Consider the following 72089-nt stretch of genomic DNA (forward strand, 5'->3'; position numbering starts at 1 on the left):
GAATTTGGGACGTTATCTGAAAACCAGAGCGGTCCAGAATTTGGGACGTTATCTGAAAACCAGAGCGGACCAGAACCCTGAGAATGAACAGTCTCTGTAAAACTGTGATTACATTACAGATAAACTAATGAATCCTGTAACAAAACTGTAATAGCGGGCACAATATATATTTGCAATTAAAATAAATCACGCCGACGATTATAGATATATGCTGTTTGAAAGAAAAAAGTAGATCATCACAAAAAGCCAATTCTCACATTTATGCATAACATGACAATTTATATAAAGTAATAGTCACCCATAATTTGTTATATTCATACAGTAAAATACCACAATATATTTGAATTGAAAGGTTCTGGAAAGTAGACCTCTCTCTCTCTCTCCGATCACAATATTCAAAATGCCTCCGCTGTTCCACTCGTGTTGACGTCGTTGTGGAGGAAAATTATGGAATTCTGACAAAATATATTTAACTGAATATGAAGTACCGTACAACAGACAGTGGTTACATCAGCTGAAGCCTAACAGTTGAACCCCCAAGCTTCTGGACAATATTACCCCCCACCCAAGGCCCTCTGATAAGATTGGCTCTGTTTTGATCTTATCTTGTGCTACTGGCCATCCCATTGTTCTACTGAACTTTCTGGTAACACAGACACCAGTCACACCCTACTTTCCAGCTTGTACAAACTGTATAAATATCAACTGTAAACCCACTTGTGTTAACAGTCTCTTGTAGACCCCTCCCTTGTATGCATTTATTAAAATATCTGGATAATCAACCTGAATCCTGAGTCTCTTTGGGTAGAGGAGAGTAAATCCACTACATCGTAGTCCTGGGACAGACAAGGACCAATCAAAATGCAAGATGCTAGGCGGTTCCATCCCAAAAAACGGGCCTGTGTCATACCGCTCCTCTAGCGAATGCTATGGGCGTAATTACAGTACACATGCCTATTCTGCTGCTTCTTCACAGTGCCCCCTACTGTGATAATACCTCCTGTCAGACTGGATAATTGTTCAAACAGTTTACAATGCTTATTTCCATTATTAGACAGTTCCTATGTGGTTTTGTATTAATTATTACAATTAAATAAATAATAAAAGACAACATCACAGCATCAGACTGGAAACATCATATCCCAAATCTCCATTTACTGCACCAGACCGTCTCCATTTCTGTGTAACTGGACTCTTTTATTTAACTTCATGTAATCAAATAAACTACAAAATGATATCACAAACGTCTACCGGAAGCCATAATAGTAGTACAGTATTTCATGTTAGATTTCGAAATGTCACATTTATTCAATTTGTGTCAGTTTTTCGTTAAGTATATGGACAACTACAAAGCGGTGTGTAATCAATTAACGTGACATTATTCAGCAGGTTTCATTCGACTTCATGAAGCAACATTATTTTATTCTATAGGGTGATGCAAATATTTTGTCACAAGCTGTATGAATAATGTCCTTCCTGCTAAACTCATTGCAGGTCTTCAGTGCTGTGCTGCAGAGGTCAGCATTGAAGAGCTCATCAGGGTAGTAAGCACAGTCTTACTCACATTAAATACAGCCAAACGTAGACCAATTATTTCTGTATCTGATGCCGAGAGACTAATGCATGCCTTTGTTTCATCTAGAACACTGCCGCTAGAATTCTGACTAAAACCAGGAAAAGTGAACATATTACCCCTGTTTTGACCTCTTTATACTGGCTCCCAGTGCAGTATAGAATTGATTTTAAGATTTTGCTGTTAACTTACAAAGCCCTGAATGGATCAGCACCTAGTTATTTGCACGAGTTACTAACCCTGTATCTTTCAAACCGCGATCTGAGATCACAGGATGCGGGGCTGCTGGTTATTCCTAGGGTCAACAAAAGCAACACGGGAGGCAGGGCTTTTTCTTGTAGAGCTCCTAAATTATGGAATGCTCTGCCTTCCGTTGTCAGGGAAGCTGGGAGCGTTGCAGTTTTCAAGTCAAGACTAAAAACACACTTTTATAAAATGGCTTTCTTATATTAGTGGGTTTTAATGTAACTTCAGAATTTCTGGTTTTGTATTATTATGTGTATACTGTTATTTAAATTAGTTATTTAAATGGTCTGATTGTGGCAGTTGTATGTGTGACATGCTATACAAATGTAATGTGGTTTGTTCTTTTTTTCTGCTATGTACTGAACAGTGCTTTGCGATTCTTTTGTCAAAAGTTGCCCTGGATAAGAGGGTCTGCTAATAAATAAATAATAATAATAATAAAAAATCAAAAAACTATAAAATTGAATTGCTGCACTGCAAGGTTTTAGCCAGCAGGTGGCAGTATTTTCAAAGGAAAGCCGATCAACAAAACCTTGTGTTGAAGCGGACTGAACTGCAGTTATTTATTTTTCCCAGTAGAGGGTTGGGTTGGAGATATTTTAGCCCCTTCAGTTCAGTTCTGGATTTCTTCATTGCAGACGACTTTCAACGTGCTCCAGTAAAAACACAACTGTATAAATGGGTAATTGTATGCAAAAAATAATGTGTAAAAAATAATGTAATTGTATGTAAAAATAATGTGATATCTTGTAAATTAAAGTATTCATAACATGTTAGACAGTAACAATGCGATGCTGAGGAATATAACATGATACTTTGATTCACCTCGGCACAGGCAGTTCAATAGCTGGGAACTCACACAGAAATCTCCAAGATCAAACTCATCTGAAAACGTTCCAGACACCAAACCCTGTGATCAATCGAACGCTTTATCTCTTCCGTAGAACTGCTGAGTCTGGAAAAGTAATTCTCAACCGCCTATGATCAGATGAGAATGCTTTTCCGAGAACAAAGTTCTTCATAGGAAAATTAACATAGGCGTGTTGAACAAATACAATGCATCTCTTAAAGGTATGTATACCCAACAGCTTTAAAACCATTTAGACCTCTTTAACAACTTTCTTGAGGTATTTATGATTTCGACACTTTTTATTTTGTTGAATTTAGGTTTGCCCCCTCCCTCCCCCCAAAAAATAGAGCATCATTGTTTGCTGAAGTCGCTGCCCCCTTATAGATATGCATAGTAATTTTGTAGTTTCCCTGTGCTTTTTCAATGGTTATATTTAACATACCTAACATAACATGGACTGTGCTTTTACCGTGGGAACATTATATAAGGATTAGTTTAACATGTTTTTTTTTTTCTTTTTTTTTTTTTTAATATGCTTTACCATACCGCTCTGTGCTTTACAATGCTTCCCTATGCTTTACCAGACCTCTCTGTGCTTTACAATGCTTCCCTATGCTTTACCATACCCCTCTGCACTTCACAATGCTTCCCTATGCTTTACCAGACCTCTCTGTGCTTTACACTGCTTCCCTATGCTTTGCCAGACCTCTCTGTGCTTTACAATGCTTCCTTGTGCATTACCAGACCTGTCTGTGCTTTGCAATGCTTCCCTATGATTTATCATACCTCTCTGTGCTTTACAATGCTTCCCTATGCTTTACCATACCGCTCTGTGCTTTACAATGCTTCCCTATGCTTTACCATACCTCTCTGTGCTTTACAATGCTTCCCTATGATTTATCATACCTCTCTGTGCTTTACAATGCTTCCCTATGCTTTACGATCTCTCTCTGCTTTACAATGCTTCCCTGTGCTTTACCAGACCTCTCTGTGCTTTATTACATTGTGCTGTGCTTTTACTGTGGGGCACTTTTAGAAGCGTTAGTTTACCATGTTTTTTTTTTTTTTGTATGTGCTTTACCGTACCTGTCTGTGCTTGACAATGCTTACCTGTGCTTGACCATATGTTCTCTGTGCTTTATTACACTGTGCTGTGCTTTTAGTATGGGGCATTTTTATAAGGGTTAGTTAACCATTGTTTGTTTTGTAATATGTTTTATCATACCTCCTTGTGCTTTACCATGCCTTCAGTGTGTTTTATTACACTATGCTGTGTTTTTACTGTGATAAAGCTTTTACAAGGGACAGACCACACTGACACCACACTTTAGTTGATTTGTACGCTGAAAGGTGGCACAGCAAGTGGAGGCTATAGAAATGTTGATCTGATAATGTGAATATATGTGATGTCATAGCTGTGCGCTATCTAAGGACACTTAGAATATTGACACTTCTCTGGTTGGTTAAATCACTCAGCTTCGCCTCGTACACGATGACCCTTGGGGATATCCCACAACGACACACACACCCTATATTGCTTAATTAACACATATATGAACTTCGAAATAAAATGATATGAACCGAAACACTGCCGAGAGGAGGTGTCTGGATTTCTAAGTCCTTTTGAAATGTATGGCGCTGTTTTAATCGAGCATGAAGAGTCTAAAGTCGCTTTAAGAGGGCGTCTACCTGGGCTCCCGAGTGGTGCATCCAGTAAAGGCGCTCCACGTGGAGTGCAGGATGCGCCCTATAGCCTGGAGATCGCTGGTGCGAGTCCAGGTTATGCCATTGCGATCGTGGCCGGGAGTTCCCAGGGGGCGGCACACAATTGGCCGCGCACCGCCTGGGTGGGGAGGGTTCAGGTCGGCAGAGTAATCCTCGGTTCACCGCGCACCAGCGACTCCTGTGGCCGATAGGGCGCCTGCGGGTCTGCTGTAGAAGCCACTCAGATGTGTTGTCCTCCGGCACTATGGGTCTAATGGCTTCGCAGTAAACCTGCAGCACGAAAAAAGACGGCTTTGCACGCCACCTTTTGGATGACACATGTGTCTGCCATCGTTTCCCGAGTCGGCGTGGAAGTTGCAGCGGTGAACCTGGTTAAAATGGAGAGAAAACCGGGGAACCATTGGCGACGACTAAATTAAAAAAAAAAAGAGGGCGTCTATCTGTGAGATAATAATATCATGCTTTCAAAAACATACTGGCTGAGACAGGCTGTGAGATTTATAATTGGGATTGAATACAGACATAAGGAGGAGGTGGTTTTAGGATTGTACGGTATAATCAGTATACTAAACACATCACAAACCAGAGCCAGGTCTGCTCCCAGCTGGCTCGGATTAGCAGCAGTCAGTCCAGCACATGTTCGTATCTAACGGAAAGCTGAGTTAATTTCCCCTTTTGTACATGTGTAACACAATGCAGGGTTCTGGAATCAGAGGAAAGAACTAGCCCATCTATTGTGAAGAGCTCCATTGGCACCCGACTCGCTGACACACAGCTGCTCACACAAAGGGATGGTGTGTGTGTGTGTCTTTATAAACAATTCCTATAGAAATCTCTATAAATATCTGCTGGTGACTATTGAAGTTATATAGCTTCATTAGATCCTACATATTGTTATAGACAACTATTTATGGGTTTCCTTGACTCGCTCTATGCTTTTACAAGGGGAGCCACTAGGGACACCAACATACATGTTAAATACATCTGTTATTACTGTTCATTTTCTAAGGATGTGTAAAGCTTTTCAAATGCACCTTGAACCATGAGATGCACAAACTTAGAGCCAGTTCAATTTGCTTGGGTTCGACTGGGCTCCTCTTAATACGGTTTAATAATAGTTTTATGCAATGAAACGTCAGAGCTGAAGGTGTATCCTTTCATACAGATTCATTTTCAGTTGGAGACCCTAATAACAGTTGTAAAAACATGGCACAGTTTAAGGCAGCACAGTGAAAGCATGGGAAAGCACGGGGGGGCAGTTTAAAGCACAGCGAGTTCTGGTAATGAATATTAAAAAGCAAACCATGGTAAACTAACCCTTATAAACGTTTCCAACAGTAAAAACACAGCAAAGTGTAATAAACGAGAAGCCGTAGTTTTGTTTTAGAAGGTGGCCATCTCCCAAATGAATTAAAATCATAATACAAAATCCAAATACAAAATAATAAACTGCACAGGGGGGAACGATACCCCATTCTAAAATAAATAAAACATCATGTACCGGGCTCCTCGCCCTGTCACAGTGTCCCACAGTAAAAGCATAGCAATGTGTAATGAAGCACAGTGAAAACACGGTAAAGCAAAGGTAAGCATTGATTAGCTAGAGTATAACCATGAGAAAACAATGAACGTGCACATTTTACCATGGTGAACTTTTATAAGGGGGCTGCCAGGAGGTATACAGTTTCTCGATTACAGTTGCTGCCTTTATTGCAGGCAGCTCCCATTCCGATGGTCCATTGAGGCATGATTGTGTCTTTCAGTTTCTTGTACAGGGTGTTTCAGTTAAACAGTGACCCAATAATAAATTAGAACAATGACATTAGAAACATAGACACGTAAGTAGAATTAAGAAATTAAGAAAAATGCACACGGCTTTGATTGTGGCTCCCCATATATTCCTCAACAGGATAACTGTCTTTAAATAATTCCTGCTATTCCTAATCTACATTAATGACTTAGATTCTGGTAAAACAGTGACAAACAGTGTTGCAGCAGCAAAGGTCATTCAAAATGATCTAGACAACATTCAGAACTGGGCAGACACATGGCAAATGACATTTAATAAAGAAAGGTGTAAGGTACTGCACACAGGCAATAAAAATGTGCATTATAAATATCATATGGGAGATACTGAAATTGAAGAAGGAGTCTATGAAAAAGACTTTATGTTGACTCAGAAATGTCTTCATCTAGACAATGTGGGGAAGCTATAATAACCAAATGAGCAAGATGGGCCGAATGACCTCCTCTTGTTTGTAAACTTTCTTCTGTTCTATTCTGAAGCTGCAGTGCAGTGCAGCGGTGTAGATGACAGACACGCCACACAGACTGTTCTTTGTGAGGCTCAGGACTCTGATTTATGGGTCACTGACTTTCCGAATATCATCTGCGCTGTAACATCTGGGGGCCTCTGTGACAGCTGCTGTAACGACGATAAAAACACATTTCTGACTATTTCTACATAAATAACAATTACTCCCCATGGCAACCAGTGTCCTGACCTTATTGTTCAAGCATGGAAAGTGTGGTAATTTCACTGAGGAAATTGTACCGTACCGCCCCTTCTCACACTACTCTCTGAAAGGCTGCTTTGTACATTTATTTTCTTATCTGTTTCGATATCCTATTCACGTGCTTTGTCTTGTTCTCTGATTTCTGATTGTTATGTACTAGGTGTGTGTTGACACTTGTACTCGCAACGGCAGTTCAATTAGATCCTCCGCTGATGCACTATCCCTGCACCGCTGCACTCCTACTATTGTAGATATACCTTGCTGTAATCCTAACTTGTTGCATTTTATTTCATATTGTACTTTAGTAGTATAATTTGCATTTACTGTAAACTGTACAGTATTTAAATATTGATCTTGCACTGTAACCCTGTACTGCCCTGTAAAACCTGTAATCACCTTGGATAAATGTGTCTGCCTAATAATAATAATAATAATAATAATAATAATAATAATAATAATAATAATAATAATAATAATAATAAATGAGAGGAAAATTTGCTTCTAATCGACTTTTAAAACACCATTGATTGATGCTCAATTGTGAAGTTGAAGCTTTTCTTGTTTTGAAATCCTAACTTGTTGCACTTTATTTCATATTGTACTTTAGTAGTATAATTTGCATTTACTGTAAACTGTACAGTATTTAAATATTGATCTTGCACTGTAACCCTGTACTGCCCTGTAAAACCTGTAATCACCTTGGATAAATGTGTCTGCCTAATAATAATAATAATAATAATAATAATAATAATAATAATAATAATAATAAAAATAAACACCATTGATTGATGCTCAATTGTGAAGTTGAAGCTTTTCTTGTTTTGAAATCAACACATTAATTAATGAATGGATTTATTTAACACCTGCCAATAAATACTTCTTAAAGCTAATTACTAGTATGGTTAGCAACACACCCTTGTTATGTACCAGGCTAACTAACTCAGTTATTTTTATTAGCTCCAAAAGATTCCTAAAATGACCGCTAGGGTGAGCACAACTTCCATTTGTTCTGCCTTTGTTGCAATCATAGTGACAGAGGAGACAGCACTCACATGACCTTTGTTATCATTTTTCAAACCACCGCACTCCAGAAGTCCAGCTTTTAGAGCAGACCCAGCATTAAATAACTACCTTTTCTTGTTGTTTATAATCACTCAATCTTTATCAATCAATCTTTATTTAATATAGAGCCCATTGCAACAAGTTGCTGCAGAGCACTTCACATGGGCAATACAAGAAAATATACCGAGCAGTAAGCATTAGAAGCAGACCAACAAATTAGTAAATACAATAAAATCCATACGTACGATAAAATAATAAAAAGAATAAAACATACAGTAATAAGGCAATAGTAGTAGTCATATATATGATAGACTATAAAATATGTCTTCAGCCTAGTTTTAAAAGCTGCCATAATTGGTGCGTCCCATACAGAGGCTGGCAATTTGTTCCACAATTTAGGAGTCCTGTAGCCAAATGCTCTGCCACCTGTGTTCTTTTTTAAAAATTTTGGAACGGTGAAATACTCAACATCCTGGGATAAGAGTGGGCAACCTGGAACATATGGGACCAATAAGTCACTCAGGTAAGATGGAGCCAACCCAGGACGTTAAAATCAATCCTGTATCATACTGGGAGCCAGTGTAGGGATGCCAATACCGGTGTAATATGGTCAAGCTTTCTTGTTTTCGTTAGGATCCTGGCAGCAGCGTTTTGTACGAGCTGCAATCTGGACAAAACACTGTTTGGAATACCAGAAAATAAGGAATTACAGTAGTCTATTCTAGAAGTTACAAAGGCATGCATCAGTCTCTCAGCATGCTGAATCACTGTGTATAATTCTCTATCCCAGTCTCAAAAGTTAAAAGCATCCCTGCGGCCTCAATACAACTCTCAATCATGCCTTCTGTCAGAATTCAGCTGCTTCTGCATGCAAGAAAGTAACAATTAACCTGTCCCCAGCATCGCTATACCCCCAGTGGATGGATGAAATACCACATTGGAACTACAGCTACGGAAAACAAAATTCAAAACGTTTCAAAACGTAACATAAAATACGGTACTACTAATATGGCTTCCGGTAGACTTTTGCAATATCATTTTGTAGTTTATTTGATTACATGATGTGAAATAAAAGATCTAAATTATGTTCATGTAGTTTTGTTTGTTTGTTTGTTTTGTTTTTTAATTATGTCTCAATCCTACAATTCTATGTGATGCAAACCTTTTGGCCACAGCTGTACAGTAGTTCTTGACTCCTTGCATAACTCATTTTTAGTTACCCCATGGCAGCTCTGATTCGAAAGACAGCAGTATTTAAAACTGCCAACATTTAAATCAATGGATTAGACCCCAGGGTGTTTAAAATAAAGGGACAGTCCTTCCATCAATTCTTAGTTATTCACCAGCACCCTACCAAGGTTCATAGCTATACTGTTTGAATCCTTCATTTACTTGTTACTGATTATTGCCTATGATTTAGCAGTTTGGAAAACAAAATGTACAGCTATGGTCAAAAATTTTGCATTGCCTAGAATTTTAGGATTGAGACATAATAAAAAAAAAAAATATGAACAGAATTTAGATCTTATATTTAACATTATGTAATAAAAGATAAATTCAAAATGATATCACAAAGTGTACCGGAAGCCATACTAGTAGTATTTCATGTTAGATTTCGAAATGTCACATTTTCCAATTTTTGTCTGTTTTACTTCTAATTAAATATAAATCTACAAAGTGGTATATAATTCAATGTGTTAACATTATTCAGCAGTTTTCATGAAGCAAAATTAGTTAATTCTATTGGGTGATGCAACACTTTTGGCCGCAGCTGTAGAACCCATCAATAATCTCAGAACTTTTCAGAGCACTCAGCAACCCTCTTCCCCTTTGTAAAGATGTGAAGAAATCTCTACATGACGACTGCAAGTTAATGCAGACTCAGCATTTCATCCAAAGCTGAATCACAATTCTGTTGGTCAGACCATTTGCTGCTCCTCAAGCTTCTTTGTTGTTCATTAGAATGTGTTACTTTATTAATTGAATTGACTCTAGAAACCCTTTCCGAGTGTGTGATGGTGCAACAGCGACTGTTTACACAGCACATGACATCACAGGACTGATTCAGCATTGCATCATCTGACTGCTGAAGCAGTAATAATAATAATAATAATAATAAGAAGAAGAAGAAGAAGAAGAAGAAGAAGAAGAAGAAGAAGAAGAAGAAGAAGAAGAATATGTACTATTTTGCATAAGACAATTCCATAATAATTGTCTTATGCTTGTTGTCTAATAATTTCACGCTCAGTCTGAACCCCAGATTCAGGACCTGCTGATTGGCTGAGTTTGGAAATGTTGGTGCTTCACAGTCGCCCTCACCCAGTGGTGAAGGAACAGCCAGTGCAGCTGCACAGGGGTCACATGCACTCAGAGGGCCCCGGAGTGGTCAGAAAGTTTAGAAAAAAAGAATTTGAACTGTGATAATATCCTTCACATTTATATCAGTATTAGGTCCTCTGCTATTCCTAATCTATATTAATGATTTAGATTCTGGTATAGTAAGCAAACTCGTTAAATTTGCAGACGACACAAAAATAGGAGGAATGGCAAACACTGTTGGAGCAGCAAAGGTCATTCAAAATGATCTAGACAGCATTCAGAATTGGGCAGACACATGGCAAATGAAATTTAATAGAGAAAAGTGTAAAGTATTGCATGCAGGCAATAAAAATGTGCATTATAAATATCATATGGGAGATACTGAAATTGAAGAAGGAATCTATGAAAAAGACCTAGGAGTTTATGTTGACTCAGAAATGTCTTCATCTAGACAATGTGGGGAAGCTATAAAAAAGGCCAACAAGATGCTCGGATATATTGCGAGAAGTGTTGAATTTAAATCAAGGGAAGTAATGTTAAAACTCCACAATGCATTAGTAAGACCTCACCTAGAATATTGTGTTCAGTTCTGGTCACCTTGTTACAAAAAGGATATTGCTGCTCTAGAAAGAGTGCAAAGAAGAGCAACCAGAATTATCCCGGGTTTAAAAGGCATGTCGTATGCAGACAGGTTAAAAGAATTGAATCTATTCAGTCTTGAACAAAGAAGACTACGCGGCGATCTGATTCAAACATTCAAAATCCTAAAGGTATAGACAATGTCAACCCAGGGGACTTCTTTGACCTGAAAAAAGAAACAAGGACCAGGGGTCACAAATGGAGATTAGATAAAGGGGCATTCAGAACAGAAAATAGGAGGCACTTTTTTACACAGAGAATTGTGAGGGTCTGGAACCAACTCCCCAGTAATGTTGTTGAAGCTGACACCCTGGGATCCTTCAAGAAGCTGCTTGATGAGATTCTGGGATCAATAAGCTACTAACAACCAAACGAGCAAGATGGGCTGAATGGCCTCCTCTCGTTTGTAAACTTTCTTATGTTCTTATGTTCTTATATTTGCAAAAGTTACAGCCTTCATATTCATCACTGTACCGATCGATGCCAATAATTCAGTTTTTATCTACCTAATTTTAACAGTTACCACTATTCTCTTAATTTTGATAAGAAAAATTGTTGAGCTTCCCCCACAACTGTCTTTGTGTGGAGGCTGGTACTAGGCACGCCTTTATGCTTTGTTGGCATCTCTTTTTCAAACTCCTAGACCACTTAACCCTTTAGCCTGGTGGGCACTAAGTATTGCAAAACAGTTTCCCACTGTCTTCATAGAGGGCTTGAGGTGCTGTTCAGCTCAGTCTTTTGCAGTTTTATTCTATGAGCACGATTCATCCTGTAGTTTAGGCGGAAGCTGTTAACGGGTGCTGCTGGGACCTAAATAAACTCAAGTAAATTAGCATGCCTGTATTTCTGTGTTAACATTTCTGCAAAATTCTGTGCAAAATTCTTCACCCTTGTCTGAATTCTGTATTGGTTTCTGCGATCACAGAATCACAGAACCATAGAGGGTCAGGTGATTAAGCGTGTTAGCTTAATCACTAGTGTAGTGTTGGATGTAAAGATGCACGCAAAATGCAATTCAAGTAGATGAGTAGAAAACATTGGGTTACTTACTGTAAACCTCGTTCCCTGAAAGAGAATACGACCACCAAAACATTCCTTATGGGAATATGCCTATGGTAGGTACTGAGCTCTTTATATCAGACTTGCTGATAGGCCCCTTTCTGGGGTGATGTCCTCGGTCCTGCCTGCCGAGGGATTAAATAGTCAACCCACGGAAGCCATGTTCTCTTTTTGCATCGAACCCGTGAGGGCGACCAATGCAACCTCGCTGGTAGGTGGTCATCTTCTCTTTCAGGGAACCAGGGTTACGGTAAGTAACCTAACATTCCCTTTCAATTCGAAGACGACCACCAAAACATTACTTATGGGAAAGTATACCAGAGCTGTCATGAGGGAGAAGGAACGGCAGCATATGAGGGACGCATCAGAACCGCATAAGCCAAGGTTAGCAGTGCGAGCGTGCAACCTCAAGGACTCTTGTGCCTAATGAAGGCAAGGAAGGATCTATCACATTGAGGCGATAGAACCTGGAGAAGTATGCGGCGTAGCCCAGCTAGCTCCATTACAGATATTGGATGTGAAGCCCCTCTGAAGATGGCCCAAGATGTAGCCCACCCTCTGGTAGAATGCGGGCTACTCTCCCAGATGGGGCAAGACAGCGTTATCATACGCAGTCGAGACTGTATCTGCAATCCAGTGTGACAGTCGCTGCTTCGAGAGGGGCTAGGGTCTGTATACCGTGACAGACAAAGAGCTGGTCAGAATGACGCAGAGCTCCTGTCCTATCCACGTAACACCTCAATGCCTGCACCGGGCAGAGGAAGTTCAATCTCCTATCCTCCTCTGACAAAAACGGAGGCAGATGGAAAGACTCCTGTTGCACAGACTGCTTCATGTGAAAGGCTGTGATCAACTTAGGGAGGAAAGCAGGGTTTGTACGTAGTGACACCGTGCTGCCATCGTCCCAAATACGCATGCTGGAGCTGTGCAGAGACAGCGCCTGTAGCTCACTGAGGTGATAGCCAAGAGGAAGGTTGTCTTTATAGACAGATACTTATAGACAGATACTTCAACCAGTGTTTTGCTTATCAAATACCTGCACACAATAAGCATTACATTAATAATGTGTCCAGAAATGTTGATACAATGTTTGGAAAGGAATGTAACACAGGTTTAGTAGCGGGGGAGAGAGAAAAAAAAAACTTGCTACTTAGCATTTGTGAAATCTTCAACTACAATCCAAAACAGAAAGATATGTTATGTAATTACCGATGGTATATGTATGCCTTTGTTGTTAATATTCTATTAGAAACATAAAATTGCCAATACTCGACTTACATGTTAAATTATAAAAATAATGAGTTATGGCCTTGATATATACATTTCTTGTCTTTTACCAGATGAAGACAGGACAAGATGAAGAAGAATGCCTTTATAGACTATTTTAAAAAGAGCGATGCAGAGCATCTGGCCATTCACAAGGCCTATTTTGAAATGGAAGAGGGAGAGAGGGAAAAAGAATAGCTGCAGCGGAAAAACAGAAATTATTTGTAGATTCGCTGATTTTAATTGCAGAAAGGTTTGCTAATACACAGCAGGTACCACTCCTGCCTTATATATAAATAGTTAATTAATATTTGTATTCTGCTTTTGGCAATTATTATTATTTTTGTTATTTGTTATTGTTATTAATAATAAAAAACGATCAATAATTCATAAGTTCTGGTGAGCTTATTTATAAATAAGACACATGGAATGTAAACAATAATGTTATTGGAGTTGAAAGTGTTTTATTATGGAAACCAAATGTATATCTATTTAATATATTATTCCAATTACTAATTCAATTTTTAATTGCTGAGAAAGTGTCTGGCAAATGCATTCCTGATATGCTCTGTCTGTCAGGTAGTGCAGCAACAGGCTGTGGGTCTTCAGGGATCTGCCAGTATAGCCAGTCCTCATTGAAATGATCGTGGAATTCCTCACATATATTGTGCAAGGTGCAAGCTGTCAATACAATGTTATTCAGAGAATTTAAGTTTGTATCGTTTCATTAAACACCTCCATCTTCCTTTAAGTTTCCCAAATGCAGTTTCGACGACACTTCTAGCTCAGCTAAGCCTGTAATTAAAGTTGCTCTTGTCAGGAGTGAGTCTGCCGTTTTCACAGTACAGTTTCATTAGCCATGCTGTCAGTGGGTAAGCTGGGTCTCCAACAAGAACGTACCCTGTGTTACACCCGTCTATGTTCCTTGTGGTGGTTGGAAATAAGCGTTCAGATGTTGCGAGTTCAAACAGATTTGAATTCCGAAGGACTCAGTCATCACGTGCACTTCCAGTGTACCCTGAATAAACATCCCAGAATTTCCCATTACAACTGCTTGTAAAATGATTGAATACAACCTTTTTCTATTAAAATAATCTTTGTAGCATTCTTGTGGGGCAATGATGAGAATGTGAGTGCCATCAATGGCACCCAGACATTGAGGAAAGCCCCACCTTTCTTCAAAACCTTTGGCCAGTAATGCACATTCTTCTGGTGCAGGTTTTAAATGCTTCGGCATTAATACTTCCACAATGGCACCGCAAACTTTGTGTACACACTGAAAGGCGGATGTATGGCCAGCCCCAAACAGGTGTGATATTGACCTGTACTCACAGTTTGTTGGTAGTTGCCACAGACAAATTGCAACAGTGATATCGGTGTTCTTCCAGCAGTCGTTTGGCGATCCAGATGTGAGTGCAGATTTGCGCACAGATATTCAAACATAGCCTTTGACATATGAAAATTCTCCATCCAGTCTACGGGTGTAAAATGATGACAAACAACTTCATCCCACCACTGCAGAGATCGTGGCTTTGACCAGTGAGTTGTTGTCCTACAGTCCCAAGTAGAGTAAGCTGGAAAGTAAGCATAGAATAAAGGTTGTGGTTATTTTTTATCTGTCTATCTATCTATCTATCTCTCTTTTCTTTTTTTATTGATGTATAACAAGAATTACTATCCTAAATAAATCAATGACATGGATTTTCATTACTATTGTTAATTCATATATCAGATGCTTTTGTCCAAGGGGATTCACAGGATTTTTCAATCATTAGAATATGTTCCAATGTTGCATCTCTAGGCTGTGCCCTATAGCCTACATAGTGTATCTAGCTAAAGATGAAAGGTTAAAAAAAATGTGCCTTTGTATTTGCTATGCTTCATCTCCTGAGTGATGATATAAATCTTCTGTTGCGGGTTTTACGTTGTCTTTTTTATTTCTTCTGTAATGGTTTTATGTAAAACAAAGTTGAAAACCATGGCTAAAATAAACAACATCGCATTTAAAAACTCCATCTTGACGCTTCTGCGATGACAGTTATTACCATGGTTACCATTATAGGTATTGCGTCATTTTGTTATCTACACGGATTTATCCGTTTCTTGGGGACAGCTCGGCATGCTTTCATTACTGTGAAGTTTGTGTATCATGCTGACACGGTATGGAAATAAAATTCGTAGAAACGAGGTAAAAGTTGCTGATTGGTTGGCTACCCCTCCTAGTTTTGTGTCGTCTGCAAATTTGCAAGCCATTTATATAGATTAAGAATAGCAATGGTCCCAATACTGATCCCTGTGGTACCCCACTTGTTGCGTTACTCCCATTTGATTCCTACTGTAAGGTATTTAATGCATGTGTATACAGGTTTCAGGCTGGCTTTCTTTGTTGTTTACACTTTCTGTTCAGCTGCAGTGTTGCTCCACCATGAGTTATGATTGCAGTGTCCCTGCGCCTTCATGGATGAAAAGCAAGAAAATAAATGTGGATCTGTGTGTGCTGAAGTACTTCAAATTGAAACGATGCCTCGTATAGTTTTTAAAAACCTTTCATTTCTTGCACGTTTTGTTGTGGGGAGCATCTGAATGTGGGTTTACCTTCTAATATCAATTGAATGCTATTCTCCCAAGACAGTTGCATGAATTACATGTTGATTTTCATTTAATGGTTTAAGGTTGCTGCATCAGATTAGCCTCTGACTCTCCAGCTGAGAATCCCCTTGCAGCATTACTGGAGTGAGCTGAGCTAGGAGATGAAAAGAAGATGCTTTTCAAGTGCTGAGCAATTATGATCTGCATGAAAATCTTGTTATGACACATATTCTGGAATTTGTAATATCTCTGAATTTGAACAAAGATGCAGTCAATGGATGCCAGGCTTCTGATCAGAACTTTTGCTCGTTTTAATTTTGAACTTGAACTTAACTCATAACAATGCTTTATTCTGTTGAATGAATTCTCTTTGACTCACAGCTGAATTTGATTCATTAAAGCGCCTCTGGATTTCATTAACTAGTGCGCTCTCCACAGAGCAATTAATACCCCATTATTAGATTACCAAACGGATACTTTAAGCACAACAGCCTTTCTTTCTGTTCCCTGATTCCATCCCTTGGTGAGGTTTTACAGTAACTGCTTTCTTTGAAACTGGGTGCCAGCGTCATCAAAGAAAGGGATTGAGAAATAATATGACAGCTTGTGGCAAAGTGGTGAGTGGATACAGGTGAGCGCAGTGCAGGTACGAATAACACGGACAATTACTAACAGGTGCAAGGGTGTTTATTGATTTAATTAATAATGTCCAGAGCCTTCAATGCAAACACCTGGAAATAATAATGATGGCGTGAGACAGCGGCGTGTATCACTCCGTATTTGTAAATCCCCGGGTTTGACCCGCAACCAAAAAGTCCAGTTTTACACACCGACACTAAACACAAAACACAAACACAGTTCTTAGTGATAGTGAAATAAGTGCAAGTTGTGTATTACAGTTCTCCGTGAAATGCAGGGGTGAAAGTGATGTCCGGGATTATGCTGGCTTCTGCTACAGCTCCGGATCGTGTTATAGGAAGTCTAGTTTAAAACAAACAGACAGTTATAACAAACACTAACAGACAAAACAAACTCACGGTTTACTTTACGGTAACAAAGGTTCCTTCTATGTTGTTTCTAACCATTTACCAAGGAACAGATCACATCAGCTATGACCCCTATTTATATCCTCACTCATGACCTCGCTCATCCTCGCTCATCCTCAGATGCCACACCGTTTAACGTCTGGGTCATTGAGTTTGGATACCGTAGATGTGCCCCTTTCCTAAATGACCAACTTCCACCTACCCTACGGAATAAATTGTCGTGCCATTTAGTTAAGGGTACTCTGTTCCTGTTACACAGTGCCCTCACAGGTCGAGAGGGACATCTAACGCACAGCACCATTCGATCTCTGTCACACAGCCCCTTTGAATTTTGTGTATTTAATCAAAATAAAAATGGAGTCAAAAAGGAAAACGTTTACAAAAAAATGTCTCTTCTAATGTTGTTTCCCGTTGTAACGGGCAGTGTTGTGTGATACGCTGGCGGTTGCGGATTCTGTCCCCTGTCGGTGAGGTGAGGTTAAACTCTAAAGCCACAAATGCAGATGAGCCCGGTTCTTTTGCATAGTGGTTGAGATGTTCACTAGCATTGTATGGGGTCAGCGGTTTGCTCCCAGCCTCCGCCCTCTTTTATCTGTGAATATACACTGTGGGTAAAGCATAGCATGGTAAAGCACTGGCAAGAATGGGAAATCACAGTAATCAAGGTCACTAAATGCATACCGTGGTAAAAGCATGTGAAATGATTACCAGTAATATTACTGTGCAGATATACCATGGTGAACATGTGTAAGGGTATTCCTGGGGCTACAGGGTTTGTCTTATTCATATAGGTTTAATTATGAAGCTTGTGCTCACAGAAGTTGGGGTGGGGGAGTAAGTTAGAACTGCACGGCCTGTCTCTGCTCCTCAGCTCCCTGTTGTGCATTATTATTATTATTAATTTCTTAGCAGATGCCCTTATCCAGGGTGACTTACAATTGTTACAAGATATCACATTATTTCAGATTATACAGATATCACATTATTTTTTACATACAATTACCCATTCATACAGTTGGGTTTTTACTGGAGCAATCTAGGTAAAGTACCTTGCTCAAGGGTATAGCAGCAGTGTCCCCCACCTGGGATTGAACCTACGACCCTTCGGTCAAGAGTCCAGAGCCCTAACCACTACTCCACACTGCTGCCCCTTAGCACTGTGAAGGTTTTTCAATTCACAAACGCATACTAGCACACGTACACACACACACTGTAGTGTAACAAGCTTGGTGCTGTTTCTATAGAGTGGCGTTGGAGCAGATGATTCCTGATTAGCCTGCTCAAGGAGACAAGGGATTCAGATAGCTTCCACACAGTTGCTTCTTGATTAGTGTTGAACGGTGCTCATTGTGTTTGCGCCGTTCCCGGAACGAGGCGTTTGCTGTGCAGATAGAGATAGCAGCTCACGCTGGTAAAGAGGGAGAGGAGTTTACAGGAGAGGGACGGTGCAGGTTTGGTGTGCCTGCCCTGACACGCAGACACAAATTACAGTCTGTGAGTGTGTGTGTGTCTCTGTGCAGGATCAAAGTTCCTTTCAATGAGAAATGAAAACTATGCATGTGTGCCTCATTTTATATTAGTATTTTTCAAGCCATTTCTACTTATTTATGTTAAAATAAAGGTCACATATATTCATGACTGGTTGTGTACGCGGTTTATGCTTGAGGAGTGCACGAAATACCACAATAAATTACTCATCTAAAACGTATTGATTTTGAGTTGTTTTTAATTGAAGCATCATTAAAATCTTTTAGAAGTGCAACAGGTTGCAGTTGATCAGCTAACTAATGCAATAACTTTCAGTCAGTTTCTGCAACACAGACCTATGTGTGTGTCTAAATGAAGATGTCGAAGAAAAATTGGATGTCAGTCATACATTATCTAATGCATATCTTGTATGATCTATTTAATGAACTGGCATCTCAGCCAATTGAACTGAAGGGCGGGATGTGAACCGCAAACTACACAGCTCAAAGACTTACCATTCAACTGAAGAGCAAGCTCTGTAGTGGAGAGGGAAGCACGTGTCTGATGCTGATGTCAGTACTGCTAACTCATCAGCCGCTAGGAGGAGATTCATTACAGAAAGACACGCAATAACACTGGCTTTCAGTACTGAACCCGCCCTTTAGGTTATTATTGTACAGCTGTGCCAATAAGGCTGGTTGGAAGAATATACAATGCATTTACCAGCGCTTACCCTGGTTTGCCATGTTTATTTATGTGATTTACCATACATTGCTATTCCTTACAATGCTTACCTATGCTTATTCCCTAGGCTTTTACTATGTGAATCTTTTTTATAAAGGTTGGTTAACCATGTTAATGTGCTTTAGCGTGCACCTCTGTGCTTTACAATGCTTCCCTATGCTTTACCAGACCTCTCTGTGCTTTACAATGCTTCCCTATGCTTTACCACACCTCTCTGTGCTTTACAATGCTTCCCTATACTTTACCATACCTCTCTGTGCTTTACAATGCTTCCCTATGCTTTACCAGACCTCTCTGTGCTTTACAATGCTTCCCTATGCTTTACCACACCTCTCTGTGCTTTACAATGCTTCCCTATACTTTACCATACCTCTCTGTGCTTTACAATGCTTCCCTATGCTTTACCACACCTCTCTGTGCTTTACAATGCTTCCCTATGCTTTACCAGACCTCTCTGTGCTTTACAATGCTTCCCTATGCTTTACCACACCTCTCTGTGCTTTACAATGCTTCCCTATGCTTTACCAGACCTCTCTGTGCTTTACAATGCTTCCCTATGCTTTACCAGACCTCTCTGTGCTTTACAATGCTTCCCTATGCTTTACCAGACCTCTCTGTGCTTTACAATGCTTCCCTATGTTTTACCAGACCTCTCTGTGCTTTACAATGCTTCCCTATGCTTTTCCAGACCTCTCTGTGCTTTGCAATGCGTCCCTATGCTTTACCAGACCTCTCTGTGCTTTACAATGCTTCCCTATGCTTTACCAGACCTCTCTGTGCTTTACAATGCTTCCCTATGCTTTACCACACCTCTCTGTGCTTGTCACAAAGACGGCCAGAGTGGGTGGCGTCAGACCAGACAGGAATACACAGACAGAGACGGTGGTGATGATGAGCTGAGTGCAATGGCTGCACTCAGCGTTTATTAACAAATAAAAAGGTTTTAAACGGTACACAAAACAGGACACGGCACTATAGCCAAAATAAACAGACAGACAAAACGGATTAACACTAAACAAACGGTGCACGGACAGACAAACAGACACGGTGAGAACAAACACTTTACGTTTACGATTTTACTTTCTAGTTTCTCCTCTCTCTCTCACCCGTTCTCCTCTTCCGAACACCCAACCCTGAGTGCAAGAAATGTGCGTCTATATATACTATTGTGCTGGGATTCAATTACTAATTAATTATTCACTTGAATCCCAGCACGTGAATTAATTCTGTGCAACCCCGTGCTCACATATTACATTTAACCAGCACGTGAAGTGATTTGTGCTCTCCTCGTGCCTAAATACAAATCTACACTTTAAATACACGTGAAACACAGACCCGTTTATATCCCGTGTACCAATCTATACACCAACATTTACACACGCAACATACAACACAAAACACACAAATGCACACAGGGGCGGGGCACTTTGCCACATATACCCCCCCTTGTGCGCAGCACACATGGCCTCAACGGCCACCTCCCCCCTTAAAAACCCAGCAGTCCAGGACAAAGTCTCGGGCTGGGAAGGGAGGCTTCAGTGGGCCCATGGCTGGCCATGCTGTCAGCACCCCTGCCGGTAGTGGCACGGCTGACAGCCTGTTGGTCCCGTCCTGCAGCGAAAAAGCTGCGGGGGCAGGTGGTCCCCCGACCTCCCCCTTCTTCGTAGCCGGCAGCTCCCTCCTGTGGGGCTCCGGCCACAAGAACTCCTGCAGCGAAACTGCTGCTGGGGAAAGTGGTCTCCAGACCTCGTCCCCCTTCTTTGTAGCCGGTAGCTCCCTTTGGTGGGGCTCCGACCACAGTACTGCCGGCAGCGAAGAAGCTGCAGTGGGAGCAGGTCTCCGGACCTCCCCCACGATCTCCGGCAGCGAAACTGCTGCAGTGGGAGCAGGTCTCCTGACCTCCCCCATCTCCGGCAGCGAAACTGCTGCTGGGGTTGGTGGTCTCCAGACCTCCTCCCCCTTCGTGGCCGGCAGCTCCCCTTTCTGGGGCTCCGGCCACCGTATTACCTGCGGAGGTACGGGCAGCAGAGGCAGCTCCTGCTCCTCTGCTCCGGGCGGTGGCGGAGGCAGAGGCAGCTCCAGCTCCTCTGCTCCTGGCGGTGGTGGAGGCAGAGGCAGCTCCAGCTCCTCTGCTCCTGGCGGTGGTGGAACCAGCAGGCATTCACCCTCTGCTGGTGGAGGTGGAACCAGCAGGTATTCACCCTCTGCTGGTGGAGGTGGGAGGGGCAAGCAGTCCTCCCACTGCGGTGGAGGTGGCGGAGGTAGAGGCGATGGGGCTGATGCTGGCCACTCAGAGGGAGGCTGTGGCGGTGCTGGCTCCCTCTGCTGTGGCGGCTGGGCATGTGCGCGCCGTGCTGCCTTCAGCAGCATAGCGAGAGGCTGCTGGGGGACACCAGCATCCTGCCCTTCTCCCCCCCAAAAATTTTCAGGGGGTTGAGCCTGTAACCCCTCCCCTTCCGGCTCTTGGGGCTGAACCAGCAGGCATTTTCCCTCTGCTGGTGGCTTGGGTCCCAGGGCTGTGGAAGCCCCGACTTGCCTCCCTTTGGGCTGTGGACGCACCGACTCCTCCCTTTTGGGCTGTGGACGCACCGACTCCTCCCTTTTGGGCTGTGGACGCACCGACTCCTCCCTTTTGGGCTGTGGACGTTCGGGCTCCCCCCACTCAGGCGTAGGACGTTCGGGCTCCTCCCACTCAGGCGTAGGACGTTCGGGCTCCTCCCACTCAGGCGTAGGACGTTCGGGCTCCTCCCACTCAGGCGTAGGACGTTCGGGCTCCTCCCGCTCGGGCTGTGGACGCTCAGGCTCCTCCCATTTGGGCTGTGGACGCTCAGGCTCCTCCCGCTTGGGCTGTGGACGCTCAGGCTCCTCCCGCTTGGGCTGTGGACGCTCAGGCTCCTCCCGCTTGGGCTGTGGACGCTCAGGCTCCTCCCGCTTGGGCTGTGGACACTCAGGCTCCTCCCGCTTGGGCTGTGGACGCTCAGGCTCCTCCCCATAACTGCGGAAGGGACAGTGGGCGAACAGGTGATCCTGGTCGCAGAGGAGGCACCCCGACGATGGCTTGTTACATCGCCGTGGATGCCTGGCCCTTAGGCGGCACTCCTCCTCCCTGTCCTTCACCTCTTTATCTGTCTCCCGCTTGGGCTGTGGAGGCAAAACCAGCAGGCATTCACCCTCTGCTGGTGGAGATGGGGACAGCAGGTACTCCTCTGCTGGTGGTCCTGCTACCTGGGCTGCTGTTCCGTTTATCGTTGCCTCCAGGTAGCTGAGGAGAAACTCCACACCTTCCTCCAAGGTGTTTGGGGTGTGTTCCTGCTGATAGGCCTCCCATCTCTCACTGTCCATCATCCACAGGGCCCGAACGACTATGGGCAGAGCCTGGGCCTCCAGCCCAGCATTCTCCAGGAACCAGTCCCGCCATTTTGTGGCGTCTTCTGCCATTATATATATATATATATATATATTTTTTTTTTAAACAAAACCCCTCCTGGTCTGACGCTTGGAGGCGCGGCTATCCCACGATGACACCACGTGTCACAAAGACGGCCAGAGTGGGTGGCGTCAGACCAGACAGGAATACACAGACAGAGACGGTGGTGGTGATGAGCTGAGTGCAATGGCTGCACTCAGCGTTTATTAACAAATAAAAAGGTTTTAAACGGTACACAAAACAGGACACGGCACTATAGCCAAAATAAACAGACAGACAAAACGGATTAACACTAAACAAACGGTGCACGGACAGACAAACAGACACGGTGAGAACAAACACTTTACGTTTACGATTTTACTTTCTAGTTTCTCCTCTCTCTCTCACCCGTTCTCCTCTTCCGAACACCCAACCCTGAGTGCAAGAAATGTGCGTCTATATATACTATTGTGCTGGGATTCAATTACTAATTAATTATTCACTTGAATCCCAGCACGTGAATTAATTCTGTGCAACCCCGTGCTCACATATTACATTTAACCAGCACGTGAAGTGATTTGTGCTCTCCTCGTGCCTAAATACAAATCTACACTTTAAATACACGTGAAACACAGACCCGTTTATATCCCGTGTACCAATCTATACACCAACATTTACACACGCAACATACAACACAAAACACACAAATGCACACAGGGGCGGGGCACTTTGCCACAGTGCTTTACAATGCTTCCCTGTGTTTTGCCATGCTTTCACTGTGCTTTTACAATGGGAATCTTTTATAAGGGTTGGTTTACCACAGTTTGTTTTTTAACCTGCTTTACCATACCTCCCTCTGTGCCCTTTTATAAAGTTACATCTGTGCTGTTTGAAATCATCATCATGTTGTTTAAACTCCCATTCAATGAAAAAGGCAATAGCTCATACACATATTGTAAACAGTAACATGTATTAGATGTAATGTTGTATTACAACACTATGGTCCAGGATCTCACCTTCTGACCAGTGGGATCTGCCCTCTTTTGACGTGAACCTCTGACAGAGGTCACAGGGCACCAGGCTGGATGATTGGGCCCATCGACCCTCCCTACAGGGAGACACAGCCGCAAAGGAGGCGGAGGGGCAGACATTTTGGAAACGGAAAAGGGGAATTAAAAACTCTCCGACGAAATGAGATGCTAGACAGCCCCCTCCCCTAGAATCCCAGCAAGCCTCCCAATACTGTACAGATAGCTTTCCTTGTTTGAAAATCAACACATTAATGAATGCATTCATCTTCCGCATTGAGCGGTTTAAAAGCTGATTGATGTGGGAAGCTGACATATTTACTGCCGTACTTCTGTAAACTGACAAATCATATTCTTGGTATGTCAGTAAAATTCCCAGTGCCCCGGGTGAGAGGAAAATTTGCTGCCAATCGGCTTTTAAAACACTTAATACAGAAGTTAATTGCCGTTGATTGGTACTCAATTGGAAACTGAGGGAAGGACCGCTGTTCTTGTTTTCAAATCAACACGTTAATTAGTAGGTGTGTTTGGATTTATTTAATATCTGCCGACAAATATTTCTGAAAGGCAATTGCAAGTACGAGTATGAGTACGAGTGTCAGCACACCCCTAGCAGATTCCATCGGACATATTTCTTGATAACTTGGAGTTTCTGTGTGGAGACAGCAGTCTTGGATCACACCCTTGATACCTGATAAGAGATGTAAACAGCTCAGAAAGAACAATGATCTCTTCACTTCAGCTTATTTTTAACACAATGGAAGGATTTGCAGCCCAGCAAGCGGCGAACTCTGTAGAGAGCTTGTGCATTCATAAAATTCCCCGAAGTTTCACGGCTGGTTTCAAAGATGGTGATTTGCTCTCATCGTGCCGAAGATAAAGAAAGATACAGCTGCGGCTAAAAGTCTACCACAAGAAACACCACACCGAAAGCCATAATAGCAGTACAGTATTTCATGTTTGATTTTCAAATTTCACATTTTTCAATTAGTTCATTCTATAGGGGGGTGGTGCAAAACTTTTGGCCATAGCTGAAGTTTAACTAACGTTAAGGACCGTTTAAAAAAAAAAAAAAACACACACACATTTTGATTAATCTCATGATTTTTGTTACAGACCTGTTTTTTTATATATATATATTGTGAGATAGAGGGTTGTGAGAGACAGCAGGGGGGGGGTTAAAACCTCCCTGCGAAAGAAATGCACCTTTTTGTTTGATTGTTTCTGCTTTTTCAGTTAATCAGTTTTGTTAATTGTCTTATTGTTTTGTTTAATTGTTTAATTGTTTTATTATTAATTATCATCCGCACCTGGGCGCTATTGGAAATTAGGCCCAGGTGCGGGGTTTAAAAGGAGAGCAGGCAGTCTGCTCGGGGCTGCTGAGTAGAAGGAAGCAGAAGAGAGGTGCTCTGCTTCCGAGCAGTCAGAAGAAGTGAGTTCTGTGTTAGCGTTTGTGTTTGGTGTCAGGTAAACGGCTTAGCCGTCCTGCAAGGTAGTAAGGGAAAATCCTGTTTAGTTAGCGCTCCAGTGGGAGTTAGGTGTTTGTTTGTGTTTTGTTTATTTTTGGTTTTATTAAAAATTAGCGCGTCAGCGCTTTAAAACTCCATTTCTCGTGTGTTGGGTCGTACTTTTAAAGGGGCAACGAACCCGATCGGGTGAGTTCATTTACAATATATATATATATATATATATATATATATATATACTTCTACATTACAGCAGCTCCTTTTTGTAAACATATCCATTTTACTTCATGTACATAACCTGTTTACTTAGAGACCCCATTTCATGAGGCTTTAAGTTGTTTTGCAATAAAATACAAATATTTTCAAGCAAGATATACATTCCTGTCTTTTGCTATCTGTCTCTTGACAATTATATCTCAAAAACAACCATTCTCTTATACAGAAAAACAGTTGAGTCCGTTGGCATCTGTCCAGCGCATTTTTTAAAGTTTTTTTTTTGTGTCATTGTTCCGATCCAGGGTTACAAGACAATGTTGAAATTCCACACAACTTCCTGTGTTTTGGCACAAGCAAGGCCCTAGTCGCTAGGCCTCACTTCCTGTTCAGGGGTGTTCAAAGGCTGGTCACCATGGTAACATAGGGTGACTGGGATGTCTGCCTTTTTGAAGGAGTTCTGGCCAGACATGGCCTTGAATAACTGTTATCAGTAAAACAAAAGTTGGAGAACACATTCTTCAGAACAGCCTGCCTTGCATTCTTGGATGATGACTCATTGATTTGCTATTGTTTTGGGGGGTGAATATTTCTGAGCTCCAGCAAACAAGTGGCTAGTGTTTTTGTTTAACATTGTTAAACAAAAAATAATTAAGGGTCCATTTAGGAATGATTTATTATCTGATTAAACACAATGGACCAGATTTACCTTGGTATTACAACAACAAAAACTGCAATATGTACAATTTTTTTGCAAATGTAAAATTAAATAGTGAATGCTACAAAACTTGTAACAAAGTTTTTAGGACACAAAAGACTGCCTTGTTTGATACAAGTTATGTAACTTTTCTTTCTTCACAATTTGCATTTAGGTGTGAAACCTTTAAAAACCTTGGTCAGACAGGCAACACATCAACAAAATCACTGGATATTCAGTGCAGGATGCACACCTTTATTAAAGATGATCGGAAATAAAACAAGTTAAAAAAACACGAAACAAACTTGCCTCACAACAGGCATTTAAAGGTGTGTTTACACTTGCACAAATGTTCCGTAATGAGCGTCCAAGAGGACGTATTCCGGAAGATTTGCTCGTGTAACCGTGCTGAGACCACGTTCCGGAAAGATTCAAGAAAATTCCCAGCAGGCACTGCATGCAAGCCAGCTATGTCATCACCTTGCTGATTAACTAGGTGGTAGCATTACATACAGTGATTAAATATACACTTGACTGCTACACTACATGAACACAGTAAAAGTCAAATAAGATTCAATATATTTGGCATAGTCCTTTTTCTTCATCAACGTCCACCGCAAGCCAACCACCGCAAGGTAGTATTTTACAATGATTGTGCTCGATGATGACGTCATTATACCATAGTGTACCAGTGTATACGGACCCTTCCGGAACAGAATGTTTCGGAATCCTTTCTAAACGATTCCAGAATGCAAGTGCAAATGCAGCAAAACACTTTTATATCAACACCGTAGTGCATACTAGCTTATATGCTCTCATTAGTGAGTTTCCCCCTGACCTAAACTGCTAGGATGCTACAGCTCTTTTGTAATCACCTGCCTTTCGCAGGCAGATTGATTAATCCTAAATTAATGAATTGCATTGCCAATCAAAGGCCCCCAGTTTTCTTCATTCCAACTGCATTCTCACATGTCTGGAATGGAGGGAGTCTAGTATAGGGAATAGTAACCCTACCCTGCCGAATTACACTGCCGAGTCTACTAGTGTGACCCTGCCACAGTAAGACACAACTTAACTTATGAGTACTTATATTAACTCCTGAAGTTGTATGTTACTAATATTTTCTGTTTTGCTTTCATGGGAGAGAATTGCATTATGGTGCAAATACTGTAGATAAATCTGGTTATTTGTGTTCTACAGTACATTTGTTCATTGCCAAATATATATATAAAATATTTATCAAATTAAAATTGTGTTTTGGGGCCTTTTCACATATGGTTATTTTCTAAACGAAACTGAGTTCACTTGGAAACAAACACATGTGCGCCTCACGTGCACTCTGTTCTTTTTACTGGTTCACTTCCACATAATTCTGACTGTGCCTTTACTTTGCACTGAAACAAGCAAACCAAAATCAGTCCTTTTGCCCAAACAGACTGAGACCAACTCTTGAGAAGGACTTAGTTCGGTTCAATTAAAACCGAACTCTGAAAAAGACTTTTGGAGGATTCACATATGCTTTTAAAACAAACCGAACCCCATTCAGTTGGAAAAAAAATCAGCCCAAACCAACCAAGTGTGAATACACCCTAAGTCTCGCAAGTCCAGATCCACATAACACACTGGAATTTGAGTAGATAAGAGTTATTCACTGAAACATGACACCTGTTTATTGTGGAGTGGATGCAGCGGCCATTTTAAACATTTAAAAGAGAGACCCTGAGTGAACCAAGGCCATTGCTCAGCTTCATGAACTCTAATGCAGCTAGGCCCTTTACTAAAAATGAGAGTGAGAAAATGATTCTTAAACTATGCAGCGTACACACAGAGTAATTCCTTCTTCTCAATCACGTGCAAACCATTCACATTTCACTGTTCAGCTTCGGTTATGTTTCCTTCCCTTATTTGGGCACGAAAATAACGATACGTGACAAAAGTTGTTTTGAGGGATTTGCGTTGTCAAGAGCCCTGTGTACAAAATAACTGCGTTCCTCCACCTAGAAATAGCTTGAATGATCTGCCGGAGGAGGGGTTGTGGTCTTGTGGTTGAAACGAGGGGGATTTTGCAATTGTTTTGCTTGTTTTTGCCCTGATTATGAAACTGTGACATAATTTAAATACAACAGAGTTCTGCTTTTTTTTTTTTTTAAATCGAAAATCAGATTATCCTCAGCATTTCCGAGATGGATGCAGAAGTACCCTTCTTTGGGTATTAAGACGGAACAGATTGTCGGGGGTTATCTTAGTTTACAAGTAATTGCATCCGAGTTATAACTATTATAAAACTTCACCTTCTTCTTACACAATTACAATTCCCCTAGCTGCTGCCATTTCTAGCCACTTCTAGGAACAACTCACTGTAGGGTTCATATTTCAATCACTTCTTACTGTAGTATTTTTTATAATTTCTTGTTCCCTATCAGCAAAATAAGCATAACCACCCCTTGTGTATCACCCTGAAGAAACAACCCCAGCTAGCAGAACCATTAGCAGAACACAGCATTACCAGCACACTGCACAATGGATTGGGAACAGATTCTGCACTGGACAGATGATCCTGATATGGAAGCACACTTTCTGTCTGTCTGGTATTGTCACATGGATTTGGAAAAGGTAGAGTTACTGCAGTACCATTCTACCATCTTCCCATTTTAGCCCACATGTGTGCTACCATTGTCCCTGAGTACAACACAGAGCCCTTGCATTGCCATTGTCATTGACTTCTATCTGCATTGCCATTGAAGATCAGTGGTGGAGGGCACCACCCTTGGACCTAGAGAACCTACGTAATTGTCAGTGCAGTCCTTCACTAACGCTTGAAATGACAAGGCGGCAGACTAATGATGGATCTGTGTGTTGGTCTTTAGTATACAGACACACAGAGACGTCTCCTTTACACACTTCTTCTCAGACACCGAGGCACCCCCGAGCAGGAACACCCTCCGGACTGTTGGAGAGTCCGTCTGATGATGGATGATGTCTGGGAGAGGATCTGACAGCTGTGTCTGACCGACATGGAATCCCCCTCTCACTCACCACTCCCGAGCACTTCAGCCTTTGACCAGCAAACTGATTAGTGATTCCCCGGAATGACTGACCCAGCTTCCAGCAGCTTTTCAGAGCGCAGAGTTGAAACCTGGAACTTCACTTTTTGTCCATTTTTATGCAAACTGAAATGGTGGCTGTCTGTTACGCAATGCAACAGCCCTGCGTTCCTTTTTTTTTGTTTCACAAAAATCTGTGCCAAGTAAGACTGTCTCGTGAAAAGTTTGAATAAGATGTTTTTTTGCCAACATGTAGTAAAAGCGTTTTAATGCAATAGCCAAACTGGGTACAGCATTCAATACCAAAAAGTGTCCTTCTATAGCCACAGTGGATGATATAAAACACCCCAGACTGCTGATGGGTACATTAGCCTTTGGTTATCTTTAAATCAAATTGTCACACACACACACACAGTCAAAGAAAATATTGTGACTTAAATAATCAAGGGTTTTTAAAAAAAATGTCTTACCTGTAATTATGTAGCTTTATGGGGTCCTAATACCTGCTGCACAGGGAGAGTGAATCTACAGTGTGGGGGTGTCAGGATGTGGGTTCCTAATACCTGCTGCACAGGGAGAGTGAATCTACAGTGTGGGGGTGTCAGGATGTGGGGTCCTAATACCTGCTGCACAGGGAGAGTGAATCTACAGTGTGGGGGCATCAGGATGTGGGGTCCTAATACCTGCTGCACAGGGAGAGTGAATCTACAGTGTGGGGGTGTCAGGATGTGGGGTCCCTAATACCTGCTGCACAGGGAGAGTGAATCTACAGTGTGGGGGTGTCAGGATGTGGGGTCCTAATACCTGCTGCACAGGGAGAGTGAATCTACAGTGTGGGGGTGTCAGGATAAATGTCCTCTTGATTCAAAGTGAAAATAAAGCACAAAACTATTCTACAGAAAATTGAGAAAGGAATCGCTGGAAAGTTAACGAGAAGTTTAAAAATGTTAAATGACCCATTTGAATACGAATGGAAATGACCAAGGTCTTCTTGTGTGTGCACTTCCTTGAATTGAATCTGTGTGTCTGCAAACAGACTTTCCCTTTAAGAGGATTCTTGCACCGGCCCTCTGAATGTATCACAGGGCTGCCGTTTGGCTTCGACAGTGTAATGCGAAGACATACCCAGTCCTAATACATAGCAATGCGGATACATCCCAACACAGCCCAATACGGGGGTGGATGGACTTGATAAATGAGCCTTCACGTCCAATAGAACACCACAGACACAAAACAACCCTGATTGCAATGAAATACTCACTGTGTTCAGATTTAAAGAACAAAATCCAATTGGAAATCCCAGCATATTACTCTGAAGCAGCTGGCAGATCCATCAGCAGAGCAAATATATTATCTGTGTATACTGATGTGATACTGTGGTACTCTACTGGACTGCAATAGCTTGCCTGTAGTGTGCATTGGTGGTTCTTCCTATAATGATCTCCTTACTGTAGTACCTGCATTCAACTTGTGGCAGCTCCATCCCATTGTAGTTTAGAACAGAACTATTATATTGCTACAGACGATGCTTTGGAAATGCTAAAAACCATTGAACTTGTGTGCAATGTTATGTTTATTAGTGCTATACGAAGCATTGCTTCGGATCAAGCTCTCTACAGGTGAAGGTTATTGGTGTCGATCGGGCTAATTTACCATTCCAAGTCAAACGAGTGAAGAAACAGCTGCTGCTGGGGTTTGTGTGGATCGCTGTTCTCCACAGAGTCTAAGAAAAGCAGCGATCATCACAAACCCAAGCAGCTGTTTCTTCTCTCGTTACACTCTGAATGGTAAATCAGTCCGATCCACCCTGACCTGATTGTCAGCACCTGATTTCTGTGGAGAGCTTGATCTCAATAATCGAATAATCGGTTTGTGCAGCACTATTACCTATACGAGGTTACCAACACATTTAGAAATCAAGGGGTCTGAGTAGCATCCAGGGACACTAAAGCACTTGAGATGTCAGGGAACTGACTCATTAACATCTTTTGAATCTTAAATTGTGAACTCACAAATAATGAATACATAAATAAATGAATAGAAAATGACACTTTGGATAATTATTACTACTGTTCCATGTTCCATCCAAATGCAGTCCCATGCAATGCACCAGCTAGCTAGGACAAAGACAGTAGTCTTTAAATCCAAACTCTATAGACTTCATCATCTAATGATTGGATTTCACTGTGTGGCAATAAACCATCTTATTGTTGCCCAAAGAGGCTTGTATACATTATGCTAGAAGAAGCGTGAAAACCCATCCTTGATCTCCTGCTGTGCAAAACCTAATCTCCCTGCAGGAATGCACTTCCTCCAGATCTTAGTTCCATCTCAAACCTTAAAACGGATAAGAAGGTTGCAGCATTTCTCAAACCATTGAACAACCAACATTCACCCAGCAGGCTGACATACAGCAAGGAACAGACTGATGAACCCACCTCCAGCAGACCAGTAAGTAAGCAGTTACTAAAAGAAGACTCAGCAGCACAGGGACACACATAGCTAAGGCAGAAACAGGGAAGCAACAACCAACACAAGAAAGGTTTCCAGGAGAGCAGTCTGTCTGATTGGTGCTTGATGCATTGTATCTCTGGGAGCCTTTGTTGTATTGACTTAAGCTTGGAAGGTTTAGCGATCACCAATGGAGAAAGTGTTGTTGACTTTGGCCTCTTGTCAAATATGACTGGAGATTTTTGTACTATGATTGCTCCAAAAGGACTGGATACATTTCTTTCAAATTGTATTGAGCGATGGCCATTTGTATAAAGATGGGTTGATTCGATTTTGACAATAATCTGATCAAAAGGTAACAGGTTGTTTTTTTGGCAGGTCGGCTAATAATTTTGTATCCTACTCTACCAGTCATATTCTCCATATTTATTCATAAGAACATAAGAAAGTTTACAAACGAGAGGAGGGCATTCAGCCCATCTTGCTCGTTTGGTTGTTAGTAGCTTATTGATCCCAGAATCTCATCAAGCAGCTTCTTGAAGGATCCCAGGGTGTCGGCTTCAACAACATTACTGCTTATTAATGTATTCCATTTGGGAATGGCAACAATACCTTTTTGGCTAAAGTAAAGCCAATTATCAGTAGATTCTTAAGAGACAAACAAAGAGTTAATGGAAATTCTAATAACACCATAATATTAGTGAGGTATTATTTTGGGGGAATCTGTTTTATCACTGATTTCTTATATCAGTAATTGAATTGCTAATTTCAAAAACTGGAATTCTTTACAGAGCCTTGTCTTATTGCCAAAATGGAAATGTCTCCATTTAATTTGATTTTTGTATATATTTTTTCACCATCTGTATCCTTTCTGAAAATAAAATAAGCCAGCACATTTTTTTTTTAAAGTTCATTTATTTACTTTTTTTTTTAAATGTTATATATTTGTTAAAAAATAAAAATAAAAAAAAAAATTAGCCATAATTACATTTCAGAACAGGGGGGAAAAAGACCCCTTTAAATAATTTAAATATGACAGAGGAAAAAAATAACAATAGAAAATGGTTTCCAGTTCACCAGGAAACATAAAATATTCTCAGTAGTTTACAACTGCTTCTGCAAGCAGACCTGAAAAGTACAAATGTGCTACAAAGCTTGCATACAATCTGCCATTGCCTTACCAAACTCTGAACTATACAATCGCACAAGCCAGTAACTTGGTAATACACACAGTGTATGTAGGGGTCTCTTTTGAACGGGGGCCAGTGACAATGTTGCTAATGCTAATAAGAGGTAAGAAATTGGATTATAAAGCCTTGGTTAGTTACTTATCTGAAGGGGCACCAATGGTCATATTGCTTAAAAGAGACAAGGAAACACATTTAGCTTGGTTACTGGTGCACAGAACTAATAAACCAATAATAGGCTGCAGTTGCTTACTAGTTTTATAACCGCTTGATTTTCATTAAAAAGGGGAGATGCCAAATTATTTTATTGCTTGAAGTCCTCTTTAGAAAGTATTATGGCTAAAAAACAAGACACTGAAACAAATCTTAGTGGCATACTTCAAATAAATGTTTTGTCCGTTAAAAAATGTTTCACGTTTTTTGTCTTGAATTTGATGGGCCTCTTTTGCTTAATCGGATCAGTTCCCTTAAAGAGTGTTTAATACTGTTTAATGATTCAATCCAATCCAATCCAAGGGGCTTTCTGATGGGGCAGGACTGACGAGTGAAATGAAGGTGCTTACGGGGGTGTTCCGCTCCATTCTGAATCACAGTTCTTGGTGAAACTTGATTAAAATGGCTGATTCAACATTGCAAGTTCCTTAAATCACACAACATAAAAAAAACAGGAAATCTTGTATTCAAGGATGTCCGTTTTCACAAGAATCAACGCAGATTTCACAACTCAGGGGCTTCACAGATGATTCATAGCTTTATTTGAAAAGCAAGGACATCAATATTTGTTTTAAAGATGTTACAGGCAAGACATTTCCGTTACACTGGCTCCAAGTGTCCTTTCCAGTCCATGAGTAAGGAATGTAGAAAAGAAAAAAAAACATTTGTCTGATCACTCATAAAGTCATTTTATTTCTCTCAATAGAAATCGGAAATATCCTATTGTTGTTGCTTGATCATTTCCAGCAGTTTCTCCAATTCATAGTCCATTCTTCTGAGAAAGTGGTTCATTCTTTTCAAAGTGAGCTGTCCTGTAATTTTAGGCGGTACTTTTTAGTCAACTGCCGTTGTCCAATCAGCTTGCTTTAACAGGAAATTGAGCTGTGCTACCACAAAGGCTGATGGGATTTGAAGTTCTTTGGTCCTCTGTGTTCAAGGGAAGTCAGCACAACTATCTTTTTTTAATATTTATCTTTAGTGCATTTTTGCTCTGGATGTAGCAAAGCTGAACAAAAAGTCTTTTATTAATTTGTATCCACTGAAACAATTGCACAAATGTAATAATAATAATAATAATAATAATAATAATAATAATAATAATAATAATAATAATAATAATAATACAAGGAAGGAAGCACCAGGTTTTTCATCCCAGGTAGTCCTTCAGACGGCTGAATATTCAAGGACCCCATCCAGATAGGTCACACTGAAGGAAAGTCACCAGAGCCAATGGCCTGAAAAAAAGAAAAGAGAGATAATTTAGAAATGATGAATAGCTGCACTTTCAACTGTGGATTATAAATCATGTGACCATTAGCTAACAAGTCCTGTGTAAGAGGAGAGGTATTTCTCACAGTATTGTTCTGTCACAGTACTGTACAAATCCACAAGTCATTTACATTATCATCATCTCAGGGTAGACTACAAACTGACAAAAAACTAAAAACATGTATAACGACATTAACTATGTATTGTGTGTGTGTTTTTTTTGTTTCTTAATAAACGGGTTGTACCCCCGATTTTCTCCCCAATTAGGAATGTCCAATTATTTTTTTTCTCCCTCACCGCAGCAATTCCCCAGCTCAGGAGAACTGAAGGTTCAGTGGGCATCCTCCGATCCCACAACCAAGCCTCTTCTATACCCAGGAACTCGAGAGCGGAGGTCAGAGAGCTACCGGCCTCTGGAGGACAAGGCCAGCCCTGCAGGTGTCCGCTCTGAGCTCACTGGGTGCTGGCAGGCAGGACTCGCTGTAGCACGATGAGGAGAAACAGTCCCTGGCGGTTTTGCCTCCCTAACCCACAGGACGTCAGAGCCAATGCGACACTCTCCCTCTGGAATCCCCAATGCGTTCTTTCTTTTAAATTGAAACATGATTCGTAATAAGATAACATGTACAGTTGACTCTGTTCTCTGATAGTGCTGTTTCTCAGCATCGAGGTCCTCTTGTCCACCCAAAGTGCTCACCTGAAGCGTTTTACCACAAGCGATAGGGTTAGGACTTTCGGTCGAAACGTTTGACATTGAATTTATCAACTTTAGTATGCACAGATGCACACTCACACACACAGAGTTGCTCTTTGCTGTGTCTATTCAGAGAGCCGCTCTGACGCACACTGTACTCCTTTAGTGTGGACATTGCATTGACACTCATTATAGGAAACCTCCATTCCATTGCAAGACTGTGTTTCAACCAATTCCTGAATTATTGACATGACCTACTGCAAATATAATTAGGAAATGGATTAGGAGAGTCAAGGTTGCCCTTATTACCCCTGTAATAAAACCCAAACAACTCCACGTAGGATGAAAGTAGGGGGACTCTTTTGCACTTTGTTATATATTCTCACTTCTGTAGCAGGACGAGAGACACACAGACACGTACACACACACACACACACCCACACACCCACACATACACACACACAGAGACTCACCCACGCACACACACAGATAAAGATTCACCCACACACACACACACACAGAGACTCACAGACACACAAAGAGACTCACACACACACACCAGACTCACAGACACGCACAGAGACTCACAGACACACAGACAGACTCAGACACACTGAGAGTCTCACAGAAACACAGACATATACACAGAGACTCAGACTCTCACACACACACAGAAAGATTCATATACACACACACAAACACACAGACTCAGACACACAAAGAGACTCACACACACATACATACACACAGACTCACAGAGAGACAGACACTCAGAGATGCACACACACTCAGACTCACACACACACAGAAAGATTCATCCACACACAGACACACAGACACACAGAGAGACTCACAGACACACACACACACACAGAGACTCACCCTGGCTCTTCTATCTGGGGAGCAGCTCTTTCAGTGCTGCCTTCTGGGAGATGTGTTTTAACTTGCGGTGTTTCCTCCTGAGCAGCTGCTTCGATCGGGGCTGCGTGACTCTAGGGGGTGTCATTGCAGGGACCGGCGTGACTGCTGGGAGAAACAGCAAGGCTTTCAGTTCACTCCAAGAAGGTTATATACAGACTGGGACTACAGGCCTGCTCTGAGCAGGGTACAGTGTCGAGTGAGTGCAGGGAACTCTTCCTGTTCATTAATTAGATGATGCCGTCACATTTTCAGTGAGAAAACCAGTTGTAATGGGGTAGGTCTCTGTTTTACAACAGCCGTTTAAGATTGCACATGGTTACTGGTACACCTGGTGGTCCCTACTGGAAACACTGGTACTTGAAAAGGTTGAAAACCACTGGATTAGAGACTGTGTTGGCAATACATTCAAGTTAAATAGCCCAGGATAAGGGAATATGAAAAGAGTAGAAGTGAAATATAAAACCAGTGCCATTAAAGAGAGATTATAGCATCATTAACATAAGGGAAATAATAATGCCTTATCCATTACAGCAGGCCAGGACTTAATTAATGAGTAATTTAGCAGACGCTTTTATCCAAAGCGACTTACAGAGACTAGGGGGAGAACTATCAACAACTGCTGCTGCAGAGTCACTTACAACAGACAGAAGGACAGGTTACCTGGTTTGTGTTTGGAGTGCTGTGCCGAGCGCTGGGGGGCGACGGCCTCACACCGGCACTCCAGGTGGTCCTCCACAGTGACCAGCGCCTTCCCATGGCGAGCTTTCTTCTGCACATATTCAATCTTCACCACCTAGAGAGAGACACACTCCAGTCAGCAGGACTCTTTAACTAGCCTCACACCTTGTTTTCGCTGGCATTTTCCTGGAATAACACCACCCACCTCTCTCAGTTTTGGAAAAGCTGCTGAGAATTTTACTGAAAGGAATTTCCTGACAACCCCCCCACCCACCCGCTATCTAAAAGGAAGACCCAATGTAGCCTAATTAGGGTCAACGAGCTCTATCTGCAACAAGCCAAGGTTAGGAACAAGAACAGGAACGTGCCAGGGAACTATTCAAAGAAAGGGTGATTTGTTATCAGTTCCATCCCCATGTAAAAATGAGGATCACTTTCAAAGCGTTTCCTCTATTAACTTCTGTTTTGTTTTGTTTTTAAAGGAGAATCTTGTGAATTTCACAAAAATGGAACCAAAAAACTCACTATGCTGACTTGCCATGTGATCTATTAGACCAGAAGGTTCACCGGCCTTTGAATAAATAGGTCTTGACAAAAAACACCCCTTCAAACTGTCCTGCAAGTTTTATAATCGGGTTCTCCATCCAGCAGTTTGCGTGCCTCACCTGTAGGTGGCGTGGTTGCACTCGGGTGGGTCTGCAGTGCATGCTGTGGGTGTTGCAGCACCCTGAGCAGCGCTGCACCTCTACGCAGAGCGGCCACACCAGGAAGTTGGTGTTGCTGCGGTCCACCATGCCTCTGGTGAGCTCCAGGACCTCGGTGCGAGGCTGGCACTGCGCAGGCACGGCCATATCAGCTTCCACCGCCAGGCCTGGGAGACAGACAGAGAGGGGTTAGAGCAGTGGTTTTCAGCCTGTGGTACTTGCACCGTACTTGTGACAGGCTTGCAACTGGTATGCATTGGCAGTTGTTCTTTATGACGATATGATTCCTCAACCACAATGCTCCCTGAATCGCATCATAATGTATCGATCTGTTTGTACCACTGAATCACAGAGAAATGAGAAATGATGATGAGAGACATTTGTTGTGAACTTTCAGAGTTACTGATGGTGAACCAAAGCAGCCAACTCTTCTTGTTAAATAATTAGACGATGCGGTCACATTTTCAAGAAAACCAGTTGTAATGGGGTAGGTCTCTGTTTTGTCTCTGTTGCTTAAGATTGCACATGGTTACTGGTACAGCTGGTGGTCCCTGCTGGAAACACTGGTACTTGAGATGAAAAGGTTGAAAACCAATGGATTAGAGGACGCAAGGCTGGATTTTACACTTTCCCTTCTGAGACTGTGTTGGCAATACATTTAAGTTAAATAGCCCAGGATAAGGGAATATGAAAACGTTTAAGAGTAGAAGTGAAATATAAAACTGGTGCCATTAAAGGGAGATTATAGCATCATTAACATAAGGGAAATAATGCCTTATCCAGGAGCAGACAGGGTGAACTATGCATCACAACTGCTGCTACAGAGTCACTTACCATAGGACCTCGGTTTTATGTCTCATCCGAAGGACGGAGCACAAGGAGGTTAAGTGACTTGCTCAGGGTCACACACAGTGAGTCAGTGGCTGAACCTGGATTTTAACCTCCTGGTATAAAGCCCCTTTCTTTAACCACTGGACCACTAAGCCTCCAAACTTCCTTATAAATGTTTTTTGTACTTTGGCACCTGCCGCCATTACCTTACACAGACATCTAGCATCTGCCCTGTGCCTTGCCAAAGAAGACAACATGATTTAACACATTTGTATTAGAGTCATTAAGGACCATGTTCATAGCATTAAAGTTAACATCTAGATTGATTTTGCATCTCCTAAAAAAAAAAAAATAATAAAAAAGATGACTGGTTTTCTATATCTGCAGCCAATCAAAGTAAAGCAGAGTATAGTGAAACGATTCTTTCTGTCTGTCTGTCTGTCTGTCTGTCTGTCTGTCTGTCTGTCTGTCTGTCTGTCTGTCTGTCTGTCTGAGTATCATTCCCACTCCATATCTCATTAACTACACGTAGGCCCTGGCGGTCATTGTCACACAGTTCTGTGATGCATAAGCACTGTGGAAAACCACTGACCTTGACAAACCGACACACCCAGCATTACACATTTTCTTTGCTAGGCTGAGGCAGATACAGTGAAACAAACTGAACATGTTCATGTTACAAACAGTGACTGCTGTATACAGTTAGGTAGGTGGAGAGATGATGAGAGATGGTGATGGACAGTGGGGGCGGGTGATTCTTACCCTGTAGGCTGCGCATCACTCTACTCAAGCTGGAATTGGATCTCAGCTGCCTTCTGAATGGCACAGCCTGGTCAGGCAGTGAATCTTCTTCTGCAGGAAAAGAGATACACAGTCAATCGGACTGCATTCCCAAAGCACCCTCCCTATTAACCCAGTGAGAGAAGACAGTGTGAATCATCTGTATGCAAGATACATTGATGAAAACCATTTCCCTGTATACAAACAAGTGAGAAATAAAGCATCTATTAAGACATGAGAGCTAAAGAATGGAATTTAAAAATTGACAATCTAAAGTTTTTCAACTCTAACCACTAGACTAGAGCACACTGCTTCCTTTCTTCCCTCCCAATCCCTCCTCAGCTCTAACCACTACAGCAATACTACTACCACCCCAGTCCCTCAGCTCTAACAACTAGAGCCACACTACCTCCCTCTTCCCAGTCCCTCCTCAGCTCTAACCATTACAGCCATACTGCTACCCTCACAGTCCCTCAGCTCTAACAACTAGAGCCACACTACCTCCCTCCTCCCAGTCCCTCCTCAGCTCTAACCATTACAGCCATACTGCTACCCTCCCAGTCCCTCAGATCTAACAGCTAGAGCCACACTACCTCCCTCCTCCCAGTCCCTCCTCAGCTCTAACCACTACAGCTATACTGCTACCCTCCCAGTCCCTCAGCTCTAACAACTAGAGCCACACTACCTCCCTCCTCCCAGTCCCTCCTCAGCTCTAACCACTACAGCCATACTGCTACCCTCCCAGTCCCTCAGCTCTAACAACTAGAGCCACACTACCTCCCTCCTCCCAGTCCCTCCTCAGCTCTAACCATTACAGCCATACTGCTACCCTCCCAGTCCCTCCTCAGCTCTAACCACTACAGCCATACTGCTACTCTCCCAGTCCCTCAGCTCTAACAACTAGAGCCACACTACCTCCCTCCTCCCAGTCCCTCCTCAGCTCTAACCACTACAGCCATACTGCTACTCTCCCAGTCCCTCAGCTCTAACAACTAGAGCCACACTACCTCCCTCCTCCCAGTCCCTCCTCAGCTCTAACCACCAGAGCCACACTGCTTCCCTTCCTCCCCCCCAGTCCCTCTTACTAGACTAGGCCACACTGCTAGCCCCCTTCCCAGTCTCTCAGCTCTAACCACTAGAGCCACACTGCTTCCTTCCCTCCCAGTCCCTCAGCTCTAACCACTAGAGCCACACTGCTTCCCTCCCTCCCAGTCCCTCAGCTCTACCCACGAGACTAGACCACACTGCTTCCTCCCAGTCCTTTAGAAAAAAATGGCATGCATAATAATTCAACTGTCCCATCCCATTCCGTGTGCTATTTTCAAAATGAAAACATTGTTTCTAACACAAAGGCAATTCTATTTTTAAATGAGGCTTAATAATTTGCCAGGAATATGTGTGTGTGTGTGTGTGTGTGTCTGTGTGTGCATGTGTGTGTGATTAAGTGGAAATTTGAAATGTACCAACAGCACCTATTGTGTGACTGGGTGTGGTATAGGAACAGATTGTCAGCTGTTCAGTAAACTGAACAATGAGCAAACACTGGAAGAGAGAGGTTTTAGTGTTGCGCCTTAGAAAATACTAAGCATTAAAATGTTTAATTTTAAAACCTAAAAGTTAATATCCTTAAAATAGTTTCAATAGCTCAAACTTCCATGCACGCTATTATTATGCTAGTTTGGTTGCATTTGCTATACTTGAGTTAGACATATAAAGATGCATTGTAATGGACACTGTGCCTTGAGGAAATGAATAATTTGGATACAAAGGAGGTGACAGATCAGAGATGAGAAGTGGAGTATAAGAGAGTGTATGTGAGTGTTAACAGAGACTGCAAATGAAACAGAAAGAAAAGAAAATATAGCTAAAATGCCAAAGCGTTACCCTCACTGAAAGGGACACTGCTCACAGAAAGCTCTTGGTGAGTCGGAAACAGTATGCTGTTTGGATGTAATGAAGTATACGCCTTGCTTTATTAAAAAGTGAACACAAACCGAGGCAAAATAAAGTTGCGACAAAGAGAAGAAAACTGACTTGTGAGCGTTTCTTTTAAGGGTGCAACATCAGCATTAGAGTTGAGAGGACAGAGAGACAGGGGAAAGCAGTTCTGGGTAGCAGTCTGCTCAATTCAATTCACTTCCATAAAAAAGAAAGAAAATAACACATTCATCCTTACATCACATAGACTTGCTGAGTGGATTTCCACTAAACGTTATCGTTCTGTCTTCAAATGTTTTTTGAAACGGCTGGAAATCAGATATCTTGCTAGCTCGCAGCTTGCTTAGTGTTGGCAGTGCTTTGAGAAACTGGTTCCAGGAGACCAAGCTGAGTTTGAATCAGATACAAAATTCAGACAGTGACTGACACTGACTGCTTACTGCAGCTAATCATTAAACTTCCTGGGAGTCAGTGGTAAAGCTAGCGTTGTTTGTCCCGAGACTCTAAATACTGACACCGTTTATATGTTAAATTAAAACCAGTAATTTTACCTAATTTTAAAGACCCAGGGTGCAATTTGTCAAAGTTCCAAGGGGGGGGGGGGTTGGTAAATACACAAACTCCAAAAGAGTAGGCAAGCCTACAGCAAAGATACATCCCATATGCCAACAACTGCCACCATGCAACTGCAGTTATTGTCATTTAAAACATGTTTTTATTATTCTCGATAACTAAAAGGCAATAACAACGTACACTTATAAGCAACTGGAAAAGTTTTTTTTTTTTTTTTTTTTTTTAAAGCACTCAGGACAAGTAATTACACATAACCTCCTTGACAACGTACTGAACTCCTATTGGAAGTGTATTTTTACCTCGAGAATAACTGTGCATGGAATGTGCATAAAACTGCCCTGACTTGCAGTGCAACAGTTCAACCCACTCTGTGATATCTTATATTCCGTTACCAAACAACCGCTGCTAAACCTACCCAATCCCAACAGAAACAACACGTAGCTGTTCTTCTGAGGAAGCTTCTGATAACCAATAGTGTGTATCGACAATTCATTGCGTATTAATTGTCGATACACAATAACGGGGCAGCAGGCTGTGTGGTCCAGTGGTTAAAGAAACGGGCTTCTAACCAGGAGGTCCCTGGTTCAAATCCCACCTGAGCCACTGACTCATTGTGTGACCCTGAGCAAGTCACTTAACCTCCTTGTGCTCTGTCTTTCGGGTGAGACGTAGTTGTAAGTGACTCTGCAGCTGATGCATAGTTCACACACCCTAGTCTCTGTAAGTCGCCTTGGATAAAGGCGTCTGCTAAATAAACTAATAATAATAATAATAATAATAATAATAATAATAATAATAATAATAATAATAATAATAATAATAATAATAATGGTTAGGGGCTCTGGACTCCTGACCAGAGGGTCGTGGGTTCAATCCCGGGGGGGGGGAGGGGGGGGGGGGACACTGCTGCTGTACTCTTGAGCAAGGTACTTTACCTAGATTGCTCCAGTAAAAACCCAACTGTATAAATGGGTAACTGTATGTAAAAATAATGCGATATCTTGTAACAACTGTAAGTCGCCCTGGATAAGGGTGTCTGCTAAGAAATAAATAATAATAATAACAACAATAATAATAATAATAATAATAATAATAATAATAATAATAATAATAATAATAATAATAATAATAATAAGCGGGTTCAAAATGATTAATTCGGAGAGTACATGGTATGCGGAAATGTACAGAGCAAAGGCATACTGAAGCTGTTTAGTCTTGCTTACAGTCTCACTCACGTTATTCTCAAGCTCACTTCCTGTACATAAAAGTCAACCCCCAATCAATATACTGGAATCCTAACTGTCAAAATCCATACATGTATTAATTCAATAATTTAAAGGTGTGACACACATTTCAAACACAGTGTAACCAATACAAATGACTCATTTGTTTTAAACTTGATTTCTGGCAGCTTTACTATTTTTTAAAAGATTCAGTGCTGGTCCACTTTTTCAGCAGGAATGATTTTGCGTCTCCAAGCACTCCCAAGAGCTCGGATAAAGAGCAGTTTGAGCAGAGCAGTGACCATAATGTCAGCGCACTGACACACAGCGTGAGTTCTCTTGAGTCTCATTGGCTGACTCCCCTTTAAAATCAGTGTCTTCAGTGAATTTGCTGGTTCCCGGGGTTCGTATGGTGGAAAAATGGTGGCGGTAATAGATCTAATTGGATCCTATTGTCATGAACAATACTGTATAACCCTCTCTATGACCATAAGACCTTTAGCTAGCTATCTGGAGGAAGAACAGTCCATTTAGCCACCGATTCCCAGAGGTTTTATTTCCCCTGCTAAATGGTTAGGGGTTTTTTTTGCTTTTCCTCTCCTGGGTGCTAACGGACCACGCTTACATCAAAGCGAGCGAGCGAGCGAGCTGAATGGCCTTTTCTAGTTCTAATTCATTAATAAAATCTGAAGAAATATTAATAAAAAAAAAACACATTCTAGTCGAAATGCACATGGAAAATGTACTCGAAAATAGTGTAGAAAATATAGGACACAAAATTTGGTTATTTAGCTATTCAACCAAACTCAAGAACTATCAAGGGTTATTATGTGACAGCCACGCATTTAAACAGAGATTTTTATTACCAGAATGTATGTACCTGTAAACGTTTTTAATGCAGCGGCCTTCAAAGAAAAACCTGATCCTGTTTAGCTGAACAAGCGTAACTGTGATTCCCCTAGAATCCCCCCCTTGTGTATTCAGGGGATATTGAGCAGTGGACCTGATTTCACAGGGTCTTACCTGCTCACTAAGCAATGGGATATCTCATACCCAGGACTGGGTGTGAGAGTTTTTATCCCAGCACTAAACGCTGTGGCCAAAAAGTTTTGCATCACCTCGAATTTTAGGATTGGGACATAATTTAAAAAAACAAAAAAAAAACCTTATGAACATAATTGTTATCTTTTATTTAACAACATGTAATCAACGAAACTACAAAATAAATAAAACGATATTGGCCATAGCTCTAGGGCTGAGAAGGAGCAGCTGCCCCCTCACTGAAATAGGAAACAAAGCCAGGAAACTGTGTTAGTTCACAGATAGCAGCTCAGCCACGCTGCCAGCGCACTACCCAGTCAAAACAAAGAGCACAGGCCACCCGGGTCCATTAGCAATGGAGAGCCCAGCACTTATTTATCACAGCTGGTTTAAAAATAAACCCTGGCACAAGCGAATGTGAATTATTGGAATGCGGAAACCCCAAGCCGTGCAACTGCTTGCATTGTGATCTTTTACAAAACGTTTTGACAGTTGACCAGAAATGCGACACTATCAACCACTAGAGCCACACTGCTTCCCTCCCTCTCAGTCCCTCCTCTGCTCCACTAGAGCCACACTGCTTCCCTCCCTCTCAGTCCCTCCTCTGCTCCACTAGAGGCACACTTCTTCCCTCCCTCCCTCCCAGTCCCTCCTCAGCTCTAACCACTAGAGAACACTGCTTCCTTCCCCCCTTCCAGTCCCTCCTCAGCCCCACTAGAGCCACACTGCTTCCCTCCCTCCCAGTCCCTCCTCAGCTCAACTAGAGCACACTGCTTCCCTCCCTCCCTTCCAGTCCCTCTTCAGCTCTAACCACTAGAGCCACACTGCTTACCTCCCTCCCTCTCTGTCACTCCTCAGCTCTAACCACTAGAGTCACACTGCTTCCCTCCCTCCCAGTCCCTCCTCAGCTCCACTAGAGCCACACTGCTTCCCTCCCAGTCCCTCCTCAGCCCCACTAGAGCCATACTGCTTCCCTCCCTCCCTCCCAGTCCCTCCTCAGCTCTAACCACTAGAGCCACCCTGCTTCCTTCCCTCCCTCTCTGTCACTCCTCAGCTCTAGCTGTAGCCTGTCTCCTCTCACCCAGGTTCACTGTAGGTGTAACAGTAGTATAGTGGTTTCACTAGATTTTCATTAGGCTGTTGCTGTCGCTTGAAAAGTCAGATAATTGCTTCCTTGCAAGGCTTCAGAGTAATGGACTGTACCATGGACAAGTAATGGGCAATACAAATATTGTGAATTGCATTAGACACAGTGTAGTAATTATTTCTAAGGAAATAAACATTTTCTAACTGTTGTCTTCTAATTATTATATGGCTGTATGAGCAGTCTGTTTGGAAAAAAATAAACAGCGTAACAATGACAGTGAGTTATTTTGGTATAGTCCAAATGTAATGAATAATACTGAAACGCCATTTTTTTCCTTTCCTGTCTTGTGAAGTCTCGGAGGAAGGTGGATGCAGATGCAGTAAACCAGACTGAAATGCAATTTTCTTTTCTTTTCATTTTCAATGCAGAATAAAAACAAAGGCGATACTGAAAACGCATGTCTTCCTGTCATCATCTTTAAAAAAAGCCGAAACACAACGCAGAGTACAACAGTCAACAGGATGAACAAAGTAGTCCTGTTACATAGGCAGTAGCAAACGAGCAGGGCAGAAGCAGAGGAATTCGTTTCTAGCGCTTAGATTTACCTACGGAGTCTATCTGCAAGAGACGCTGCAGATCCTGGATGGAATGGATCGCGCTGCTTCGGAGTTTCCGAACTATCGCCTCGGGAATCTTGTCCCCCTGCAGAAAGAGAGAGAGAGAGAGAGAGAGAAAAGGGTTAGGGAGGCAGTGAGGGAGATAGAGACAGACAGGGACACTAGTGTCTTTCGTACTGGGAAGTGATGATTAAATCACAAAAAATCTGCACATCATAGCAGTACATGCAAAACAGTCATGTTAGTAACATAAAGATATGGCCAAAAGTTTTGCATTACCTAGAATTTTAGGATTGAGACATAATTAATATATACAGACGTGCTCAAATTTGTTGGTACCCCTCCACAAAAAAACGAAGAATGCACAATTTTCTCTGAAATAACTTGAAACTGACAAAAGTAATTGGCATCCACCATTGTTTATTCCATATTTAATAGAAATCAGACTTTGCTTTTGATTTTTTATTGAACATAATATTGTAAATAATAAAACAAATGAAAATGGCATGGACAAAAATGATGGGACCGCTAACCTAATATTTTGTTGCACAACCTTTAGAGGCAATCACTGCAATCAAACGTTTTCTGTAGCTCACAATGAGACTTCTGCACCTGTTAACAGGTAGTTTGGCCCACTCTTCCTGAGCAAACTGCTCCAGCTGTCTCAGGTTTGATGGGTGCCTTCTCCAGACTGCAAGTTTCAGCTCTTTCCATAGATGTTCGATAGGATTCAGATCAGGACTCATAGAAGGCAACTTCAGAATAGTCCAATGTTTTGTTCTTATCCATTCCTGGGTGCTTTTAGCTGTGTGTTTTGGGTCATTATCCTGTTGGAGGACCCATGACCTGCGACTGAGACAGAGCTTTTTGACACTGGGCAGTATGTTTCGCTCCAGAATGCCTTGATAGTCTTGAGATTTCATTGTGCCCTGCACAGATTCAAGGCACCCTGTGCCAGGCGCAGCAAAGCAGCCCCAAAACATAACCGAGCCTCCTCCATGTTTCACTGTAGGTATGGTGTTCTTTTCTTTGAAAGCTTCATTTTTTCGTCTGTGAACATAGAGCTGATGTGACTTGCCAAAAAGCTTCAGTTTTGACTCATCTGTCCAAAGGACATTCTCCCAGAAGGATTGTGGCTTGTCAATATGCATTTTAGCAAATTCCAGTCTGGCTTTTTTATGTTTTTCTGTCAAAAGTGGAGTCCTCCTGGGTCTTCTTCCATGGAGCCCTCTCGCTCAAAAAGCGACGGATGGTGCGATCAGAAACTGACGTACCTTCACCTTGGAGTTCAGCTTGTATCTCTTTGGCAGTTATCCTTGGTTCTTTTTCTACCATTCGCACTATCCTTCTGTTCAATCTGGGGTCGATTTTCCTCTTGCGGCCGCGCCCAGGGAGGTTGGCTACAGTTCCATGGACCTTAAACTTCTTAATAATATTTGCAACTGTTGTCACAGGAACATCAAGCTGCTTGGAGATGGTCTTGTAGCCTTTACCTTTACCATGCTTGTCTATTATTTTCTTTCTGATCTCCTCAGACAACTCTCTCCTTTGCTTTCTCTGGTCCATGTTCAGTGTGGTGCACACAATGATACCAAACAGCACAGTGACTACTTTTCTCCATTTAAATAGGCTGAATGACTGATTACAAGATAGGAGACATGTGTGATACTAATTAAAGAAACTAATTCGTTTGAAATATCACTATAATCCAATTATTTATTATCTTTTCTAAGGGGTACCAACAAATGTGTCCAGGCCATTTTAGAATATCTTTGTAGAATAAGCAATAATTCATCTCTTTTCACAGCTTCTTTGCTTTATTCTATGACATACCAAAGGCATGCAAGTATACATGATAAAATAGCTTTTAATTTCATCACTTTTCAGGAGGAATGAAGCATTATTTCAATGAGCTGTAAGGGTACCAACAAATTTGAGCACGTCTGTATATGGAGTGCACTATATATATATATATATATATATATATATATATATATATATATATATATATATATATATATATATATATATATATATATATTAGTGCATTCTGTTTATAAGAATCACATCCATCCAATGATTTGATTCTTAAAAGCGGAACGATATGATTACAATTAGCAAAAGCGTGCCTCTGCACATCAGCAGTTTAAATACAGTATACAAATGTCAATGGTGCTTAATCACTGAGGACAATCCATCAAAACAAGTCCTTGTGTGTAAGCAACTTATTATATGATCACGATTATGTTTACTCCAGGCTGCAGAATCCTATTTTACTACAGTATACCTGAGAAGCGATCGTCTCGTGAGGGTGCCTAGTTTAACTGCTGTGCAGTGTTATGTGTAATGACCTTTGAATTCAAACGACATTACACTACAGTATTTTACTGTCAGGACTACCACTGCAATTAAGCAGCTGTGGCTTTCTTTTTTTAAGTTGTGATGAAAATCTCATGGTTTTTCACTAAGCGGAGATGCAAAGCTCCACAACCCCCCCCCCCCCCCCATCCTGTCCCCACTCCCTCTACATGCATATCACACAATAACACTCCTGTACTCAGTATGTATTCAATGAATGTGTATTCACTTCATTGAAACACATTTTCACTAACAGAGAACACAAATAATGCCTGTACAATGCAGTCGTGCGTCTTCCTTTTTCCTGCCATGTCTCCTGGTGTGTGGTGCTTGGTTTTGAGATGTCTATTGCCCATATTACGCCTTTCTTTCTTACTAAATATCTAGTGAAGCGATAACTGTTCGCTGTCTGACACAAGGCAAACTATTCCTATAAGCAAGATGTTCAGTGGCACCCCAGTTGTTATTCATTTACTACCAATGGATTTGTTTTTCATTTTACCCACAAAGATGTATTTATTCAATGGTGAATGGTTATTCAAATATAAAAATATGATACCTGCCCTTAGTTTCAGCACAATTTGCAGACATAAATATAAAACATACTGTACAATATGAATCGACAGCCTTATATATCCAGATATTCACGGGTAATAAAACCGCATTGCCAAAATAAAATACATCTATTTTGTGGTAGTTCTGTAGTTATCAAGAAGTTTGGAGACACCCTGTAGAATACAGTAAAGTATTTTTTTATGTTTTTTCTTTTAGATCCATCTTTATCTTTCTTATCCCTGGGCTATAGTAACCAATTCTGGTTCCACAGCAACTTCTAAACAAACACTACACAAAATGCAACTAAAAACGCAGCTCTGTATACTAAAACACTGTTCTGGGTGAAATTTAGCTGAACTGTAAATGCACTAATACATCTATAAAATCTAAAAAATACAACAAACAAGAATACGGTAGCATTCTTCTTAGGAGATTTAAGCAAAAAGAAAAAAAAATGAACATGTGCCTGTAAAAAGACAAATCCTAAGATGTGTGTAAAAAAAAAAAAAAAACTTTTATGTCTAGAAAACCAGTGATCCATTTTGATGAACCATGGTCATTCTTTAGCGGAAATATACTTCAGAAAATGTGTTTAAGGGGCCAGACAAGGTCCTACTTGAATGATTTTAATGTATTTAGTTCCACTGCAGTTTAGATACTTTTTGAACCCATGTCTTTGGGTGATTCTTTTATTTCAAATTGCCTGTTTCTGTACCAGTAAATATATATATCGATCAAGCAGACTTCAGGACAGTATGTGGTCCCTTGCGTGGGTGGTCTTTTTTTTTTACGAGAGGTAAAATGAAAGAAAAGTCTTAAAGACAGAACCCATTTGGGACGGAACTGGCCTTTTACATAAAACAGATGGTGAGTTCCAAACAGGTGTTTTTTTTTTAAAAATTTCATTTTTTACTTTTACGCAAAAATGTAAAGCATTTAAAAAAAAAATATTGAACAAGTACCAACACTTTCAAATAGAGCCAAGAACTTTTTTTTTTCATTCTCCAGAACAAGACTGTGAAGTTAGTGTGAGTCTCCACTGGATTCAATGAGACAAGGTTTCAAGGTATCCCTTATAACAGTGTCCCATAGTAAAAACACAACAATGTGTACTAAAGCACAGTGAAAGCTAAAGCATAGGCAAGCATTGTAAAGCACAGAGGTATTGTAAAGCATAGGTAAGCACTGTAAAGCACAGAGGGGGATGATAGAGCACAGGGAAGCATTGTAAAGCACAGAGAGGTCTGGTAAAGCATAGGGAAGCACTGTAAAGCACAGAGAGGTCTGGTAAAGCATAGGGAAGCACTGTAAAGCACAGAGGGGGATGGTAGAGCATAGGGAAGCACTGTAAAGCACAGAGGGGGATGATAGAGCACAGGGAAGCATTGTAAAGCACAGAGAGGTCTGGTAAAGAATAGGGAAGCACTGTAAAGCACAGAGGGGGATGATAGAGCATAGGGAAGCATTGTAAAGTACAGAGAGGTCTGGTAAAGCATAGGGAAGCATTGTAAAGCACCGAGAGGTATGGTAAAGCATAGAGAAGCATTGTAAAGCACAGAGAGGTATGGTAAAGCATAGGGAAGAATTGTAAAGCACAGAGAGGTCTGGTAAAGCATAGGGAGGCATTGTAAAGCACAGAGAGGTGTGGTAAAGCATAGGGAAGCATTGTAAAGCACAGAGAGGTATGGTAAAGCATAGGGAAGCATTGTAAAGCACAGAGAGGTCTGGTAAAGCATAGGGAGGCATTGTAAAGCACAGAGAGGTGTGGTAAAGCATAGGGAAGCATTGTAAAGCACAGAGAGGTCTGGTAAAGCATAGGGAAGCATTGTAAAGCACAGAGAGGTCTGGTACAGCATAGGGAAGCATCGTAAAGCACAGAGAGGTCTGGTAAAGCATATGGAAGCATTGTAAAGCACAGAGAGGTCTGGTAAAGCATAGGGAAGCATTGTAAAGCACAGAGAGGTCTGGTAAAGCATAGGGAAGCATTGTAAAGCACAGAGAGGTCTGGTAAAGCATATGGAAGCATTGTAAAGAAAGTGAAGTATAGTAAAGCATAGTAATAAACATGGAAAAGCAGGGTAAACTGTGCTAAATTCATAGTATAACCATGGGAAAATGGCAAAAATACTGTGGTAAACTTTTAAAGGGATCAAAATGCTCAGGGCAGCAGAGTTTTTGTATTAAACTCCAGTTTATTTCCCCTGATAAACTGAATCCCCCTGAAGATCAGTTTCTTAACAGGTTCTGTCTATTTATGACAATCTCAGTCCTCTGCTTTGGTCAATAAGTCATCATCGGCCTCACTGTTAATATTGCTTGTCTCTCTATTTCTTTCAGGTGTGAAATGTCTTCAATCAAAGAGATTGCTGTGTGGTGCATACAGTCCCATTTAACATCCTAAACAGCAGAATCAATGACATTGCCTGTATATTAAAACACTTCTTTCTCCTGACATTTTAAAATATAAATCTGTTCAATTTAGTAACCTACAATAATTATTATTATTATTTATTTGGAAGACATCTTTATCTAAGACTACTTTCAGGTGTTACAGTACAGTACAGGGTTACAATGCAAGTGTAATATTTAAATACAGTGTAGTTTAGAGTAAGTGCAAATAATGCTATTAAAATACAATATGAACTAGGATGCAACAAGTTAGGATTACAACAATTTATCTCTACAATGACATATTAGTACTGCAATAGTGCAAGTATAGTGCATTAGCTGAGGCTCAGCGCAGGAGGGATAAAGCAATTGATCTACAAGTGCAGTCTAAACAGGGGGGTCTTGATAACTTTGACGTTTATTGTAAACCTTGTTTTATTGTCTTGCATGTTGCTCTAAACACTCAACATAACAAATTTCATGGTTGAGCCACATAGAATCGCAGTGCTTTGTGTTGCATTGTGGCAAACGAGACTGCACTGATTTCATAACCGCAGATAGATGTACAACCTGAAAGTGTTCATAGTCACTCCCTGCCACCCGATTTCAGCTCAGCCGGGCTGCAGCAGTGTGTGTCGGAGCGCGGCGGTGCAGGGAATCTCAAAATACAGGCTTGGCAAGAGAAATCCAGCACATAATTATAGGTAATTAACTGGCTGCCTGCCTCCACCACACATTCCACAGCTTTTGCGAGTCTGTCCCTAAAAATACTTCAACAACCACGCTGCATTTTTTACTGTATCTTACTCTGCTTATTTAAAGTTAAATTACGTATTTAATAAGAAGCCAATAACACACGACAGGGGGGTCCCAATAGGGTCCAATATCTGCACACCTAGACGTTGTTGTTAAACAGCCTAGTCCTTCAAATTTTTAACCAGATTTCAACTCCCTGGAGTGTGTTATTGTTCTTATAAAACAGCACCACCACCCCTCCTCCACAAAGTGAAAGGGTTGTCCCGTGAATCAGGAACCAATTCAAGTTGGTGTGGTGACATATCTGCACAGACTGGAACACTTGCTAGCCAATGAGATTGCTCCCTCTGTTCTTGCCATTCTAAAATCGCATACAGTAGAATTGTGCTTGAAACTTGGCGAGGCAACCTAGCAACAAGTCTGAGCTGAGATTGTTAGAACAGGAGACCACAAGAGTGTTCTGATATCACATTAATGTTTTTCACATACAACCAATGCTACAGCCCAGGCAAGTTTCAGGTACAAAAGTATAACGAATCATAACCAACACACATAATAGGATATTAAACAGATAAGAAATGAAATGCCAGTTTTGATAGTTAATATTATAGTATACTCCTAAACCTGTAGACAGCCGCTGGAATCAGATAGAAGCCTGTGTCTGCAAAGCTGGTGTTCCTGTTTTCTATTTTAGTGACAATCACATGAAAGTCACACAGACACACACACACGCACACAGCATTTCCTGCATATCTCTCTCTCTCTCTCTCTCTCTCTCTCTCTCTCTCTCTCTCTCTCTCTCTCTCTCTCTCTCTCTCTCTCTCTCTCTCTCTCTCTCTCTCTCTCTCTCTCTCTCTCTCTCTCTCTCTCAAATAATGAAGTCACGTCCAAACTGTTTTAATATTTTCAGCTTTGTTCAAATCCATGGTTTATCAGTTTGCTGGGCTGAGCAAACAAATCACTCCTACAACAAACACAGCGAGTATTTTAAATAAATAAGCTCAATGTTTCTGCTGAAAATGTGCTCTGCATTTTAAACAGTTTACACATGTCTTAAAATGCAGATACGCAGCCCTACCTTTCGGTGCAGGCATGAAAAAAAGACTGAAAAAGCACTACTGAAGTGCTGCTTCAGTTACCATAGATGTCAGTCTCAGCTCCTGGAGGGCCGCAGGGCCTTCTGGCTTCTATTCCACCCGGGCATAATTGGTCAGATGATTTAATTAATTGGAAAAATGTAACACTTCTCTCCAGGCCTCAAAATGTTTTATAGGTCGTGTACCTTGAATTAAGGGCATTTGTTAATATTTGTGAAATACAACAGATGAGAGAGTTTGGCCCATCACTTTTCCTTTCTCAGGTACTAGATCAAAGACCGAAGCATGTCTGTCTTTGCGAAGGACAAGTAGAAACAGACACTGAAATGTAGGACAACAGCGCAGTCCCTCAGGGCTCCTGGAATAAAATCTTTAACTAAAACCCAACCGCAGGCATAATACAGCAACATCTCACACTCGCACACTCGCACACTCGCACACACACACAGCAGTGCATAATACAACAACACCTCACACTCTCTCTCTCTCTCTCACACACGCACACACACACACACACACACACACACAGCTGTTTTGAAACTCTCTTTTATTCCCCAGTGTTGCATGCATCCAAATTAATATCCAAAGCTGTGTATGTCACACTTTCAGAATTTGTAGGAATATTAAAAGGACATCTAGTCTTGCTTGAAACTCACACTAGCCTTGCTGTACTGTCCTGGTGTTCAGAAATCCCCTCAATTAAGTCTATTATTATTATTATTATTATTATTATTATTATTATTATTATTATTATTATTCACATGATCAGGTGCCAGGAGTTTGAGCAGGGTTAGGAACTCACACTAGCCCTGCTGCTGCTGCTGCTGCACCCAGTCCTGGGGTTCAGAGCTCCCCTCAATGAAGTCTAGTATTATTAATATTGAAATGATCAGGAGCCAGGAGTTTGAGCAGGGTTAGGAACTCACACTAGCCCTGCTGCTGCTGCTGTTGCTGCTGCACCCAGTCCTGGGGTTCACAGCTCCCCTCAATGAAGTCTAGTATTATTAATATTGAAATGATCAGGAGCCAGGAGTTTGAGCAGGGTTAGAAACTCACACTAGCCCTGCTGCTGCTGCTGCTGCACCCAGTCCTGGGGTTCAGAGCTCCCTTCAATGAAGTCTAGTGTTATTAATATTGAAATGATCAGGAGCCAGGAGTTTGAGCAGGGTTAGAAACTCACACTAGCCCTGCTGCTGCTGTTGCTGAACCCAGTCCTGGGGTTCAGAGCTCCCCTCAATGAAGTCTAGCATTATTAATATTGAAATGATCAGGAGCCAGGAGTTTGAGCAGGGTTAGAAACTCACACTAGCCCTGCTGCTGCTGCTGCTGCTGCACCTAACCCTGTGTTTCAGAACTCCCCTCAATGAAGTCTATTAAAGGATCAGGAGTCAGGAGGTTGATGTTAAATAAACGGTTCCTCCCTTGGAGTTGAACTCCTAAACCTACAGACTCAGGTGTGACTTCATGCTGTGATAAGCGTAATCAGTGCCAAGCAGATTTACCAGGGGTCTGATTGCTGCTGCTGCTGCATTCATAAAAATTAGATGAAGCACCTCATCTGCTTAAAGCAACACATTGTAATTTGGAGCAGTGCGATTTGAATGAATGCAAGATAGATTCCAAAATGAGATCCAGTAAGAAGACACATGAATATTCACTTAGCAACATCGAAGATGAAAATTTCATGCTGGATTTTTGTTTTCAAATTAGAAGTCACTGTAATTTATATACATAAAGAATAATTAAGGACAGACATTTACAGGCCCAATTCCATTCACATCCATGTTAATAGACCTTCAGTATGAAAGCCATATTCTGCTGGACTCTTGATTCAATTTTCAACTTTTCAATGTTATTTATTTATATAGCACCTTGCATAACACTGTATTTTGCATGTTAGTTAAAACAGAAAAAAAAGTCTGCAGTACCAAGAAATACTAAAAATGACAAAATAACAATACATAATTACAATAACAACTATATCAATAAATAATAACAATAAAAAAAACATAAAACAATAAAACAGTTAAAGAAAACAGCACTTTAAATAAAGATGCTAATAAAACGATTTGAGGGTTTTTATAACAGCACAGAGGGAAGCTATATATGAGCTTGGGGGCGTACAGGTTAAACAAACAGATTACAAGAGGGACAGATAGCAGACCCGCGAGTGAAAGAGCAGTCCGGAGCAGCAAGACAAGGGCTGTGTTGGGTTGGTGCCAGTGGAGTGTGTTTGATATTGAAACCAACACCCAGTCAGTAAAAAGCCAGACAGGAGGATGTACACGGCTCCTTCAACAGGCAACGCGCAGTCACTTCACTGTCAAAACATCAGTGGACAAGACCGAGGCATGTCCACACCAAGGACCAGGACACTGCAGCTGCTCTCTGTTTATTTATTTTATTTGGCAGACACGTTTATCCAAGGCAACTTACAGAGACTAGGGGGTGAACTATGCATCAACAACTGCTGCTGCAGAGTCACTTACAATAGGACCTCGTTTGTTTTACATGTCATCCGAAGGACAGAGCTGAAGGAGGTTCATTGACTTGCTCAGGGTCATACACTGAGTCAGTGGCACACACTAGAAATCTTCTGTACACAGGGATGGAAATAAGGCTCCTGTTGCATAGCAGTTTGATCTATTAAGGGTTTCACTATGAGTTTAATAATAAGATACACCTGAGCTTGTTACCTGTATACGCTGTGGTTAATCAAGCTTGTATTAAAACCTGGAATGGGTGAAACTGCTATGTAATAGGAGTCTCATTTGCAGCCCTGCAGCAATAGTGCTGGTTATCATCACTGGGATGGAAAAAAGACGTCCATTGCATTGCAGTTTAAATTCTCACTATGAATTTAATAATAAGACACACCTGAGCTTGTTACCTACACAAACTGTGGCTAACCAAGTATGATTCAGTTTTTGTTTTGTGTTTGAATTACAGCATGTGAGGGGCTAATAATAGCCCATTAGTTATTTTAAACCATTCTTCTCGAATACTGTGTAATTTAAAGCAGTTAGTATTGGGAGGTGGGCTTTGAATTACAGAGTGCGACCATACAGGCATGACTCAGAATGAAAACAGCCTACTTTCACTGTCAGTGTCTTGAGTCATGGAAAGGACTTTTGGTTCAAATAAAATACAAAATTAGAGCTACTGATCAAGTAAAATAACCATGACCTACATCCATCATGTACAAATATACTCTAGCCCCAGATCCTGCCATTCTCAATAGAGTGTGCACAAAATTCTTAGCAAGTCACAAATCTAGGCTATTGCGAAATTCTTAGCAAGTCACAAATCTAGGCTATTGCTATAGCTGTTCCAAATGAAGGCATGCCATTGTGCTTATGTTATCAGATAGATATATCCTCTACAAGAAGCGTTGTATATATGTGCGATTAGAGAGTGGCAGTGGAAACGTGGAAAAACGATTGTTCTTCTGCAGGCTGAAGAAACATCATATACTAAAGTATGCAGCGCAGTATGAGGCTCAGTATAGAGATTGGTGTGATGGTAATGCATTTATCAAATTTATCCAAGTATTTCCACAAAGTGTCTTTCTCCATCTTGTCAGAATGCTTTACTTTTTCTGTGTGTCAGTGGCTTTGTTTGTGTTTATCTCCACAGTATTAGTCGATGCACTGCTGTTGTCTTTGTCTTTATTTTCAGCCTTCTTAAAGAAGTAGTTTGTAATAGATCGGGTTACCTTATGACTCCATCTACATTAGGACAGTTTGGGACAGTTCAGGCTTTTCAAAACACGCCGCAATGCAATTCTGGTAAGTGTAGTCCTTCTGGGAAAGGTACCTGAGACAGGTAAAACATACCAGAATCAACGCATAAAAGCCTGAACTGTCCCATACTGTCCTAGTGTACATGGAGTCGTATGGTAACACAACTAATGCTCTTTTGCACGGGAGATGTGAAGTCATGTGACTTAGCTTGCCTAGTATTATGCTCCACTTCCGGCTCCACTACCTCCCTGCTGCCTATAGAAAATAGTACTGGGCCGTGTTCCGGCTCCACTGCATCACTGATTGGTGCTGTCATTGAAGCAAATGGAAACCCCATTGAAAAGCATATGAATTCTAAAGTGAATAAAGGGAAACAGCACCCCCTATGGGTCACAGTGGAAGTCTTCTGAACTGTTTGTCTGGGGGCAAGGTTGAGAGCATTGACTGGCATCATTTCACTTGGGATGGCTTGAGCAGCCACATTTGAAAATAAAACGGACTTCAAAGAATGGAAAGCACAAGTGGTAGAAAATGGAGAGCTTGCGAAGTAAAAAATCTTTTGCTGTATTTGGAGAGGAGGAAGTGATCTGCGGAGGGAAACCAAGTTTTTTCTGGCGTAAAACAGCCAACAAAATAATGTTCAACCCCAAGTCCTTCTGCATCTACTCATCTGCCTCACGACTTGTTGTACTAGAATCTCAATTAAAATAACACCACTGAAGAAGAGCATGTAACACCAGTCTGAAGCAGCAGACAGGAGTCACAGCCTAACATTAAAATCCACTCCAGATTCTGCTTTGATTCAAAGGCTTCAGTGTTACCAGCTGTCTGTACGGCACTCGCCTTTCAATTGGAACATCATCAAAATAACAACACCATTTAAAACGACAAGAGTGTTTGGTTTGGTGATAAGGGGGCTTTCAAACTGAACCAGGGATTCCGACCCGCATTGAACACAGAATATAGTTCTTTCATTGTTATTATTACCCTATGCAACGCGCCGGTGAAATGTGTGTCATCTTTGGAAGCTAGCCAAAAACATCCTGGTTTAGCTGCCTTCTGAGAGGGCTAATCTGAAAGAGTGATCTCCTTTTATCTGCCGAAGACTGGGCTCTTATTCAAGTGAAGTCTTGAACACACACAGCCCTATAGTCCTCTTTACGGGAACCTGCACTATTGAGAGAGGCCCAGCAAAGACAGCTACAATATATTTTAAAAGTTGGACCAGTGTGAAACCTACCAGCTACACTTCTTCTTACTTGCTGCATGAACATCAAAAACTGCACAACATTATCTCTGAAGGAAGATTACATTGACTGCCCTTGTCTTTTTATGGCGTTTGCAAACATTCTGAATTCTTCTGCAATTGCTCAGTTTTTAATATATATATATATATATATATATATATATATATATATATATATATATATATATATATATATATATATATATATATACTGTGTTACATTAAGTGCCATTGTCCTCATTTGAGGACAGGCTACTTTGTAATTATTTGGATCATTTTTAACTGGCATCCTTTGCCTGCTATTTAAATGTTTTCTTTAACTAAATTTAATAACTTACTCTGATTTTGTTAAACGCAGAATTTAAGACTATACTGTTAATTCTGCAAATATAGCCTGTCAGATGCTTTTATGAAGCCTCCATATAAAATAAGAAACCAAAGCCTAAAAATTATACATTTCTTGATTATTTTCCAGACCCACATCTTCTATGTGTTGAGATTCATAGTGAACTTTCACTGGTCTGATTAGGGGCACACGTCTAAACTTGCAAGATCCATTCGGAATGATTTCAAACTTCGTAAAAATTAAGATACTTCATATTTTAAACAGAAAAGTTCCCAAAGTGAGCACGACTCGGTAGATCTTTGAATCGCTTTGGATCAAGAACCAATACGATCCATTGCGCTCCAGCACACCCCTTTTTTTTTTATCTGCCTCAGTTTATGGGTATCGCTGCATATTTCAAATTTGACAATATTCCAATATCCCACGGCTTTAAAATCTCTTAAACAAAAGTGTCTTTCATTTGCCATTAAACATTAACCAATCTACCCTATTCCCTCGTGTCAATAAATCTTGACAACCGCAGACCATTACGTAGCGCTCCACCACAGAATATAAGAGGTTTCTTCTGTAAAAGGACAACACGCTTTGACGTCTTCTGAAATCACAATTCCACTCGACACCCCGAGTGCAGCAGACTGCAAATTAGTTTAAAATATATAGAAATAACAGTAAACACATAACATATTACAATACATACAGTATACAAAGGTATATGGGCGCTCGAAAAAATAATTTCTACTACTTTGGCTGCATACGTAAATACCTCCGTGAAGGCTATAGATACATTTGCGCACTTCAAAATATGAAAAGCCGGAGAAAGCCGCACTCACCTGTGAGCCAGCAAACGTCAGGAAGCAAGTGAAAGACACGAGCAATGCTCGCAAATGCATCGTGCCGCCTCGATTTCAGTTCGCAAGATTGACTGTACATTTATAATAAGACAGACATCCACAGGTAGAATTCAATTAGAACTGATTTGTAGATCAGAGACGCTGTTTCTCGCTCGGAGGTAAATTGAATGGGTGCGCTGTCCTCTGGTGGATTTTAATCCAAAAGAAGTTTGCAGCCGGTGTCAACATTAAATCCGGCTTGATGGTCCCATGCCGCTTTTTAGCATTTTAGGTCGGGGGGGAAAAAAACTGTCATTCAACTCCAACCATCAATTACACGCGCTCCATACGTCCACAAAATAAATGTTCTCAAAATTATTCTTTAGAACTCAATAGAAAAGTATAAAATCCGCTTCAAAATATGACCGTTTCTTGATTTGTATACATGTGTACTGTAATCATCCAGTCGTGTCTTATTGCTGTCCATATAAAAGGCAAGAAAAAAAGAGAAAAAAAAGTTTGTTTTATAAAAAGGTGCTTGTTTTCTAAATGGACATACCTGTTGTTTCACCAGGTAAAAGTCTTTTTTTTTTTTTTTTGTAGAAAATACCTGAGTTTAATAACACAGAAGTACAGAGTTCCCCTGCACAGTTAATTTGTAAATTACAGTGTGTGTTTTGCAGACAGCGCTTGCGAATCTGACTCTCAGCCGTGCAGGTGTCCTGTGCTCTGAGTCTTGTTGTGCCGTGTTGAGCTTTGACTGCAGATGTTGCCGTGTGAATGTGTGTGTTTTGCAGGCGAGTGCTTTGCCCCCGCCCTTTAAGGGTGTACCTTGTTATCAGAGGAGGAGTCTTGGAGAGGAGCGCGTGTAGACTGCATGTTTGCGCTTCATTTAAAGGGGAGGTTTAATGTATGTACAGTACTGTCATTGAGAAAGTTTCCTCCGACTTAAAATGAATCGGATCATAAGTTAGGTTGCCCTGTCATCTGTCCTTCATTCCTATACACGAACAAAACACCAGTAGGCGCTGTGGCGATCGTCTAGGCTTGGGGACGGTGTCTAGTATTTCTCTTCAACAGAGCTCTTTACAAACCCGTAGGACAGCCCCAACTTATCAGGGATTCGACCCCTTCTTGTAACTTTGTTTTTACACAATTAAAAGCAATACAACAATCAGTTTATTCGATATTTGAAGGGTCCGCAGTGGTGGAATGACCTTCCTACAGATGTCAGGACTGCCCAGTCCCTGACCACATTCCGGCGCCTCCTTAAGACTCACCTCTTCAAACAGCACCTGTAGAACTCCTCTGTTTGTATCCTGGGACACTATCACCCTTCATTTAAATGTGCTTTATTTTGCTTTTATCTGCCCCCTATTTTACTGCATTTAATCCTGTACTTCAGAATATTGTAATCTGCCAAGTGTTTAACCTGTAGTATTTTGTACTTAATCATATCCTGATGTAACTATCACTATTTAATCATATCCTGATGTAACTATCACTATTATCTGCTGTATTATTGAATTGTGGTTTGTCACACTTGAACAAAAATTATTGTATTTCTTGCTCTTATTGTATTACTTGTATTGTAACACTTGAAATGTATTTGCTTACGATTGTAAGTCGCCCTGGATAAGGGCGTCTGCTAAGAAATAAATAATAATAATAATAATAATAATAATAATATATATATTATATACACAATTAAACTATAATATACTGTGTACAACTTTGGATATTGAAATATTGGGCAAATGTTTGGGTTTATTTGTTGTGTGGTGCTAGATAGACAGATAGATAGATAAACAGATAGATAGATACAGGTAGTGGACAAAGAGTCTGCAACCAACTCCCCAGTAATGTTGTTGAAGCTGACATCCTGGGATCCTTCAAGAAACTGCTTGATGAGATTCTGGGCTCAATAAGCTACTAACAACCAAACAAGCAAGATGGGCTGAATGGCCTCCTCTCGTTTGTAAACTTTCTTATGTTCTTATGTTCTTCTTATGTTCTAAAAAATGGAAACACCAATGTAAAGTCACTTAATAGGACATTGGGCCACTGTGGTATCCCGATCTATGGAGTTCTCGTTGGACCGTTTTTGATTAAACTGGCTGCTCGCACCCCAGGTTGAAATTTGCAGTCAATTGATCTGCAGTTGCTCACCTGTTTTGCCTTGCACTTCGAACTAATGCACGGATATCACGATCCTGGAGTATGCGCTTCCGCTCACTGTTGCCCTTTGCTGATGATGTCTTTCCCTCTGAGTTACATGCCGACATCACCTTAGACACCGTTGCTCGTGAAACATCAGCAAGTTGAGCTGTCTTGGTCACTGAAGCTCCTGCCAAACGCGCCCCAACAATCACCCCTCTTTCAAAGTCACTGAGGTCTCTTCTTGCAGCCATGCTAGCCATAATTATAGGCAACCAGACCTGTCCAGCATTTTTATACATGACCCTAAGCATGCTGGGATGTGATTTGCTTAATTAACGCATGAGCCACACCTGTGTGGAAGCCCTTGCTTTCAATATACTTGGTGTCCCTCATTTACCCAGGTGTTTCCATTTTTTTGTCCACTACCTGTATATGTTCCATTTTGTTCACTGATTTACATCCAACATCAAATAGAACAAACGCAACACTAATTTGTGTGCACTGTCATTTTGGTATTTTGATTTCTTGAAGTCTCTTATTTTGTTTGGAAATTCACACACCCAGAAAGCCACATTAAAGAGCGTGAGGGCTTGATGGACAGGATATTGTAATAATGCAATGTTAGGGGATTCACATTGTTGAAAGAGAGGACCACAGGGGTTGAAACGGATGAAGGAGTTGTTTGTGACTGAACTAATTAATATATACATATATTAAGGGCTTTCCAACAAAAGGCAATTAGTAGGCTTTTTTGTGAAATAAAAGTGTTCATGTTACATGTACTAGTTCATGTACTAGTAACAGTAGCTTTTGAAACCTTTGTTACTGTAAGCGTCCAGAGGTTGGGTATGAACTGGCAACCCTTCACACCACAAGCGAACGCCTTAACCTCTGTACAAAAGAGCCAGGCTCGTCTGCATTCGTGGTTCTAGCGTTTAACCTCATCTCGTCTCACTGACAATATCATTTGTTATATGTGTAACAGGGTGTGCACTGGAACAACAGAATCAGTGGCACACTGCAGACGAGCATCTTAACCACAATGCAAGAGCCAGGCATTTGTGGATATAGAGCTTGTAACCTCATCTCATCTCAACAAGGGGACAGAATCCGTAACGGCAGAGCATCACACAACACTGCCCGTTGCATTACTTTTGTCAGTTTTTCATTAAGTATCTGGAAAACTACAAAGCGGTATGTAATTCAATATGTTAACATAACATTATTCAGCTTTATGAAGCAAAATGAGTCTATAAGGTGATGCTAAGCTTTTGTCCACAGCTGTACGTATGTTGCACTATATCTAGGACTGGTTGTCCAATTATGATGAAACTTGATAAAGACTCATTAGTATCTGTATAGTTACATGGAGGGTTCTGGAAGTATGCTGTACATAGGGGGTTCTGATTGAAGGTGTGACTCATAAAGCCTGATCTCTAACCCCTCCCTTTTTTAACAGATCTCCTCCTAGTGGCTGATGAGTTAATTATACTCAAATCAGCATCAGCAGACCCGGACTCACCGCTAGACTACAGCTTGCTCTTTAATTCAATGGTAAGGCGTCCTTCTTTGATCCATATATTTGCAATTCGCGTCCAGCCCTTGGCTCTCTAGTCAAATCAATGGGCTGAGATGCCAACTCATTACACCCTGAATCGTATTTCTAAATTTAGAGTTAAACAAACGTGTGGACATTTAGAGGAATTCAGGAGATGCACCGCATGCCATCATAAGTGATCCAGTATTATATTATATATCAGACATGAAAACACTTGAAACTTGGTTCAGCAGTGTGGTTTCATCAGTGCTACAGAGCGGTAGAAAAACATCAATTGGTTAGTTTTGAAGGGCATACTTAACGGTGGATTGACATTGTAGATCTCTTGCTCTACCCCTCCTACTATGCACTGGACCTGCCTGACCTCAGCACCACGTTACTGGATCCTCAGCTAATGCACCATCCTTGCACTACTACTATACCACTGTAGATATAATAATAATATTATATCTACAATATATTGCATTTCAGTAGTATTATTTGCATTTACTGTAAACTACACTGTATTTAAATAATAATAATAATAATAATAATAATAATAATAATAATAATAATAATAATAATAATAATAATAATATCTTTATTTTTAAATATAGCATCTTTCATAGTGGACCACCATCACAAAACGCTTTACAGAGGTAGGCTGTGAATCTTGCATTGTAAACTTTACAGCCCTATATCACCTGTAAGTCATCTTGGAGAAAGGCATCTGCCAAATAAATAAATAAATAAATACATACATACATACATACATACATAAATAATAATCAGTTCTAAGACTGCTTCTAGATATCTTGGGCCTGATTTTCCACTTTGGACAAATTGCCCATGTGATATATTTACTATGGAGGGGGTAATTTAGCTATATGGGAAATGTGGAATGGTTAGTACTCTTTCAAGAAGTCTTACTGCCTAGCTGCAGCATACTATTTTTGTATTGCTCATTAATAATACACCCCTGCCCTAAATCTTCCTTATAAATAGCTTGAAGGATTTGACTATTCAGTTGGAGGTAATTGGTTTTATTATCACAATGAAAGATTATGTTGAATGTTGAAACAAGCTTAGCTGTATGTTTTTAGTTTTATTTACATAGCGAGCCTTTCATTTGGGTTCATATAAACTGTACATATCTGGGTTATTAGCCTTGTTTTCATTATCTGCTTGGTAAGAACATAAGAACATAAGAACATAAGAACATAAGAACATAAGAAAGCTTACAAACGAGAGGAGGCCATTCGGCCCATCTTGCTTGTTTGGTTGTTAGTAGTTTATTGATCCCAGAATCTCATCAAGCAGCTTCTTGAAGGATCCCAGGGTGTCAGCTTCAACAACATTACTGGGGAGTTGGTTCCAGACCCTCACAATTCTCTGTGTAAAAAGTGCCTCCTATTTTCTGTTCTGAATGCCTCTTTATCTAATCTCCATTTGTGACCCCTGGTCCTTGTTTCGTTTTTTCAGGTCGAAAAAGTCCCTTGGGTCGACATTGTCAATACCTTTTAGAATTTTGAATGCTTGAATCAGATCGCCACATAGTCTTCTTTGTTCAAGACTGAATAGATTTGATTCTTTGAGCCTGTCTGCATACGTCTTTTAAACCTGGGATAATTCTGGTTGCTCTTCTTTGCACTCTTTCTAGAGCAAGATGTGCTATGGATATGAAAGCCCTGTGATTTGACAGCATATGCATATAGATGGGCTTTACCTCCAGCCCTGGGGCTGCTCTGAGATCAGAAGAATGAAGCGGTTTGATCTGAAAGAAAGTGTCTTTGTGAGGGAATTTCCCAGTTTAAAGCCAAGCCCCCTTTCTCTCCTTGTGCAAGATCAAAGACACCCGCACCTTGTTCACACATGCTTTCCAAACTCCTGCCAACATGTGGAAACCCTGAAATCACCTCCTGGTCATCTCTGTTAACTGGTGCTAAGGGTTCCTGTACCCCAAAAGACAGTACAAGACCCCACGGCTGTGCGAGAGGTGAACAATTCAGTAGTACTAACTAAGATTTTAAAATCTTTTCTCTTGCCTCTTGCCTCTGTTAGCTCTAGTAACATCATCACTGTCCTCTTTTAAAGGAGTGCATACCAAGGTTTTAAAATCCTTTCTACCAGCCTCACCCCATTGTAGCTGCCCTATACTTGTGCTACCATTGCCCCTTTAGTGTAATATAGAACCCCTGCACTGCCACTGTCTGTCTGTCTGTCTGCTATTGAAGATCATTTAGGGTATAGTTAGCACACTGTGGTCCCATTCTACCAGCCTCACCCCATTGTAGCTGCCCTATACTTGTGCTACCATTGCCCCTCAGTGTAATACAGAACCATTGTAGTGCCACTGTCTGTCTGTCTGCCATTGAAGATCATTGAGGGTATAATTAGGATGCTGTGGTCCCATTCTACCAGCATCACCCCATTGTAGCTGCCCTATACAGTACTATAGCTACCATTGCCCCTTAGTATGATCCATTGCATTGCACTCTGTCTTTAAAGGACATTTGGAAAGATTATTACCATCAACTGTGATCCCATGGCATGCCAAAATGCACAGAGATACCATTCTTCCCACGAAAGCATCATCCTATTATAGTGACACTTTATCATCACCCCACAGTGTAACTCTGTGCCATGGTATTGCACACAATCTGACTGGAAAACTGATAGAACGCGTGAACAAACTGACGACACACTAACATTTCCAAGAGTGGAGGGGTCGAGGTGTGGCTTTATTGCCAAAGGGAAGTGGAAACTACACATGAAAGGGAAATGTCAATATTTGTTTTTGGAAATGTTTTTGAAATTTTTTAAATAGGTGTGATTTTTCCCCCCTTTGAACAAGTTGCTGCCTCCCATTACTGCATGGCGTTTATTGTTCCTTAATAGTCCGTGTACCTGGTAAATTGCCCATGTACTATATTTACAATGAAAGGGGGGTGGGGGGGATTTTGCTTGCGAGTTTCCAATAAGTGGCACCAAAATTTGTTTTATGTGTAGTTTGGTTCAGTTGTATAAAATCAGAGTTCCCTCTCTCATGCTGTAGCCGTCCTTTCTTCCTTCTGCATTAAGAAGTGTTCCTTCCTCTTGCCTTCCTTCTGCAGTATACGTCACAGGAGCGGGCCTGCCCTGTTAGTGCTGGAAATCAAATAAGAGGCGCAGTTCAAAGAAAATGCAACACACAGTCCAAACCGCACACCAATCAGGACCACAAGCACCACTTTGATTCAACGCAGACAGAGAAGATACAGCCACTGGAGCTCAAGCCTACATCCCTACACTTTCTTCTGAGCTCCAGACCAGAGATTTCTACTGTATAGTGAATCTCCTCCTAGCAGCTGATGAGTTAACAATACTGACATCAGCATCAGACCCGTACTGACCTCTCCACTACAGGGCTTGTATTCAGTTGAATGGTAAGACGTTCCTCTTTGAACCGTATGGTCTGCGGTTCCCGTCCAGTCCTTGCCTCTCCATTCAATTCAATGTGCTGAGATGCCAATACGTTACAACTGTGTTCTCTTCACGGCCCGTTCCATTACAGCTCCGCTAACTCGCACTCGGATCGCTATTTATCCTATCTGACCAATTCATGACCTCCGTCAAGCCCCAGTCAATGGTGGCCTTCGGTTCTAAACCCTCCCCACATGTGTGCTGCCACGAGACTGTAACCCAAAGCAACCCATTAAAACAAAGCAAACTCGAGGGGGTTCATTTAGCAAGGACCCCCCCCCTAATTACACACGTCTAATAAACTCCCCCAACCTGGCCAGGGATTCCTGGAATAGAGCAGAAGCCAGTGCCCAGGGGACAGGGCTAGCTTGATCACCCCAGATAATCATTACCCAGAAATCTGCAGCCCTACAAACGTAATTCAGTTGAATCTAAAAAGATCTGATATGTACCAACACACTGGATGATTTATTATTATTATTATTATTATTATTATTATTATTATTATTATTATTATTATTATTATTATTATTATTATTATTGTTTTTCTAAGTTAGGAACTTGGTGAATTGGCTTCTTTTTTTAACAGACATAACATCAATACATTATCAGTTCATCTGCTAGTGTACAATAAACAAGTCCCAAATATCAGTCAAGCACTGTATAGCTATGCAGTTATAGCTATCTACTAAAGTTTGCATCACCTTACAGAATGAACTAATATTGCTTCATAAAGTCGAATGAAACCTGCTGAATAATGTTACATACCGCTTTGTGATTTTCTAAGTACTTAACAAAAACTGACAAAAATAAAAAATCTAATTTTGAAATATAACATGAAATACTACTGTACTACTATTATGACTTCCAGTAGACTTTTGCAATGTAATTTTGTAGTTTCTTTGATTACACAATGTTAAATAAAAGATCTAAATTATGTATAGTATATCTTTTTCTTTTTTTTAATGATGTCTCAATCCTAAAATTCTAGGTGATGCAAAACCCTAGATCATCACCGATCCTCCACCACATTTCACAGTGGGTGCGAGACACTGTGGCTTGTAGGCCTCTCCAGGTCTCCGTCTAACCATTAGACGACCAGGTGTTGGGCAAAGCTGAAAATTGGACTCATCTGGGGGTGCTTCAGCAAGGCTGGAATCGGGCAGATTTGGCATGAATCAAGCCAAGTACAAGGTTGTCCTGGAAGAAAACTTGCTTCCTTCTGCTCTGACAATGTTCCCCAACTCTGAGGATTGGTTTTTCCAGCAGGACAATGCTCCATGCCACACAGCCAGGTCAATCAAGGTGTGGATGGAGGATCACCCGATCAAGACCCTGTCATGGCCAGCCCAATCTCCAGACCTGAACCCCATTGAAAACCTCTGGAATGTGATCAAGAGGAAGATGGATGGTCACAAGCCATCAAACAAAGCCGAGCTGCTTGAATTTTTGCGCCAGGAGTGGCATAAAGTCACCCAACATCAATGTGAAAGACTGGTGGAGAGCATGCCAAGACGCATGAAAGCTGTGCTTGAAAATCAGGGTTATTCCACCAAATATTGATTTCTGAACTCTTCCTAAGTTAAAACATTAGTATTGTGTTGTTTAAAAATGAATATGAACTTATTTTCTTTGCATTATTCGAGGTCTGACAACACTGCATATTTTTTGTTATTTTGACCAGTTGTCATTTTCTGCAAATAAATGCTCTAAATGACAATATTTTTATTTGGAATTTGGGAGAAATGTTGTCAGTAGTTTATAGAATAAAATAAAAATGTTCATTTTACCCAAACACATACCTATAAATAGTAAAACCAGAGAAACTGATAATTTTGCAGTGGTCTCTTAATTTTTTCCAGAGCTGTATATATATATATATATATATCATGAAAATAATAATAAAAAAAAACACTGAAAGTAATATCATATACTGAGTATATTGTTTACAGTTTATGTTATTATTTGTATTATTATTTCTTAGCAGATGCCCTTATCCAGGGCGACTTACAATTGTTACAAGATATCACATTATTTTTACACATATATACTTTTTTTCACTGCTTTTTAAAATAAGATTATAAACACATTTTACAATGGCATTTTATCATCTTATGTTTTACTCTGTGTTTTTCTCTTTTTACTCTTTCTCAAGATTGTTTTGTATACATTTTTTTGTTGTATTAATCTGTAAAGCGCTTTGAGGCGATTTGTCGCAAAAGGTGCTATAAAATAAATAAAGATGGCTTGACTGATGAATTAAAATGAAAAGGTCAATTGAAGTTTAAATACATAACATGAAGCTGTGGTATATAGAAGGATATCCAGAGAGAGATGTTGGTTTAGGGTCTGTGTTTACAGTGTGGGTGGGAGTCTTCAGTTAATGGCTGAGTGGATTCCTGTTTGTCACTCTGCAGCCCAGTTTCCATTCCACTAACGAGCAGAGACACCTAAAGGACCGGCCAGCTCTATATAAGGACAGATCAGAGAGCAGGGACACATTGTGACTTCACTTCCTGTTTTTCACTCTCCACACTCCGTCCAGACCTGGAACCCCCTGCCTGCCACGTAGTCATTAAACAAACACTGCAGCTCTGGACACAAATTTCCATCACCCTATAGAATGAACTAAGATTGCTTCATAACGTCAAATGAAACCTGCTGAATAATGTGACATTTCGAAATCTAACATGAAATACTACTGTACTACTATTATGGCTTCCGGTAGACTTTTGCAATATAAATTTGTAGTTTCTTTCATTAAATGACGTTAAATAAAATATCTAAATTATGTTCATATTCTGATGTCTCAGTCCTAAAATTCTAGGTGATGCCAAACTTTTGTCCATAGCTGGATATGGACTATGTATGTATTGCGAGTTAGATAAAGAGTAAAAAGCTTCAAACTATATCTTTTGTAGTTTTTCATAGTTTTTCAAACCGAGTGGTCACTGTCTCTCCCACCAATTTTGAACTTTAAAAAAACAGACTTCCTAAAAGAAATATTGCGCCTGGGGTGATTCAGTTGCTACAGTGAACATTAGGGGTGTGCTGATGCTTGTACTCGTAATTGCCTTTAAGAAGTATTTATCAGCAGGTATTAAACAAATACTTTCATTAACATGTTGATTTCAAAACACGACAAGCTATCCTCGCTCACCTTTAAAACTGAGTGCCAATCAATGGTGATTAACTTCCACTGAGTCTTTTAAAAGTCAATCAGAAGCAAATTTTCATCATACCGAGGCTGTAAATTGACCACAAAAATTGCCTCGATAAGGCAGTAAAATGTCAGCCCCCCGGATGAGAGGAAAATTCTCCTCCATCGTCTTTTAAAACACTCAAAACAGAAGATAATCGTCACTGATTGGTACGCAATTGTAAAGGTGAGGGAAGGATAACTTTTCTTATTTTAAATCAACAGCGTGGATGTATTTAATATCTGCTGATAAATACTTTTACTCCCAGTAAACATGTTTATTTTTATTTGAAAGTAATAAAGGTATCTTTAATCTTAGACTGGGTTGACTGAACATGATAAAAAACAGTGATAAGGCTTTGATGGGGGCTCTGTATTTAGTCATGATTAATGTCAGTCTGTTAGTCACTTGCTCCCATTGAGGGAAGTGAGAGACAGCATCACTGTGTTCGTAGGTTCACTTATTTATAAAAATAAGTGTGTTTTTTAGATTCAACTTCGTGATTCAGTGTTGTCTATTTATGGAGGTGCTGTTTATGACATGGAATAAAAAATACATTATATATTTATAGATAGATATACACTATACCATCATGGTGTAAGAGAGGAAGGAAGCATGCTCACCAACAAACAATAATGCAGACTATCATATTGTTTAAGGCAGACTGTCATATTGTTTTTAAGGTGCAAAGACATACCGACAGAACATTTTTTAACAGGAAAGCATTTTTCATAAAGGCAGAGAGGGTGCTCACACTTGCAAGGTCAAGTATATTATCTGACCCATACCAGCCTAAATTCCGGATTTTCGCTGGAGACTCAGGGTTCTCTATTCAGTCTCAGTGTTCCAATCGAACTAAAAAGTCCCTCCCTGCTAGTGCCATCGTTGGCTGCGTCAAGTGTTTATTAAAAAATGGAGTTTGGAGTAGCGGTTAGGGCTCTGGACTCTTGACCGGAGGGTTGTGGGTTCAATCCCAGGTGGGGGACACTGCTGCTGTAACCTTGAGCAAGGTACTTTACCTAGATTGCTCCACTAAAAACCCAACTGTATAAATGGGAAATTGTATGTAAAAAATTATGTAATTGTATGTAAAAATAATGTGATATCTTGTAACAGTTGTAAGTCGCCCTGGGCTCACTTTGCTCTGCTCTCCGCTCTCTCCTCAAACAAACCTCTTTTATATCATGTGGCCAGGGGCTTGATTGATTCAATCAATCATCCAATCACCACCTGGCCACATTCCACACATTTCCATTCACTTTCAATAAAACAGTTAATCATTCTATCTGAGAATCAAGCCATGTGGCTGTGCAAACGGTGTCCATCTTGGTTACAGACTGTCCCTTCACCAAAATGGCCACCAGCCACCAAACTCTCACTCACAGACACACCCGAGCAGAGCCAATGCTCTGTCACACCCCTGTATATAGTACACCAGCCTGCACTCAATTGAATTGCAAGGTATTTAGCTGAATAATTTGTTTAGCTGAATCTTTTTCTTGTGCACCGATCCCTTTTTCTTTCTACAATGGACCCTGCTTGTAAAACTGTTTTAGAATTGTTTTGTTAATGGCTGAGTTTTTTTTGTTTGTTTGTTCTCCAGACCAGGGGGTAAATTCATTTACACAAACACTGCTGTGAGGTGCTTGTAGTTATTTCAGGTGGGGGCTTTGAGATAAGAAAGTTTGGGAACCCCTGCTCTATTAAGTTCTCCTCATCTAAGTCAAAATTTAGATCAAGGTTTACTGCCTTCTTATCGTATTTTGTGAATATCCATATTCTGAGTTTGTTGAAACGGGTGAAACTCTTTTTCTGTGTGCTGGCTGTTGTTTGCGTGTTTGTGTGTTTCTTCTCAGGAGGATCACTCAAGATAAAAGAATCTGAGGTTGACCTTAGCTCCTCAGAGTGCCAAGACGCTACGCAACTAGAAGCTCTCTTGAACCTGACAGGAAGAAGGAACCGAATCGACAGGACTCCCAGAAATAACCACCTCCTTTCAGTTCCTGTCTGTCTGGCTCAGCCGAGATCAAACATGAACATTATTTCAGAACTTTGAATGTCTGGAACTGTACCGGGAAGTTAAAAAAAAAAACATTGAGATCCCTCCCTAAACTAAACTGTACTGCCCTGATGAAACCCAACCAAAATATGAAAATACCACAGTGGTAATGAAATCCCTTGTTCTGATATGGTACCATGGCACTGCAATGGATAACCTGAGGTGTGTACTGGTTGTTCAACCCATGATTTGTGATCCACCTAATCAGAATATGATCCTGCATCTACTAATGGCAGCCTCGCCCCCTTGTCCCTCAGTATAATACATAACCATTGTGATTGCAGTGCCACTCTCTGACTGCTTGCATGGTCATTAAAGATCATTTAGGGTATAGTTAGCACACTGTGGTCCCATTACTACCAGCCTCACACCATTGTAGATTGCCTATACCTGTGCGACCATTGCCCCTCAGTGTAATAGAGAATCATTTTAGTGCCACTGTCTGTCTGCCTGTTATTGAAGATCATTTAGGGTATAGTTAGCACACTGTGGTCCAATTCTACCAGCCTCACCCCATTGTAGCTGTCCTATACAGTACTATAGCTACCATTGCCCCTCAGTATGATCCACTCAGAAATGTCTTGATCTAGACAATGTGGGGAAGCTATAAAAAAGGCCAACAAGATGTTCAGATATATTGTGAGAAGTGTTGAATTTAAATCAAGGGAAGTAATGTTAAAACTCTACAATGCATTAGTAAGACCTCACCTAGAATATTGTGTTCAGTTCTGGTCACCTCGTTACAATAAGGATATTGCTGCTCTAGAAAGAGTGCAAAGAAGAGCAACCAGAATTATCCCAGGTTTAAAAGGCATGTCATATGCAGACAGGCTAAATGAATTGAATCTATTCAGTCTTGAACAAAGAAGACTACGCGGCGATCTGATTCAAACATTCAAAATCTTAAAAGGTATAGACAATGTCAACCCAGGGGACTTTTTTGACCTGAAAAAAGAAACAAGGACCAGGGGTCACAAATGGAGATTAGATAAAGGGGCATTCAGAACAGAAAATAGGAGGCACTTTTTTACACAGAGAATTGTGAGGGTCTGGAACCAACTCCCCAGTAATGTTGTTGAAGCTGACACCCTGGGATCCTTCAAGAAGCTGCTTGATGAGATTCTGGGATCAATAAGCTACTAACAACCAAATGGGCAAGATGGGCTGAATGGCCTCCTCTCGTTTGTAAA

The 72089-nt window shown here is 41.0% G+C and overlaps 1 protein-coding gene across 3 annotated transcripts; it reads right to left on the reverse strand.

Annotated features, from left to right (window-relative positions):
• Window positions 1-32312: 32312 nt before the first annotated feature.
• Window positions 32313-59263, reverse strand: LOC117433133 (platelet-derived growth factor subunit B-like). Of its 3 annotated transcripts, none has more exons than XM_034920092.2 (7): window positions 58482-59263; window positions 45155-45247; window positions 38666-38755; window positions 37034-37239; window positions 36351-36483; window positions 35652-35792; window positions 32313-34041 (listed from the first exon to the last, which is right to left on the reverse strand). In XM_034920092.2, the coding sequence occupies exons 1-6, from the start codon at window positions 58579-58581 to the stop codon at window positions 35662-35664; spliced, it is 753 nt and encodes a 250-aa protein (XP_034775983.1). In that variant the 5' UTR covers window positions 58582-59263; the 3' UTR covers window positions 32313-34041; window positions 35652-35661. The 3 variants fall into 3 exon arrangements, with proteins under 3 accessions (XP_034775983.1, XP_034775981.1, XP_034775984.1); XM_034920090.2 differs by having other exon boundaries at window positions 35652-35795; window positions 58482-59262; XM_034920093.2 differs by having other exon boundaries at window positions 35652-35795; window positions 45151-45247; window positions 58482-59261.
• Between the last annotated feature and the right edge of the window lie 12826 nt (window positions 59264-72089).

This window comes from Acipenser ruthenus, chromosome 52, assembly GCF_902713425.1.
Source record: "Acipenser ruthenus chromosome 52, fAciRut3.2 maternal haplotype, whole genome shotgun sequence".
Taxonomy (NCBI): domain Eukaryota; kingdom Metazoa; phylum Chordata; class Actinopteri; order Acipenseriformes; family Acipenseridae; genus Acipenser; species Acipenser ruthenus.

Bases quoted from the DNA above. Each gene is read 5' to 3' on its own strand.
- LOC117433133 (XM_034920090.2), bottom strand. From the start codon at position 58,581: ATGTACAGTCAATCTTGCGAACTGAAATCGAGGCGGCACGATGCATTT. The intron at 45,248-58,481 runs GTGAGTGCGGCT...CTCTTTCTGCAG, and splicing joins TGACGTTTGCTGGCTCACAG to GGGGACAAGATTCCCGAGGC. The intron at 38,756-45,154 runs GTAGGTAAATCT...CTTTTCCTGCAG, and splicing joins GTCTCTTGCAGATAGACTCC to AAGAAGATTCACTGCCTGAC.